General features: G+C 47.3%; 2 protein-coding genes across 6 annotated transcripts; one reads left to right on the top strand and one right to left on the bottom strand.

The window, feature by feature from the left end:
• Window positions 1–13,822: 13,822 nt before the first annotated feature.
• ECI2 (enoyl-CoA delta isomerase 2) lies at window positions 13,823–31,984 on the bottom strand. 5 transcript variants are annotated; one of them, XM_055570501.1, is made up of 11 exons: window positions 31,841–31,975; window positions 30,631–30,772; window positions 28,470–28,623; window positions 26,345–26,443; window positions 25,946–26,134; window positions 25,653–25,722; window positions 22,304–22,406; window positions 21,482–21,602; window positions 16,836–16,925; window positions 15,291–15,434; window positions 13,823–14,699 (listed from the first exon to the last, which is right to left on the bottom strand). In XM_055570501.1, the coding sequence occupies exons 3-11, from the start codon at window positions 28,590–28,592 to the stop codon at window positions 14,544–14,546; spliced, it is 1,095 nt and encodes a 364-aa protein (XP_055426476.1). In that variant the 5' UTR covers window positions 28,593–28,623; window positions 30,631–30,772; window positions 31,841–31,975; the 3' UTR covers window positions 13,823–14,543. The 5 variants fall into 5 exon arrangements, with proteins under 5 accessions (XP_055426476.1, XP_055426473.1, XP_055426472.1 ...); XM_055570498.1 differs by having other exon boundaries at window positions 28,470–28,746; XM_055570497.1 differs by lacking the exon at window positions 30,631–30,772 and having other exon boundaries at window positions 31,841–31,984.
• On the top strand, window positions 14,126–14,383 carry LOC129645388 (testis expressed protein 56-like). The gene has a single exon (XM_055570502.1). The coding sequence runs from the start codon at window positions 14,126–14,128 to the stop codon at window positions 14,381–14,383; it is 258 nt and encodes an 85-aa protein (XP_055426477.1).
• Window positions 31,985–70,903: the final 38,919 nt, after the last annotated feature.

The raw sequence follows: 70,903 nt of genomic DNA on the forward strand, positions 1-70,903 counted from the left end.
ATTCTTGTTTTATAAATGAGTAACCTGGCCTTAAATATTACATTTCCCAACTTACAATTTCTTGAAAAATAGTGACTTGGGTACATGTGGGCGTCCACATATTCCTAGCTAACACTGACCAATGTGTATAAGTGGGAAAGGGTTTTCTGTTCTCTGGCTGGAAGACAGAAATGATGTGTGTATGTGGACACGTGTGTGCGTTTCACATGCGTGCGCATGTCACGTGTGTAGCTTATGCAGCCCCCATTCTTGTTTTCTGTTTCTGCTTTTCCTTTAGCTTCAGAACTTGACCTGGTTCCTAATCCCCTCAGGTCCTTCTGGGCTGTGGCACCCAGGAATAAGCACATCCTCTAAGATCCTCTCTTTTTTTCCTTGATGGATCATATTCTTAAAAACTCTCCTATTCTCTCTGTTTGATGATTCTTCCTGTCTCTGGAGACTTTTTGAAGGCTTTGCATCAGCATCAAAACCTTCCTCCCTTCCTCCAAGTTGATAAGGTTTTTAGCATCACATGTTCAACACGGCAGTGACCACACAGCCCCCGCAGGGTGTTCTGGGAGAGCGAGGGGCGGAAGGGCCAAGCCGTGGATGTGGAGGATGTGGGGCAGCAGCCGGGGAGCCCGAGCAGAGCCTGGCTGCAGGCTGGTCTGCCCCCAGTCCAGCCCTGAGAGTCAAGGCGGGGGTTGGACGTGGCTGTTTTCCAGAGCAGTTCAGGTCCTGGGCCAGCCTTCTCGACCAGCCCCAGGCCTCTGCGGGATTCGGTTCTGCTGGTAGCCTTACTTCCAACCCGTTCCTCCCTATTAACCCGTGAAGCAGGGCCAGGTTGCCTCTGTCTCTGGGCACTGGACAAGCTCTTCCATCAGTCAGGACGGAGCTGGTCTGGGCGGGCAGAAGGGGAGCTCCTCAGGCCAGTAACCCTGTGGGCCAGGGGCCTTCTCCCCACCTTGGGTTCTCTTGTTGTGGGAATGTGACACGGACCCTTGACAACTATTTTGGACAGCGCTCTGACATACATTCCTTCTCATTGTCCAGGCTTATGGACAAGGTCAGGAACAACAGTGCTTAGCTTCTCGTTCTCCTGAAGGGAACAGTTCTCTGCATCCACCTCCCTCTGTTGACACCCTCCATGGCTCCCACACTCCCTTCCTGCTCCCTTGATTCTCCCAGGTATTGCCAAGCTTGGGGCGGGTCGTGTTCTGCTGAAGGATCTTGTGCAGTGTAACTATGGACTTGCTTTCAGAAAGTCAGGGCCATCTTTTCTAATTACTAATATGCATTTCTTTGGCCGCACTGCATGGCATGCGGGATTTTAGGTCCCTGACCAGGGACTGAACCCATACCCCTGGGAGCGGAAGCCTGGCGCCCTAACCACTGGACCACCAGAGAAGTCCCAATAACATGCATTTTTGCTCTCCAGTAAGACTCTATAACAGTGGGAAAGACTCCAATTCAATTATGGGCAGCTTGCCTTTAGTGTATCCAGGTAACTCGTTTTCCCCTACCCCACCCCCCGCCTACCTCCCCATTTTCCACCTTCTGCTTTGTCTTTCAGTCAGGGCCAATTATATTTATCTCCAATTTAGGACTCCATTTCTGTGAGATTTACCTTAAATAGCCTAACTTCCTTGTATTTGTATAATTCTGCTCTAAGAAATATTCATGGAGTTACTTTTAGTTAGAAGTTGTGTTTTTGTTTTAAAAATTAAGCTTTAACACTTTCCTTCCTTATTTGGGAGGCCCCAGTTTTGTTGTAAGAAATCTTGTTTAAATCTGTTCCTGGAAGGTGTGTGATAGACACATGCATGAATATCTTTCCAAATGTAAGATAAGCACAGACTTCAGTACATTCCACACCTGCCTCTGTTGCAGCTCACACTTTTGATCCAGTTCTCAATCATATTTCCACCTTGATTTCGATTTTTCTGCAAGATTTGATTTCTGCTGCTTGAGTTGCTTTATATGTCTCCCTATCCTCCAGATGCCTGTTCTCTGTAGCTGGGTTTTCTTAGCTTTATATCCCCCACTCACTTTGGATTTTGGTTTGGGGTTGGGGATCAGAACTTACTCTCTGGGTGGCACTGGCAGTGAAGAACCTGCCTGCCGGTGCAGGGGACCTAAGAGATACGGCTTCAATCTCTGGGTCGGGAAGATCCCCCGGAGGAGGAGATGGCAGCCCACTCCAGTATTCTTGCCTGGAGAAACCCATGGATGGAGGAGTCTGGCGGGCTACAGTCCATGGGGTCGCAAACAGTCAGACACACTCAGCGACTTAGCACAGCACTTACACTCTGCTGGCAGGAAAGCTGTGGCGTGGATCCTCCTTCTGGGAGCTGGGGCCTTCCCACCTCAGCTGCTTGGAGCGGAACACTCTCTTCAGCACGCTCTCCTTCAGGAACCTGGAGATGATCCTCTCTCTCTGGACGTTACTGAACACCTTGCCCTCGGGAAGCCAGCTGAGCTTGTCACACCCGCCGTGGAAGAGGGGGAGCGGGAGGAGCTCGGGAGACACGGCAGTCTTCTGTGGGAACAACGACAAAGAAAGGGATTGCCGGTTACCTGGAAGTCAAGAATGGGAGACCAGCCTACCCAAAAGACCAGCGCCCAGTCCTGCAGCAGCTCTGCTGTGGGAGCAATTGTGCTGATAACACGTGCCCCCTGCCGGGGGCTGCCAGCCCTTCAGGGCAACTCAGGGCATCACAGTGACTGGAGGAGCAAGGGCAGGCCGAGGGGAGGTCTTCCTGATCCTTTCTTGGGAGAAGATAATACTCGACCCCAGGTTCGGTTTTGAGAGGTAAATGTACCAGTCACTGAAGAGCAGAATTGTAAGTAAGAAGGGTTCAGAACAAGGCTCACAGGGGAGGGGTTTGTGTCCTCAACATCAGCACTGCAGGTTGAGAGCGGTTTGGCCACAGTGAAGGTCACACAGCTACTATACTGAAGGTCACAGCTGGGCTTGGCACCCCGCCTGCCCCGCGAAGACTGTTCACGCGCCCCTCAACAGCGTTCTTGCCACCGCACCATCATCAGAACAAAGGGACCGAATCTGGCTTCTTGAAGAAGACGTACCTGTGGCAGAAAACATTTATTCCTCCAAGAATTTATTTAAAAATAAAAGGTAATCATCGTGGCCTCCTGATTTCAGCCAAGGTCAGTAAATTTGCTGGAAAGATTCCAACAGTTGTTATTTAGAGCAAAGAGTAAGAATATATGGATCAACTCGCAGACTTCGAGAGCCAGCTAATGGTTGCGGGGTGGGGGGCGGTGTGGTGGGGGAATAGATGGGGGGAAGGGATAGTTAGGGAGTCTGAGATCGACATGCACACACCACTATATTTAAAATGGACGGACTTCCCTCAGGGTCTGCTGGGAGCCAGCACGGGAGGCCCCACCCATGACAAGGTCATGTGGGAGAGTTCTGGTGGGCAAGGCGAGCCAGAACTCTAGGGGTGCCCCTCTGGGCCTGGCTGAGCGTCTACCCCAAAACCAGAGTCTGTCTGTTTTACTGCTTCCTGACTTTCACCAACTCCTCTGACGGTCACGGGGGAGTTATCCCCGACACCTTTTCTCTGAAGGAAATCAACTTAGAGCTCTAGCTAATTAGCCTCCTGGGCATAATAGGAGTGTTTCAATCCAAACCCCTCGGATGGCTCTCTAACTTGCCTGACAGGTTTACCCGGACTCCTACAGCTACACATACGATTGTTTACAGCCTCCCAACCTCGAGAGGCACAGGAAGCTTAAGATATTCAAATAGTATAGAGCCTCTCCGGGAGTTAGAAATTGTCAGAATAGAACTAGTAGAGGATTTCATTGTTGAGCCAATGCTTGCTGCCAAGTTTCCACATCCCCTGTATGGTATCCTTGGAAGTGTATTAATTAATATAGTTGGTATGTAGAAAAAATAAGTAGTGGCCTTGGTGTTAACAACTTTAGACCCTTAAGGTAATAAATTCTTTACTTTGTTATAAACCACTGCACCTCTGCCCTATAGGAATGCAACTTTATCTAACACCTTCAGAGGATGGCGCCAAACTTTAAAATAATTACTCTTAGAGAAAATAAGTCTTATGGTTGACAAACCTTTATCAGAGTCCTAAAATGTTAACAGGCCTTCTGGCCAGAAGATGATGTAAATCACCTAAACCATTTGTATACGATAAGTTTGCAGAAAAGAAAGCCTGGTCTCAATAAGGATCAAAGACTGCTGACTTTGCATGATTTCGCACCCCCTATTATCCTCTATGTGCAACTTAGGGTATATAAGCTCCCTTTGAAAATAAAGCTACGGGCCTTGCTCAACAGGCTTGGTCTCCCCGTGTCGTTCTTTCTCGTCTCCTTTTCTTTCCTTTTGTCTCTACTCTTTCTTCAGGCCAAAGTAATTGGACGTGGGAGTACATTGATTTCCCACATAAACCTATTATAATTAGGCCTCTGATTCTCTCCACTGACGCTATCCCTTTAATCGCCGACGCGGTCCTCCTGAGGGAATCCCTGGATCCTACTGGGGCTGGACCCCGGGAGGGGTCCAGGGGTTAAGAATCTACCTTGCTGTGCAGGGGATGTGGGCTCAATCCCTGGTCGGGGAACTAAGATCCCACATGCCACAGGGCCACAAAGCCCACGTGCCAGCGCTACTGAGCCTGAGTGCCGCAACCAAACCCAACACAGCCAGAAATAGACACTGTCTTAAATAAAGTGGGTAACCAGCAAGGACCTACTGCACGGCCCGCGGAGCTCTGCTGCACGTGGTGCGGCAGGCTGGATGGGGGTGGGGTTTGGGGGAGAACAGATAACTGTGTGCAGGGCTGAGTCCCTTTGCTGTCCACCTGAAACTATCACAATATTATTTGTTAATCAGCTATACCCGAATACTAAATAAAACGTTAAAAAGAATATATGGGTCAAATAAAGAACAGGCTTGTGGTTGCCAAGGGAGAGGGGAGTAAGGGAGGAATGGACTGGAGCTCAGGGTTAGCAGATGTGAGCTGCCATATATAGACGGGGAACAAAGTCCTCCTGTAAAGCGGAGGGGGCTATATTCAACATCCCGTGAAAACCATAATGGAATGTAAAGCGGAGGGGACTATATTCAACATCCCGTGAAAAACCATAATGGAAAAGAACATGAAAAAGAATGTGTGTATATGTATAACTGAGTCACTGTACAGCAGAAATTAGCACATTATAAATCAACTATACTTCGATAAAAATATAAAAAGAACATATAGGTCAATTTATGTGAACTGGAAAAAAATCAAATTTTAATAGATCCCTTCCTTGGCCTTTGAATGGCTTAAAACACGGTTTGTTCTTCCCTATTTATGTGAAAGAGGATTTAGAGTAACCCAGTCACATCTGCTTGGAAGAGAGAAATTTCTGGCTTCCAGAATATTCTACCCTCCCCCTCCACCAACTCCTTTCTCTCTCCAAAAGCACCCATGAAATCCTGAGACTCACACCCAATTCCAGGGGTTCTGGTTAGTTCTATACCTATTCAAAGTGTATTTGTATTTAAAGTGCATCTTTCTGTTTACTTTTTAAAGTTGTATTTTTTAAATTTGCAAGTTGAAAATTCAGAAGTGGAATTTTGTGTCTCCTGTGCTGGGGACCATGATACCATTATGATTTTCTTATAGTCCTGGCCAAGGGTTTTGAAGTTTGATAAAAAGCTGGCACTCAGGGACTCCCCCTCGCAGTCCAGCGGTTAAAACGCTGCTTCAATGCAGGAGGCACGGTTCTATACCTGTTTGGGGAACAAAGATCCCCCATGCTGCGCAGCGCCACCAAAAAATGGGAAAAACAAACAAACAAACAAAAACTCACAAACATTCCTAGCTTTCACCACGTGAAGTTGAAGTGGAGTTGCTGAGTCGTGTCCAACTCTTTTCGATTCCATGGACTGTAACCTACCAGGCTCCTCCATCCATGGGATTTTCCAGGCAAGAGTACTGGAGTGGGCTGCCATTTCCTTCTCCAGGGGATCCTCCTGACCCGGGGATTGAATCCAGGTCTCCCGCGTTGTGGGCAGATGCTTTACCCTCCAAGCCACGTGGGAGCCCAGTTTCTCCATGGCTTTCCCTGTTTCTGACCATTTGGCAATGTCGTTGTCCAGCCAGTTCACGGAATAGACCAACTATGGCGAGCCTGGCTCAGCTGGAGCCTGGCCAGGACTACCTATAATAGATTTCATTATTTGCATTTATGCCCAATTTCTGGGAGTAGTTCTTGGCAACTTCTGTCTTTCTTGGGGGTTGTGCTGTCAGGTGTGGTGGTTTGAGATTATTTAGTATGTCTGCTTTTGTTATTTTATTTCTTTATTTATTTTTATTGAAGTGTAGGTAATTTGCAATGTTGTATTAGTTTTAAAGGGCTTCCCAGATGGCCCTGGTGGCAAAGAACCTGCAGAAGACGTAAGAGATGTGGGTTCCATCCCTGGGTTGGGAAGATCCCCTGGAAGAGGGCAAGGCCACCCACTCCAGTATTCTCGCCTGGAGGATCCCACGGGCAGAGCAGCATACGTGTACATCAAAGTGATTCGGTTATACACACGTCACACATACACACGCACACATATGCATTCTTTTCTGAGATTCTTTTCTGTCGAGAGGTCATTGCAAGCCACCGAGTGCGGTCCTCTGTGCTGCCCAGTAGGCTCTTGTTGTTTGCCTGATTGATCCTCCGTCTGCTTTTGGTCCACGATGGAGAATGGCTTCTCTAGTAAAGCTGGAGCTGAGCATCTTTTGTGTGCTTCCTTTTGTCTCCTCGTGTTAGTCTGAGTAAGAAAATAAGCAGCAGCTGAGCTTCTTACCTGGGTTAATCTGGACATGTCCTCAGCCGTGGACCACGACGCTCTTTCCCTGGTTCTGCTTGGAGACCTCGCTGCTGGAGCCACACTCCCCGGGGCCGGGTTGGTCTGCAGATCCTTAATTAGATTCACACAAGGTGCTCGCCTTCCACTGGGGGCCGGATGGGAACATACCACTGATGTGCTCACACCGGGTCCCCCTCCTGTAGGAAAGCACCTTGCCTTCCTTAGTTATCGTCCGTGTCTGGACAGGAAACGGGTTTCTGCCTAAAATCCCTGTCAGACTCAGGATATTTGTGAAAGGCGAACTTCCTCTGGGTGGGAGGTGCGAGGCGTGCGCTCAGGGTTCCAGGCTGAGCTCTGGGCCATTGTGACCCTCAGAACGCTCAGCAGCCAGAGGGCAGAAAAGAGGGCCCATGGTGCCTTCCTGGAGATGACGGAGAGCCTGGAGCGAGCCTCTCCAGGGCCTCCCCGCCTCCGCTCTCCTTCCACTCTTCTCCGTAACTCAGAGGGTCATCATGGGGACAGCTAGCAACAGCCAAGTGGAGCTGAAACTCCCACTCCTCGAGAAGCCTAAGACCCCGAAAAACTACAGCCACCCTGAGGTTCTCCGTCACACCTTTGAGACTCTGTCCAACCTTCACAAGCTGCTTCCCAATCATCTGATGGAGCTGCTCCACTCCTGCAAGAGTGAGGAGGACAAGAAAAAATGTATGTGGGCAGAGGGTGGGCGCCAGCTCTTTAGGAAGCCTGCCCTTTATCGTGGTACCCATGCCTCTTCTGCAGTCATGCGTGCATGTGTGCTAAGTCGCTTCAGTCGAGTCCGACTCTTTGCGACCCCATGGACCGTAGCCTGCCAGGCTGCCCTGTCCGTGGGATTCTCCAGCAAGAATGCTGGAGTGGGTTGCCGTGCCCTCCTGCAGGGGTCCTCCTGACCCAGGGATGGAACCATCTACTGCATTGCAGGCGGGTTCTCTACCACTAATGCCACCCGGGAAGCCCCTCTGCAGTCACGAGTGCTAAGCTAGTCCTGCAGAGCAGGTGTGGTTCACGCCTGAGGCCTCGACCACGTCCGTCCTTTGTGCTGTGGGGCCGCGTGCTCAGAGCTCACACGCGGTTCACCTACACACTGGCCTTCCCAGCGCCACCTCCTGCTCCTTTTGTTTAAGTTAGTCTTTTATGAATCCGTGGAAAGACGGGAAGGGGCCTAAGTGACAAATACCAGTGAATGTACAAGTTCAGTCCTAGATCTGGTTTTAAGCTTAGTGGGATAACTTCCCAGTTCAAGGCCGGGCTTTGAAGTTCATTCCTCGGCTCTGTTTCCTACCCCTCCTCCTTTCTTTTTCCAGGCTTGCACCACCCTGGAGGAACACTGTTTTCCCCCAGGCCTTACAGGCTTTGCAAGGTGGAGTGGCTGCCCCTCCTGGATCCGTCAGGGAGGGTGATAACTGGACTGATTTGCAGAGTTGGGTGGAGTCTGCCTCCCGTGCTGTTCGAGCTCAGGTGAAGGGCAGAGGTAGAGGGTAGCCACTGGCCCCCAGGGCTTAGAGGGTGAAGTGGCAGCTGCCCCACCGATGAGGGCACAAGTCCTGGGCAGCAAGGCGGGCACTGGCTGCTGACTTTAGAACACAGGTGGGCACTGGCTGCTGCTTTAGAGCACAGCGGCTGATGTGGCGATTTGTCTTCTGGTGGTGGGGCTTAGTTGCTAAGTCGTGTCTGACTCTTGCGACCCCATGGACAGAAGCCTGCCAGGCTCCTCTGTCCGTGGGATTTTCCAGGCAACAGTATTGGAGTGAGTTGCCATTTCCTTCTCCAGGGGATCTTCCCAACCCAGCAATTGAACCTGGGTCTCCTGCATTTTGTCTTCTGATTAATCCCTAATCCCTGAACCTACAGTATTGTGAATCAATCCCAAGATCCAGGTTATATTAAAGATTACATAATAATCAAGAAAAGTGTACGCGCCTCAGGATAGACAGTTTGCACTGGCAATTCACAAGATGAAATGCAAACCGCCAACAGGCATGAGAGGCGTTCACACACTCTGGTAATCAGGAAGTAACAGAAAACCATTGAGTGGCTAAGACTCCAAGCTCCCAGTGCGGGCGGCCTGGGTTCAGCCCTTGGTCGGGGAACTCGATCCCACATGCCACAGCTGAGAGTCTGCAGGCTGCAGTTAAAGATTCCGCTTCAGCGACAGAGATGCAAGCTCTTCCTTGCTGCAACTGAGACTCAGTGCAGCCAAAGAAAGAAAGAAATATATTTAAAAAGATAAATCGAGGAGATATTTTTAAGCCATCAGAGAGGTCAAATTTTGTAAGATCAATAATGATAAACACGTGGGGAAATTAATACCCTCACAACTAACTGATGGTATGTTCATTGCTTCAGGCTTTGATGGTATGTTCATTTGCTTCAGAAGGTAATCTGAAAGTCTTTGTCAAAGTTTAAAATGTATGTTGCTGGCTTACTGAATGAGTTGAACTCAGTAAAGAGTAAGCAGAGTGTCCCGGGACTGCCAGGATATAGACCCACAGACTGGGGGGTTAAAGCAACAAATGTATGGTCTCATGGCCTGGAGGCTAGAAGTCCAGAGCCCGAGCGTCAGCAGGCTCTGAAGCGGCCGGGAGAGGATTCTTTCTTGCCTCTTCCTGGTTTCTTGAGTTTGCTGGGAATCCTTGGTGTTCCTTGATTTACAGACACATCACTCGACTCGCTGCCTCCGTTGTCACAGGTGCGTCTGCCCATGTGATATCCATCTTCTCCGTGTGCGCGTCTGTCTTCCTACAAGGAGCACCATATTGGGTTAAGAATCTGCTCTGCTCCAGAACAGGGCTTCCCAGGTGGTGCTAGCAGTAAAGAACCTGCCTTCCAATGCAGGGGACGCAAGAGACTCGGGTTCAACCCCCAGGGTAGGAAATGGCAACCCACTCCAGGATTCTCGCCTGGAGAATCCCCATGGACAGAGGAGCCTAGTGGGCTACAGTCCATGGGGTCGAACAGAGCCGTACACGACTGAGTGACTTAGCGCACACACTGCCCCAGTATGACCTCATCTTAACTACATCTGCAGGGTATTTCCAAGTGAGGCCACATCCGGGGATACTGGGGCTTCGGAGACGCTACAGTCCCCAGCACCACAGCACCTCTGCCTAAAGAAATCCTCACGTGCCTAAAAGAATGCTTAGCTTTTTCTTATATAGATAAGTTTGTTGTTCATAGTTGGGTATCTGGCGCCACTGGATGCTTTTCAGACCGTGTGGGCTTATGACAAAACTGAGACAACAGAAAAATTCGCATGTTAAAATCCTGTTCGATATGCATGTCCTTCAACTTAGCGTCCTAGAGAAATACTGGCCCGCCCTGCACACAGATGCAGGAACAAAGGTGTGTGCTGAAACACTGTTTATAAAGGTGAAAAGTTCTAAAAAGCCTATTATCATTCAACCACAGAATGGTTAAACAGACACCTTCATACTGCGAAATACTGTTAAAAAAAAAGTCGATATTAAAACATCTACAAAACACACTGCAGAGTTTTAATAACAACGATTCCATTTTTGCCAAAAGAAGAGTGTAAATTCAGAGATGGGAATATGTACATGAATGTTTAGAAAAGGGTTCTAGATGGAGACACAGCAAATTCGGGACGGTGGCAGGATAGCGACGAGGGGAAGGAAGAGGTTCCTTTGACTGTTGTTGACTTTGAACTTCTCCAGCAAAGATGGGTTTATTCGGTATCCACGGAGAAGTGCAAATCAGCAAACCACAAGGAAGTCACCACAGGGCAAGGACAGGAGAACGCTTTCACGGAAGGTAAAGGAAGCTGGGAGGGCAACCAAAGGAGTAAACAAACCGGCTGAGCCCCGCGGGAGAGGAGGGAGGGGCGGGTCTTTCTTCTTCCGGTTTGGGCTCCGCTGTGGACCCCGGGCTGAGAGCGCCCCCTGCTGGTCTCCTGGCTCTGAGGTTTCTGTTCATTAATTTTCTGCGCTGTGTACACTGCTTCCCTGGAGAAGGCGATGCAGCCCACTCCAGCACTCTTGCCTGGAAACTCCCATGGACGGAGGAGCCCGGTAGGCTGCAGTCCATGGCGTCGCAGAGAGTCGGACACGACTGAAGTGACTTGGCAGCAGCAGCAGCAGCATACTGCTTCCCTGGTGGCTCAGACAGTGAAGAATCTGCCTGCGACTCGGAAGACCTGGGTTCCATCCCTGGGTTAGGAAGATCCCCTGGACAATGGAAAGGCTACCCACTCCAGTATTCTGGCCTGGAGAATCCCATGGATAGAGGAGCCTGCCGGGCTACAGTCCATGCGGTTGCAAAGAGTCGACACGACTGAGCAACTTTCACTCACTATACTTAAGTTGTTTAATTTTATTTTAATGGAAGTCTTTCCATGCGTCTTTAATTTTTGTAATTAAAATTCAGTTTTAAAATTGAAAATGCAGTGAGCGTTTATGTGAGGTTTAGGTTTTGATTTCTCAATGGTATTCCAGTTACATGTTGATTTATGGAGTTTAGGGATCCAGAGGAGTTTGTTCCTCTAGCCTTCCAGTGTAGACACAGATAGGTATGGACGCACCTTTAGCAGCTGGTAGCGTTCCTGCCATGAAGGCTGCGGTCCACTGAATTATCAATGTATTTGAAATCCTGACAACCAAGCAAACCCTGCACTCATGCTGTTGGGCGGGGGGGAGCCTGAGGGAGGCTGGGCGGCCCAGCTGCGTGGTCACGGGGCTAAGGACCCGCCGCAAGAACCCTGGCCTTCACCCGGGAGCCCCGTACTCAGGCCTGCTCTTGAGTCACTTGGTGTGATTTTCTGGCCTCTAAGGATGAAGCTGATCACTGTCATTATACCATTTAGTTCACTTAGTCTGCATGAGGCAATGTTCCTGGGGGTCTCTACCAATTACCCTGCCCGGGAAGGACCTTCAGGGATCTAGCCGGTGGAGTAACGGGGGCTGGATGAGCTCTGATCTAATTCCGAGTCCGATGCAGGGCCGCCCTGAATCTCCTGAGGCTCAGCGCCTCTTGCTGCAGCAGCTGCGTGACAGCTTCTTCTTGATGCACCTAAATGGGTTACAGAGATGCTCGGAGCACGGCCTGCAAACTGGCTTTTGCTTCTCAAAGTGTTACCAGTTGGCAAAGAGATAAAAAGCCTGCCCTACAAGATAACTCAGCTATGTCAGTAAATAACGTGCATTTTAACTGACTTCCCTTCTCCCTCCCTCTTTTTTTTGGTGGGGGGGTAGAGATGGTTTTGATGAAGGAAGGAAGTGGCGTCCTGGAACACGTTCTGACACAAGTTCTGTCTCACTGCCGACGGGTGATTTATGGGCCATCCGTGTGAAGCAGCACGTGTGATGTCAGGGCAGTGTGTGGTTACTATCACTGAAGCACTTGCCCTTTGAGAATCACAGACAGATCACACCAGCGACCCTCAGTGCCTGCCCTGTGCATTCCTTCATTCTCTGCTTGCTGGGCAGACGTCTCTCAGGCGTCCAGGACCAGGCTAAGGTCTAAATGCTGCTCACAGGTATTTTTGGAATGAAGAAATGGCAGAGCTAAAGAAAGAAAGAAAGAAAGTCACTCAGTCATGTCCGACTCTTTGCGACCCCATGGAGTGTAGCCTACCAGGCTCTTCCATCCATGGGATTTTCCAGGCAAGAATACTGGAGTGGGTTGCCATTTCCTTCTCCAGGGGATCTTCCCGACCCAGGGATTAATGGCACAAATAGCCATTCTCAAACCAATGCCATGTGACTCTTCCCAAGCAGAAATGGGAAGAAACACCAAGTTACTCTAATGCTCGCTGCACCAGGGCTTCCCTGGGGGCTCACATGGTGAAGAGTCTGCCGGTTGGAGAAGGAAATGGCAACCCACTCCAGTACTCTTGCCTGAAGAAGCCCTTGGACAGAGGAGCCTGGTGGGCTACAGTCCACTGGGTCGCAGAGTCGGACACGACTGAGCGACTGACACACAAAATGGAGGAGATACTTGCTGGCGCAAGGGTACACTTATCTGTTCTCCCATCTCCTGCAGGAAGCAGGATGGGGCAGACAGCACCTGGCAGGCAGGACGGGTCTCCACCCTGCCCCCCACCCCTTCTGGAAGTCTTAGGGCCTCAGTGCCTGCAACAGTCGGCCTCGGGCAAATAAAAGACAAAGTTGTTGCCTGTAGTGCAGGAAACCTGGGTTCAATCCCTGGACTGAGGAGATCCCCTGGAGAAGGGAATGGCAACCCACTCCAGTATTCCTGCCTGGAGAATTCCACGGATGGAGGAGCCTGGCGGGCTACAAGCCAGGGGGGTTGCAGAGTTGGAGACGACTGAGCGACTAACACTAATTTATTCTATTACTAGGTGAGAATTCTGAATTCTCTGGCTTAGAAAGGATCTTGGAAAGACATCAGTTTCCAAGAGAGATTAATCTGACCCCCAAACCAAGCAGTATGCCCCTGTGGAGAAGGAGGCAAAACAACAACGCCAACCAAGGATGGAAGAAATGCTGCTTGTGGAGTAAAAACACGAAGGACCCTCCGACGTCAACTATCGTTGTCAGGTAGGGGGCCAGCTTTGTCCCGGGCGGGCCTGTTTAGCGATGTTACAGGCGATGTTACCGCGAACCCGATGCCTTAGCGAAAAAATGACTTGAAGTTGTCTCTGGTGTATGTGGTTCAGTGTGAAAACAAGCTCTGCTCTGCATAAAACACACGAGCCGCCTTTTCACCCCCCTGCCGCACCCAGGGTCTGTAGGCATGCTCAGAGGCGGAGCAGGCGTGTGGGATCCCCGTGGGCCACTGCATTCCAGGTCAGGGAGTAGAGACCTAGCAGGGCTGGAGTGGGATCCTTGGGACCCAGCCACTGAGCTGCAGGGCTTTTATGCTGCGCAAGTCAGGAAGCACCAGCCCGCCCCAACACGGCCAGGGACCCAGGGTACAACCCGAGTGGCAGAGCCTTGCCTTTATTCCTAGTTCACCAGATTCCTTCTTTTTCACGTAAGCACATACAGCTATACATTTTTCCACTCAGCACCAATTTTACTATACCCCATAAGTTGTGTTTTTATTAGATTACAAGGACAGTGAAGGCAGCTTTCAGATGTGTTTTTTATAAGAGACCCTCTTAAATGAGAATGAAGACGAGACAATACATGAGGAAGTAACCACTGATTTGGAATATCATGTTCCTGGGAAACAGTCTAATTCTCCGTGTCTTTTCGGCAGATGATAGGGGTGGAATGAAGCTAAGATTCTAACTGACCCTCTGATAGTCCTGCTCCTCTGTGCTCACTCCCCGCTGCCAGGTGGCTGAAAAAGAACATGCGACCCACCGAAGACCTTGCCTCGGTCACGCAGAGGTTGGCGGTGTTCGGGCCGATTGAGTCGGTGACGCTGTGCGGACGGCAGAGCGCCGTGGTGGTTTTCAGACACATGGTCTCGGCCTGCAACGCGGTGAGCGCGTTCCAGAGCAGGGCGCCCGGCAGCATGTTCCAGTGTGCCTGGCAGCAGCAGTTCATGTCGCGAGAGCTGAGGCTGCCCCCAACCAGGAGCCCACACAAGTTCCCCAAGCGCGTTTGACATCATTTGTTTCCCATCAAGGCTCCAGCACAATACAATCACAGCAACTGGTATTTAAGCACTGAAAGAAGGCACGGCGAGCTTTATTCGGCTCGGGGACTGACATGCGGGAGCAGCGGTACAGCGCTTCCCTGGAGGCGCCCGGCTGCCGCGCAGGCCATCAGAGCTTCGCCTTTCTGGACAGGAAGCTTGCGATGGCATTCATGCATTCGTCTGACTGCCACCTCTCCCTCAGGACACTGCTTTCTTCCGCGTTGACCGCGTGCAACTTTTCTTTCTCCCTGTTTCTGATAATCTGCTTGGAAATTCTCATGGCCTGAAAAATCAAAAACCAACAGTTAGCTGAAGAGGTATTCTAAGAGGAGTTGGGATCATTCTAGAATTCTGATGATTGTGTGGCTCAGTTGTTCCTTTGATCCTGTGACACCTTGTAAGGAAGACAGGGCTTCTCGAACGTTCGTGTGTGCACACGTCACCTTGGCAGGGGTGGGGCGGGCCCTGTGACCGCACACTTCTGGCTCCAGGACTGCATTCTGAGCAGCGAGGACATGAGAGTCACTCAGCGGTGGGCACGTGTGGACGCACAAGCGTCCCTGGGAAGCTCACCAATCTGCCTGCTCACCTGGGCTCGAGGCCAGAAGTCCCAGCAGAGGCGGCCAAACAGCCTCGTCAAAGTCATGCCCAGGAAGAACTGCCCCTCTGTTGCCACAGCCCAGAAGTGGAACGGCCATTTGGTAAGTTTCATAAAAAGTCAGTATTTCTAACGTTATTATGGTTACTTTTAATATCAGATTTACATGTGCTCAGAGCAAGCAAAGGTGTCTTGTTTTTTTTTAATTGCCTATTTAAGGCAAATGGTTCTTGCAAGTAAAACAAACAAACAAACAAAAAGGTCCCGAATACTAACATTTGGGGGGAGCTTTGAATATGCTTTCAGCCTGGCCCACACTTCCTTCTGAAAAGTGCTGTCGGGAAAAACTTCAGTAACGAGTCCTTGGGCACATGCTTCCTGGGCTGTTAACTTCTTCCCAAAAAGGAGCATCTCTGCCGCCTGGAATGAAAAGCAAGGTTAGGACGTGACTTCAGTGAAGAAAGGCTCAGTAACTCAGAGTGAGCTGCTCCCAGCAGACACGCAGCCACTTCCTTCGGTCTTTGAGATCGACAGTATTTCTCATTAAGGGAGAAATTGATGGCCCCACAGCAATGCTGTGCAGGCTGTGTGCTGAGACCGCCAGGCTTTCGAGAAGGCTTGTGGAGTTTGTTGCTTCTCTTGTGTGTCTATGTTGGGGAGGTAAGAGCTGGGACCTAGAGCAGAAATGCCAGATATTGGGTCTATGACAAATGGCAGCTATGATTTCCTGTTTTGTACACAATACACAATTACAACAACAAAAAATGAAAACTCATGGTCATAGAGAATGACAACCAGCTTTTAGAAACAGCAACGGTCAAAATTCCCTTCCCTGGAAATTCACACAGTGGTCTGGCTCTGACAGTTTTCTTTACCTGCCCAGGGAGTCAGGTGAGCTCTGATTAACTGGAGGAAGGTGATGAAGACTAACGTTCAGGTTCTAACAGAACTGGGGTCACTGAGTGGGTATCTTTCTCTGTGTTTGCCATTTTTCTTCAAAGACTGTTCCACAGCCAAATGCTCTAAGCCTTCGAGTTGGGTCTGCCCGACTTTTCAAGTTCAAATCTGTGTAACACTTCAGGGAATGTGTCAAAAGAAAGAGATTTAAAAGGGGGCTTCCTCAGTGGCCTGGTGGTTAGGATTCTGGGTTTTCTCTGTTGTGGCCCAGGTTCAATCCCTGCTCGGGAAACTGAGATCCTGCAAGACATGCGGCATGGCCAAAAAAAAAAAACTTCAAAAAATCCACATTTTTTTCCCATGGACATCTGACAGCAACAGGAAGGCTTCATCCCCCTCCTCCCTCAGGTCTCGGAGGCCCACTCCTCCCCCGGGTCTCGGAGGCCCACTCCTCCCCCGGGTCTCAGAGGCCCACTCCTCCCCCAGATCTCGGAGGATGTCTGCCAAGCCTCTCCCATGCCCGGTGCCCCACCCCGTCACGCTCGCTTGGGGTCCTGCACACAGACGGCCGGGCACTGAGGCTTCCGTCGCCGCAGGGACAGGCTGGAGTGGCCACAGGCCCCTGGGTGCCCGCCCTGCCCTGAGCAGGCTGGAGAGAAGGCTGGAGAGGCCAGGGCGGCTCCGGGCGCAGGGGCACCCAGCTCAGCATGACCCGCAGTGTGCAGAGCGGCGAACTGAGTGCCAACCCCCTCCACGCAAGACCCTCCCCACGGCCCGGCTCCTCTCTTTAAAACTCTCGGATCTGTGGGGCAGATCATGTGCTTCTGTGTTGTCCCTATTATCGAGGGAAAGAACAGGGGGTACTGGACACTTGCGGAGTGGACAGACTTACTAACGTTTATTTTTAAGGCTTCCGAGACCTACCTTGCTTGAGCCCATTATCTTGGGGAAAGTGTAAGAGGAACAGCCTTCCGGACTCAGGCCCAGGTGACTGAACGGGGTGTGAAAGGTTGCCTTTTTGGAGAGAAAGAGAGAAAAGAAAGTCATCTTTTCACATGTGATTTCAAAAGCATCACCCTCTGTTTATGTCCTCCTTAGAGCACTGAACTGAAGCGCTTTATCGTATTACACAGGCAGACCTCACTCCACTAAGCTTTTGCTTTACTGTGCTTCACAGACACTGCTTTTTTCTTTTTTTAAAAAATAAATTGAAGGTTTGTGGCACCTCTGTATCAAGCAGGTCTGTCCGTGTCATTTTCCCAACAGTGCTATTTTTAAATTAAAATGTTTTTAAAACATTTAAAAATAGCTCATGGTTTTTTAGACACAATGCTATTTGCACACTCAAAAGACTACACTATAATGCAAATGTAACTTCTCAAAGCACCGGGAAATCAAAACATTCCTTTGACTCACTTTATTGTGATATTTGCTTTATCCCGGTGCTCTTGAAGTGGACCCACAATATCTTCAAAGTGTGCCCATACACACACAAATTGATTCTCTGAACATGCACAGTTGAATGAGTTTTAAACAAATATATACAGTTATGTAGCCACTACCATAGTCAAGATATAGAATATTTCTATTGCCCGTGGTGGTAACGAGCTTGCCTGCAGGAGACATAAGAGACAAAGGCTTGATCCCTGGGTTGGGAAGATCCCCTGGAGAAGAGAATGGCAACCCACTCCAGTGTTCTTGCCTGGAGAATCCTGTGGACAGCGGAGCCTGGCGGGCCACAGTCCACGAGGTCACGGAATCAGCCGCGACTGAGCGCACAGCCTGTTTCCTCGTGCCCTCCCTCAGGCAGCCTGTTCCTCTCATCCCTGAGCCACCACCGATCCGGGCTCTGTTCCTACAGTTTTGCCCTTTCTCACATGTGTATAAATGGAATCATACATCCTATACCCGCTTCTCCTTTTTCGGGCCTCTGTCCTTAGCAAAAGGCTCCTGAGTCTCCACGTTGCTGTCTCATGTACCAGGATTTTGTTCCTTATTTCTGAGCAGTATTCCATTGGATGGGTGTATCAGAATTCATTTTATCCATTCACCAGTTGAAACCACTGTGGCATTTCCAGTATTCTGGATACTGTAAGCTTATGATGAATGTCTGTTTTCAACTCTCCTGGGTAAATACCCAGGCTTGCAATTGCTGGGCTGTGTGGTAAATGTGTGGTTTAACTCTCTAAGAAGTTGCCAGACTATTTTCAGAGCGGCTGCACCATCTAACAATGCCACCAGCAGTATATGTCCCAAATGCTCCAAGTTCCCCCTAAACCTCGTCATCATCAGTCTTTTCAATTTTACCCGTTATCATAGGTGTATCGTGGTGTCTTGGTGTGGTTTTAATCCCTTGGTGGCTCAGCGGTAAAGAATCCACCTACAATGCAGAAGACCTGGGTTCGATCCCTGGGTCGGGAAGATCCCCTGGAGGTGGAGAGGGCAACCCACTCCAGTATCCTTGCCTGGGAAATCCCATGGACACAGGAGCCTGGTGGGCTACAGTCCACGGGGTCACAAAAGCGTCACCCATGACCGAGCAACTAAACAATGACGGCTAATGATGCTGAGCATCTTTTCATGTGTTTATCAGCTATTTAGTGCCTCCTTTGGTGAAGTAACTTGCAATTCTTTGTCCACTGTTTTTAAGTTGGCTTGGTTATCTTTTTATTATTGAGCTGTAAGAGTTTCTTACATGTTCCGTTTACAAATCCTTTTCTTAATGGTGTCTTTCTCATATTTTTAAGAGCCATTTACACTTTCTTTTCTGTGAGCCGTATTATTCCTCTCCAGCTTGCGTTTCTATCTTACGTTGTTGATCCATCACCTCACTGATTCATTTTTAAAACTATACTAGCAAGGTTAGCCTCTATTGTTTTCTCAATTGTCTTGATTTTGCCCCAGAGGTTTTTGATTGGCTTTAAATACCCAAAACTACTTTAACATTGGTTATTTAGGCTGCAGAGTCAGTCAGTTATTCAACTACAATAACTGTGTTTTCTGTGTTTTCCTAGATGTCAGAAATATTTTTGTGTTTCTTGATGAATGAAAAGTTCTTAGGAAATTAACTTATAATTGACAATTCTGTAAACAGCATATTTAGACTTCATTTTTCCATAATCAGACATGTTGAGTTTTTTTTCAATGAATACTGTTAGAAGATAAAAACATATGATGTGCGACACATACAAATCAAAATAATAAAAGTATACATAAAACAGTAATTAAAGTCACCTGCCTTCTCTTTTGCCCCCAAAAGAAAGCCTTTTGGAGAAAATGTGCTGAGAAGGAACATAATCAAAAAACAAAGGAGTCAACCCTGGAAAGCGCCACAAACAGGTCCATGGAAAGCTAAAGCTCTGCAGCATTTACTTACTTTCAAACATTATTATAAGCAACACTGAGCGAACTTCAGAAACAAGAGCAATAGAGGCAGAGACGGTCAGATACTGGCGTCAGGCTGCCTGGTGACCCTGGAGCTTCTTGACCTCTGTGCCATGGTTTTCTCATCTGTGAAATGGGGATGAGAGCCCCTGCCTCACGGGGCCGTTGCTGTGGGTGCTTCCTGAATACGTGTAATGGGCATCAGCAGAGTGTCTCCTGTGGACTGACCACTCAACTATCTACTATTGTTACGACTTCCACCTTTTCATGAGCTCAAAGGGGAAAGGTGCTGTTTGCTGACGGAGACACTAATAGGCAGGCATGACCTACTGCTCGTAATAAAGAATAACTGGTTGTATGGGTTAAATGTTAACCCACATTTAATATGGTATACATTCAAGAAGCCAGGCATGAACAGATCCTGTAAAGTCAATTCCTCTCCACAGCTTCTTTCTTCTGTGTCTTTCTCTGATTTGAAATTGAATCTTGATTTAATTCAGTTGAATGAAATCTTAGCGGTGGTCACTATTTGTCAAATATCTTACTGTGGGCCCAATCTGTCAGCATATATAATACACACACATTTCCCTCTGATTTCAATTTTAATTTAAGTTGTATCGTAAGACGGAGTCTTAGGAATCTTTATCAAGATGATGCTCATGACAATCATTTGGGATCTAGTGGGAGAGTAAGATGCAAATATGACACTATTTAGCTTTCAAGTCCTACAGAAAGAGACCACCAAGTTCAGGTCAGGAACTTCTGCTCTCACCCTGCTCAAAGCAGATCAACGGATGGGTCATTTCACACACAGAATGGGACTGAAGACTGTGAAGTTCTGCCTTTGGGCAGAAAGTTCTACCTACAAAGGTTAGGTGGCCAAGCGTCTAGAATTGCACTTGTTATTTTTATGGGGAAATTATTAATAACTATTAGATCTGACAATATGCCCAATCGGATTGAAAGGAATCCAGTCAACGATGGGAGTAAAGGACCCTTATAAATGGCCCTGTTACTGGAGAAGGTACCTCCAACAAAACCAGGCATCTCTTCAGCAGCAAAAACCAACTGTTCCCTGCAAGGATATGTGTACGTCAGCAAATTTCATTGCCACAAAAGCAAGAGTCACTCTAAGACTCTGATAACCCTAAGAGGTGGTTATTAGTTCTACAGGAGAAGTTCTAGGGTCAAGGTGCTAAGATAAATGTTTATCACATCATCTTTGTTTATAAGGAAAAGAACTAGGCATGCTAGGGTTCCAGTGTCGGGGACTCGTTAAATTAGGTAAGCTAAATAACCCAAGTGTTAGCGCTGCTTATCTCCAAGTGGGGAGAGGAGTGATTTTATTTTTTAAAAATATTTAGCATTTATCTACCTGGCCACAGTGGGTTTAGTGGTGGCACGCAGGCTCTGCACTGTGGCACGAGGGGTCTTTAGCTGTGGCATGCAAACTCTTGGTTGGCACGTGGGGTCCCTGACCAGGGGTGGACCTGGGCCCCCTGCATTGGGAGTGTGGAGTCTTAGCCACTGGACCACTAGGCAAGTCCCAAGGAGTGATTTTTAAATCAATTGTTTTCTTTGTACTTTTCCATATTTTTCAAATTTTTATTTTCTACTATGACATACATTACTACTATAGTAGGAACTGAAGTGAAAATCTATATAATTCAATGGTGAGCATGAGGCAGTAACTTCTCTGAGCTTCGGTTTTCTTATCTGCTAAGCGGAGGGGGAGGGGGGGAGTGAAAGTAGATACTGCCTGAAAGTCCTTTCTTAGTCTAGATTTCTAGATTCCAGGGTTCATTTACACTGAAAAAAAAATTATCAAATAACTCACTTGCATAACCTTCAAAGCTGCTTTTTTTTTTTTACCCATGCTTGCAAGTCTGAGGGTCTCCTGACTATTTTAGAGCAAAGTTGAATCACTCTTGTGTCATAGGATGAGAATAAACAGAACCAAAAGGGCTGGGACAATGTTCATGGCAACACTGGTGTGGAGGAAGATTCAGGTTAATGGTGAAGGAAGAACAAAGCATGTCAAGGCGGACTAAATCTTTGGGGAAAATGTAACTTTCATCCCTTCTAACCCCGACCGCATGCCGTTTACTACCGGCAACGCCAAAGCAGCGTTTGGAGGAGCGTGTCTTCCCCAGCCTGACACCACTCGCTTCTGCCCGCGGACTTACCCGGTCGGTCGCGTAAACGACGTCAAACAGCCCGAGGACGGTGACGGAGATCCCCACGGCCGGACCATTGACCACGGCCACCAGCGGCTTCGGGAAGTCTATGAAACAGTTGACGAAATCCCTGCAGACACGGAAATAGACAAGCGTGCTGAGCTGTTCCCAAGCAGCGTCACCGAGGTACAAGCAGGACCGGGGTCCGGAACGCGCTTCTCTGGGCGGGCTGGAGACGTTTCCACCTCCCGGCACCTCCGCGGCCTGCAGCCCGCGATTCACCCGGGCCCCGTCTGCGGGGCACTGGAGGGGTGCCTGCAGGGACCCCGGGGCCGGCCTCGGTCCACATCCTGCGTCCTGGGCCTTCAGTCAGGGCCGTGAGTCAGCGGCCGACTCGGAGTCAGCACGGGCCGCGGGGTCCCGGCGTGCTGGGCAGCAGAGCGCCGGGCATCAGAAGCGGCTGGGCAGCAGGGCCCGCCTCCAGCCCCCTGGGCGCAGCGGTGCCGGCAGCGAGGCCTCCCCCAGCCCGGGAGACGGCGCTCGGCTCCTCCGCCTCGGTGCGGCGGCGGCGGTGCTGTCGCTGAGTCGTGACCGCCGCTGCCTCGACGCGGAGAACTGAGAGCGCGCCGGGAGCTGGCTGCCGGGCCCTCCCGTGAGGAGCGCTCAGGGGAACGCGAGTCACCGCGAGGAACCAGACGCCCTTTCTGACGGCGGCCTGACGAGTACGCTTGTCGGAAGTCACCGCCGACCACAGGGAACCAGTGTTTCTCTTTTCTGCAAGCTCAGACCCCCGATGAACCGGGCGAGCCCCCGGGTCAGCCGGCCCCTCACCTCAGGAGGGCGGCCCCGCTCCTGGCCATCTCCTCCAGCCCGTCGGCGGGCAGATTCGTGAAGTTGGTCAGGTCGTTCCCGCTGCAGTAGTAGTCCCCGCTGCCTGCGAACACAAGCCATGGGCGCGCCACTCAGGCAGCCGCCGCTCCCGGGCACCTCCTGGGCGCCAGGCTCGGCGCCACGCTCTGCGAGAGCACCGTGCACCCGCGGGGGTGCCCGCCCTCGCTGACGGACCGGTCGGCCAGACGCTGCATTAAGGACACGCTGACAAACGCAGGCAACGCGGCTGGGCCACGAAGGGACGCGAGAGCAGGCGGGGGGGCTCTGATCTCATCCGGGGGCTCGGGGAGGCGGGGGCGGGTACGGGAACAGGGCGGGGGTGTTCTCCGGAGCTGACAGCCCGTGTGAGGCTCTGGGGCGGGTCACCCGGCGCTCGATGGGCCCAGAGAGGCACCATCACAAAGTAACAGATGCCTTCAGCTTGCTCTTCTCAGTCCAAGACAGATAAGTTAGAAGGGAAAGCAGAATTTAGGGAATCTATATGACATGAATTAGAAAGGCAAGTCTAATCGACATAATTATAACTCTACACCTTAATAATCAAGAGTGAATTTACTTTTAATTCTTAAAATTTTTTAAAAATTTAAATATTTATTGTTATTACTTGGCCAGGCTGTGTGGCATATGGGATCTTAGTTTCCCTGACCACGGATCAAATCTGTGTCCCTTGCATAGGGAGCAGGGAGTGACTGGACCACCAAGGATGTCCCTGAAGTTACTTTTTAAGTGTTTGTGGTTGATATAAAAAAATTGGCCATTTTTTTGCTTCTTAATCTTCAAGGTAGAGATTTCAATATATATCTAGTATACACGAAATTTTAACAGATTCTAAAAAAAAAATTAGAAAAACTGATCATCTCTGATTATAAGCCAGGAATTGATAACAGAAATGCAAAACAAACAAAATCCTTTCTGAAAACTGAAGGACCTATTATTACTACGCTTAGATAAAAAGAATAAGTAAGAAACCAAAAGTGAAGGGTATATAGAAAACAACTATAGAGCGAGCATGTGCGCTAAGGCACATCTGACTCTTTGTGACCCTTTGGACTGTATAGGCTCCTCTGTCTATGGAGAGTCTCCAGGCAGGAATACTGGAGTGGGTTGCCATGCCCTCCTCCAGGGGATCTTCCTAACCCAGGGGTCAAACCCACATCTCTTATGTCTCTTGCACTGGCAGGCAGGTTCTTCACCACTAGCGCCGCCTGGGAAGCCCAGAGAACAAGCACTATTTATCAGCACTTAATCTTTCAGTTTTCTTACTTGTAAAATACTAGTAATAATAGGGTCTAATATCATAGGGTTATTGCAAGAAAGCTTAGAAGAGTTAAGAATTAAGAAAGCTACCAAACAAATTAAAATGCTTAGCCCAATGCTCGGCAAACAGGAAGTATGATACAAACGTTAGCCGTTATGACCAGCTATTATGAAACTCAGCAGTTTCACTTTTACAACATGGATATCTTTGCACATTTACTGAAAGATGTATGTCTGAGGATATTCCTTGCAGCACGATTTTAATAGCAAAAGACTAAGTACAATCTGCCTGTTCACTGACAGAGGAATGATGAAATAAATTATGGAGTCCTGAAACTTTCATACTTTGCAGTCCTGCAGAGGAAAACTTAGATGTGCAGGTGCTGACTGAGAACAAATTTTCAGGACAGCAGTTAGGACAGAAAGGTAGGTATAGTGTGTGTGTATTATGTGCTTCCTCTTCTGTTTACAAAAGGAGGGGTAGGGAGAATCACACACACACACAGGCAGTTTCTAGAAGGCTCAAGAAAAGCTGAGGTGTTTTAGGATGCAGGCCTGGGGTTTTAGTTTAGTTATGCGCCGTTTCATAGTCTTCGGGTTTTTAAAAAATGATGCGCCTGCATTGTACATTCAGTTTAAAAAATGTTAACTAAAAAATCAGAAACTGTTCCTCTCCTATAACCAGCCAGTGCTGCCTCTGGACTGTTCCCGTTGCCTTCCTGCTCCTAGGCATACACGAGGGATGCCAGAGCATCTTTGCGTCTTCCCCACTTCACTCTTTCTCATTAGCTGTTAGGTATCTTTCTCCTCACCTCTCTCTCTCTCTTTTCTTTTATTTATTTATTTATTTTTTACTAAAAGTGCTCTGATATTATATATTTTACAAATTTCAATGAAAATTAAAACCACTCCTGGGGATTCCCTGGTGGTCCAGTGGTTAGGACTCTGTACTGACAAGGACAGGAGTTCAGCCCCTGATTGGGGAACTAAGATCCCACAAGCTGCGTGGTGCAGCCAAAACAGAAGAAAAATAAAATAAAATAAAATGACTCCTGCTTCTGCCACGCCAACACGCAGCAGTAGCTCCCGCCTCCCGAGTGCCGGTGTGAGCCCTGCCCTGCACTGCCTCATGTCACTATGACCACTCTGTGGGGTTAGGAAGACACTGTCTTCTCCATTTAGGAAGCAGAATTCACCCGCAAGCAGTAAGTGAAGCTGGGATTTAAACTCAAGTTGATCTGAGTCCAGAACCTTAGCCTTCACCACTACACACATGCAAAGCCCCTACCAAGTTCAATCATCAAGTTCTCATCAGCCCAGGCCCACCAGCATCCATATTTTCCAATAATTATCACAGTGCTGATATAATTGCTAATGTTTTATTTCATAAACATTTTCCTATACGGTGACTCTCTACAGTTACACTTTTTAATGCTTTTGCAATACAGAGTCTACAGGATGTTCTAGCATATGGTTTATTATGGTTATTTAGAGTATTTAGAATGTTTTGGGAGATTCCTGTGTCAAAGTATGTGAGCGTTTTACATATTGTCAAATGCTGTCTTTTTAAAAGGTACCTAACACTTTTTAAAGTCATTTCTGCTGCTGTCAGCAAGGGGCACTTATTCTACCATGACCTTCTCAAAATTCAGTATAGTATAAAAGTTTGCTAATTCAGATAAGCATTAATATAAACTGGTATCTCTCATTTTTATTTGTGTTCTTGCTTATTAATCTGGTTGCATTTTCCTTGTTTCTTTGATGCCAAGACTTTCTCATACAAACTGTCTATTCATTTTACTCACCAATTTATCTAACAGGTTTAGCGCTTTTCTTACCAAATTGTACCTGCTTTTTACATGATAAAGATATCAATCCTATGTCTTACCATATTGTTTATATATTTAAGAATTAGGGTATTTCAGCACTAGAAAAGATGATAGAGCTTATTTTCTCAATTTCTTTTCTAGGAGAACATCCTTCCCGGCCCCCAAACAGAAATCTAACTAAGAAATCCAAGGAAATGTCTTACCTGTTAAAACAGTTATGGCTGACTCATCCCTGCTTGCAGCCTGAAGTGCAGCTATGATGTCATGATACATCTGCGTGAAAGAGGGAAGACGAGGAAAGGAGAAAGCTGAAAATGATCATTCCCACCCAGTGGGTCCTCTCCACGTCGGTCTGCAAGCCCGCTCTTTGCAAAGTGCCAAACGCTTACCTCGGCTGTATTTACAGAACCAAAAAGGATGCTGATACACTAGGGTTTTTGAGTGAAACAGAGGAGACAAGACAAGCAGGACGGACTCCCGGGGCAGACGGTGTTACCTGAGTGGTGAGAGCATTTTTTTTGGCTGGACGGTTCAACCTGATGGTGGTGATGCCGTCTTCGGAGGTCACCACCAGGCTATCGCTTTCCAGTTGCTTCCTGTCTGCTGCAGGGGCCTCTGGGCTGGGGGACTCAGAGGAAGCACTCAGCCTGGACACCAAGTCCACGTAGTTCTGTCGGGCAGCTTCCTAAAGACAGATGATTTCAGCCCAGTTAATGAACAAGCATTTTGAGACACTTCCTGTCCTACTCAGTACACCTGATGGCAATGAAGGTCCTGGTTGGATATAGGGACCTCTATCCCCAGAAGGCTCATCTTTATGTCTTAATAGGGAGAAACACCCACCTCCCTTAGGAGCACAGTAAGTGAAATAAAAGCAGGATGGGAGTCCATGTACCTTGGACAGACTGCCAAGAGCATTCCACGCATCCCATTTGGTCTTATTGATAAAGTCCAGCATACCTGGTTTGGGCACGTTACAAGGTCCTTCAGTGGCCTATGAAAGGAGAGGGGCAATTACTTATCAAACGCACATGCAAACTGGGCCTTAAACAGCTGAGAGCCATACAACGCACACTGGCATGATAGTGCCTTCCCCTCCCAGGCAGCTTCACAAGGCAGAGACTGATCTGAACTCTCCTCTCCCTTGCCCTCTCAAACAGGAGGAAAAAGACTGGAGAGCCAAAATAGGCTATTATGGGTTATCGGTCCCTAAAGTTATAACTGCCTGCATATGAACATAACACAAGATCAGGGTTTGGGGAAATGCTTTCAAAAAACTAATCGTTCGTTAGGTTTGTATCGATGGTTCAAGCAAACAGTCTTTAAAGGAAACTAGCCAACAAACACTTAGAAAACACGGTATATCCTGAAAGCTCATTCAAAGGTACCACTCCCCACCAGTTCCTCCCCAATCTGTGGTGGTGGATGTCCGGTAAGTGAGCAACAGAGCTGCCCCAGAGGGGGGCAGGGGCAGGGGTGGGCACCAGAGCCACTGGCCCTTAGGACACTTAACTGAAGGACATGCAGCTGGGGAGGGGGAGGTGCAGTGAGTGTTTTGAGATTAAAATATATATATGCACTATTCTTTTCAGAAATGGCAACTTAAAACTCCATTTAATAACCATGCTTTTAATTGTCATGATATTTCTAGCTAAAAGAGAAAAGAAGAGAGAGGCTTTGAAAGACAAAGACAGTAAAGGAGGCTAAGATGGTCCAAAGAAAAAGACTTATTTCTCAAGAGTTAGCCATCGGGGATGCTAGAGGCAACACGGGCCGTAAGACTGCCCCCACTTGTGACACATGGGTGTGAGACCAGGGGCTCCTGGAAGTGCTGACTCTGGGCAATGACCCGGAGGATGGCTCACAGGACACACTCTCGTCCTCTCAGTTACCAGTCATTGCAGTGGGGGGGCGGGGGTGGGGGGTGGCAGGGAAAAGACGGGACTCAGATCAGCAAGGGAGGAGCACAGCGGTGGAGTCAGGGAGAGGTGAGTGTGCCCGCCCCCAGCGGCCACTGCGGAGTCAGGACTGTGTACTCTCCCAGTCCCCCAGCTGCCGTGTGACACACACAGCGTCCCGCCACCAGGGAAGCTCATCCAAGCCTCCCTGGTGTTCAGAGTTTTTCCTGGGGCTCCGCCACTTCTGAGTGACTCTCTGTAACTGCAGCCTCCGCTCCAACACTAGCTGGGGGGCCAGTCCCTTCTAAATCCCATCCTTAGACTCTCCAGGCAAAGACTCGGTCTATCCTGCTTGGCATTTCAAGGGCTTAGAAATTACCTCCCAGAAGCCAGGGGCAAGGGTCAGAACCTTGTGGGGCAAGGTTAAATTCTTTAATATACACACTAGTATCAAAGTAAGAGGGGCTCACAGGGATCACAGAGAAAAAGAGGACACAGGAGCCCAGAGGGTCTGACTTTCTGGATAGTTTTCAGACACTGTAACTGAAAACTCAAGTTTTGAAATGTTTTTATAAAGATTTTCAAATATATGTAAGAGTAGAATATTATAATGAACTCCCAATACTCAGCCCACAAATTCAATTAACTCTCATTTTTGCTATATTTGCTTCAACCATCCTTTTCCGTTTATGCTTAATTTTTTTAGAGAATGGCAAACACCACACCATTTTTGCACTCCATGTACTTAGTATGCACTCCTAAAAAAAAAAAAAAATCAATTTTTCTTATATAACCATGATGCTATTAAGAATAGTTCCTAGGTGTCATCTCATACTCAATCCCTATTCAAATCCCAACTGTCTCAAGGCCACTCTGACGGCTGGCTGTGCCTTGTTGTTTTGGTGGTTGTATCTTTGAGCCTCTTTTACTCCACAGTGAGCCTAAGGAGTGACTATTTGCCTTAACAGTGCTCTGAAATCTTATCCAATAAACTCTCACACACACACTCTTTAGAGGAAAGGCAGCAATGCACTCAGGCTGTCTTCTCAGAGCAACAGACAGCGTGTCTATCTGAGGACCCCTGTGCTCAAGATGCTTCTCTCTCACACCTGCGGCGCTCACCTGCTTGTAGAGCGCGTAGAGTTTCAGCTTCACTTCATTGCCCGGATCCTCCTTCAGGAACTTCACCTGGCTCACCGCGTTATTAAAGTCCTTCTGGCTGGCTTGCATGGCGGGGCTGCCCATGTGTAACCCAAGGGCTGGGACCTGCAGGGGGCTGCAAACCGGCAGGCGGGTTCCTAACTGTTTCCAACTCCTCCACGCCGAAATGCTACGTTTCTCCAGCAATATTTGCCTTGCACTTGCCTCAGCCAGTGATTAGTGGTTTCCAAACTGGTCCCTGGATAAGAAATCCAGACAGAAGCTAACTTCGGTAACGAAGGCCCTCAGAGATAAAAGCAGCCAGAAGCCAGGGAGCCCAGTAACATTGTCAGAGGCAGGAAGTAAATAAGAGGCCTGGGAGGAGGCGGGGGGCAGGAGCGCCAGGCAGGGTCTGAGAGCTGCCAAGCCTCTTGTGCAACTGAAGTTGTTTTAACCCACTTGATGATGGCAAAGAGCAAAAAAATGTTCTTTTTAGAAGCACAGTTGTTTTATGAGGGACCTCCCTGGTGGTCCCATGGCTAAGATGCTGTGCTCCCAGTGGAGGGAGCCTGGGTCTGATCCCTAGTCAGGGAACTAGATCCCACCGGCTGCAAGAGCCGGTACAGCTAAAAACAAACAGACAAAACCGCTGAAGCAACTGCGGGGAAGGGACATTCAGACTGTAAATGCCGAGTGCGTGGGGATGATCTGAGAGTTTCAGCCTGGGTAAAGCTCCCCTCTGCTGATCTAAATAACTCTCCAAGACCTTGGGGCACTCGTTCCTGCCATGGTGAAGGGGACTCTTATCAGCAGTGGCAAAAGCTAAACGTGGAATCCGCCTGTCTGGCCACCCAGGCAAACTCCTCCAGCATCGAGACTTTTATTTTGAGACTGGCAGCTGGCCATTATCTCTTGGAAAAGTGAAAGTTGCTCAGTCATGTTTGACTCTGCGACCCCATGGACTATACAGTCCATGGAATTCTTCAGGCCACAATACTGAAGTGGGTAGCCTTTCCCTTCTCCAGGGGGTCTTCCCAACCCACGGATTGAACCCAGGTCTTCTGCATTGTAGGTGGATTATTTTACCAGCTGAGCCAGCCACAAGGGAAGCCCAGCTCTTGGATGGCAAAGTCAAAACTCTTTCCTGGCTTATTAAGAGACACTATCCTGTATACTTCTGGCTTGTGAAATGATTATAATTCCCGCCACGAACCCATGTCAAATAAAACACTTGACAAGACAATCTCAACCTCTGAGCATAACGGCAACCCACTCCAGTATTATTGCCCAGAGAACCCCATGGACAGAGGAGCCTAGAGGGCCACAACCGATGGGGTCGCAAAGAGTCGGACACGACTGAGTGCACATGCATCCCACAGACAAAATAAGGACACCGAGACCACGGGGGTGAAGTATACAGGAAGAACTCAGCGTCCCAAGATCCAGAAACAGCCTCTGCAGCTGACCCTGCGTCCCTCTAGAACCAAGTTTCCTTACCGACTTCCTGAGTCGTCCTTATGCCCCAAATTCCGTCCCCTTTCTCGTCCCCTCTGACCTCAATGCTGGGCAAACTGAGCACTATGAAACCAGTCAGACGACTATAACTGCTGCTGCCGATACTATCGTTCTTGCACTAAAACTGCCGTTCTAAACAGCCCTTGAAACATGCAAACTCAGGCTATTTCTCCAGAGCAGCATAAGCCCACAGACCTCCAAGCCATGGACCACCTGGCCACAGAGTCATAAACCAGAGACATCCAATGATTACTGTCAACAGAGGATAATTAACTTCAGCTTCTCTGCTCTCCTCCCTTCCCCCCAAAAAACCCCTGAGGGGGTTTCTGCGGCTCCTTCTCCCACCCCCTTGGAGTCCTGCAATAAATCCCTACTTTGCTGCCAGCTCCTGCTGCTGGAACTTGATCTTCTGCTCCAAGGGCACAAGAGCCTTTTGCTCAATGATGTAGTCACTGATTAACAAAGTATAAACTTTTATCAGGTCAATGCCTAACTCTGCTCAGCAAACACCTGAGTTAGGGTTAGGGTTAGGGTATAACAGGAGGGGAGAAGGAAGGTAGGTTTTCAGAAGGAAAACTGGTTGGTGTTGCAGATAGCGCTTCTTTCTTAAGAGAGGTGGAGGACCTACCTGGGGGAATCTACTTGGCCTGGATGCTAGGCTGTGACGCTCACTGAGCAGACACGCTCAGTCCTCACCTCCAGCAGTCTAAAGAGCCAGCAGCAGAGTGGGGACAGCAAGCGTGGCTAGCTAAGTCCTTTTTAAGCACACACTGTAAGCAGAGGGAAGGGAAAAGCATCACAGCACAGCAGTGAGGTCACAAACAAACAATGGATGTTTACAGCGATGACTCGCATCCAAGATGATTAAAGTAAGTTATGAAAAAAATCCCAAACATAACAAATGTATCACCTCCTCTGCAATAATGTAATTTTCAAAGACTGAGACCAAACTTTGAATTAATGCCATTCAGTAAAATTAGCCTTCTGGTTTTACATTAGGTTTCCCTGGTGCCTCAGTGGTAAAGAATCTGCCTGCAATGCGGGAGACCCAGGTTTGATCCCTGGGTGGGGAGGATCCCCTGGAGGAGGAAATGGCAAACCACTCCAGTATTCTTGCCTGGAGAATCCAAGGACAGAGAGCCTGGAGGGCTATAATCCACTGGGTCACAAAAGACTTAGCGACTAAAGGACACATTTTATATTAAATAACTGAATCATTTTTTTCCCCCTAAAAAGGAAAAACTCTGAATCCTACACGAATCTGGCAGCTGGCAAGTTTCAAGTAGAAAACGAACGGAAAATTTTAAATGTCCATAAAGGCCGAAATGTGCATTTTTTCCCCACAAAATACGATACAAACGTATTTATTTTAAAATCGAGTTTTAAAAACAATTAAAAGCACGACCGTTTAATACATAAACCGGGAACGTGCCTCTCCACGTAGGCGGATAGCGCGTCCCGCGGTCTCCCCGTCGCCTGTGCGCCCCAGGTCCGGCCTCACGTGGGCCGCCGGGCGCCCCACCAGGAGTCACCCGGAGGACGTCCTCCGCAAAGCACCCAGGTCAGCGGGGCGCTCCTCTGGAAGGCCCGACCCGGCAGGCCGCGCACACGGCGCCCCACCCGCCCGGCGCGGCGCCTCCGAGCCCGGCACCGGCCGGCGGGGCGGGACCGGGCTTGGCGGGCCAGACCTCCTTCGGGCCCCGAGGACAGCGAGCTCTAGGCGGCCGCCTGACGTCACGCTCCCCGGCCAGCCCGCGCGGCCCGCTGCGGCAGGAGGCGGAGACAGGCAGCGAGCTCCCGCAAGGACGCGGCGTCCCAGGGCCCGGCTCAGCACGTACCTGCGGAGAAGCCCGGAGCACCAGCGCCTGGCAAACCTGCCTGCCAACCCCGCCATGGCCCCCCGAGTATAAGAGCGGGACTGCCTGGCAGGGCGCCGGGCGTGACACCATAGGTACAAGCGAGGGCCGGGGGCGGGCCGGGGCTCGGGGGCGGGGCAGGGGCGGGGCCTCAAGCCATAGGTAGAAATGGGGCCGGGGGCGGGGCCGGGGCCGGGGACGGAGCCTGACGCCATAGGTAGAAGTGGAGGCTGGGGGCGGGGCCGTAGAGGAGCGGGGCCGGGGTATCTGACACCATAGGTAGAAGTCGAGGCCGGGGGCGGGGTCGGGGTCAGGGCGAGGAAGGGGGCGGGGCCTTAAGCCATAGGTAGAAGTAGAGGCAGGGGGCGGGGACGGGGCGGAGACGGGGGACGGGGCGGGGCTTGACGCGAAGTCGTTCAGTCAAGTCGGACTCTCTGCGACCTCGTGAACCGCACCACGCCAGGCCTCTCTGTCCATCACCAACTCCCGGACTTTGCTCAAACTCATGTCCATTGAGTCAATGATGCCATCCAACCATCTCATCCTCTGTCGTCCCCTTCTCCTCCTGCCCTCAATCTTTCCCAGCATCAGGGTCTTTTCAAATGAGTCAGCTCTTTGCATCAGGTGGCCAAAGTATTGGAGTTTCAGCTTCAACATCAGTCCTACCAATAAACATTCAGGACTGATGTCCTTTAGGATGGACTGGTTGGATCTCCTTGCAGTCCAAGGGACTCTCAAGAGTCTTCTCCAACACCACAGTTCAAAAGCATCAATTCTTCAGCACTCAGCTTTCTTTATAGTCCAACTCTCACATCCATACATGCCCACTGGAAAAAACAGCCTTGATTAGACGGACCTTTGTTGGCAAAGTAATGTCTGCTTTTTAATATGCTAAGTTGGTCATAACTTTTCTTCCAAGGTGTAAGCGTCTTTTTATTTCATGGCTTCAGTCACCATCTGCAGTGATTTTGGAGCCCCCCAAAATAAACTCTGACACTGTTTCCACTGTTTATCCAGCTATTTGCCATGAAGTGATGGGACCAGATGCCATGATCTTAGTTTTCTGAATGTTGAGTTTTAAACCAACTGTTTTAGTCTCCTCTTTCACTTTGATCAAGAGGCTCTTTAGTTCTTCTTCACTTTCTACCATAAGGATCATGTCATCTGCATATCTGAAGTTATTGATATTTCTCCCAGCAATCTTGATTCCAGCTTCTGCTTCCTCCAGCCCAGCGTTTCTTATGATGTACTCTGCATAGAAGTTAAATAAGCAAGGTGACAATATACAGCCTTGACATACTCCTTTTCCTATTTGGAACCAGCCTGTCGTTCCATGTCCAGTTCTATCTGTTGCTTCCTGACCTGCATATAGGTTTCTCAAGAGGCAGGTCAGGTGGTCTGATATCCCCATCTCTTTCAGAATTTTCCACAGTTTATTGTGATCCACACAGTCAAAGGCTTTGGCATAGTCAATAAAGCAAAAAACAGATGTTTTTCTGGAACTCTCTTGTATTTTCGATGATCCAGCGGATGTTGACAATTTGATCTCTGGTTTGTCTGCCTTTTCTGAAACCAGCTTGAACATCTGGGAGTTCACAGTTCATGTATTGCTGAAGCCTGGCTTGGAGAATTTTGAGCATTACTTTGCTAGCATGTGGGATGAGTGCAATTGTGCGGTAGTTTGAGCATTCTTTGGCATTGCCTTTCTTTGGGATTGAAATGAAAACTGACCTTTTCCAGTCCTGTGGCCACTGCTGAGTTTTCCAAATTTGCTGGCATATTGAGTGCAGCACTTTCACAGCATCATCTTTTAGGATTTGAAAGAGCTCCACTGGAATTCCATCACTTCCACTAGCTTTGTTCGTGGTGATGCTTCCTAAGGCCCACTTGACTTCACATTCCAGGATGTCTGGCCCTAGGTGAGTGATCACACCATCATGATTATCTGGGTCATGAAGATCTTTTTTGTACAGTTCTGTGTATTCTTGCCACCTCTTCTTAATATCTGCTTCTGTTAGGTCCCTACCATTTCTGTCCTTTATTGAGCCCATCTTTGCATGAAATGTTCCCTTGGTATCTCTAATTTTCTTGAAGAGATCTCTAGTCTTTCCCATTCTGTTGTTTTCCTCTATTTCTTTGCATTGATCGCTGGGGAAGGCTTTCTTATCCCTTCTTGCTATTCTTTGGAACTCTGCATTCAGATGCTTATATCTTTCCTTTTCTCCTTTGCTTTTCACTTCTTTTCTTTTCACAGCTATTTGTAAGGCCTCCCCAGACAGCCATTTTGCTTTTTTGCATTTCTTTTCTATGGGGATGGTCTTGATCCCTGTCTCCTGTACAATGTCACGAACCTCATTCCATAGTTCATCAGGCACTCTATCTATCAGATCTAGGCCCTTAAATCTATTTCTCACTTCCACTGTATAATCATAAGGGATTTGATTTAGGTCATACCTGAATGGTCTAGTGGTTTTCCCTACTTTCTTCCATTTCAGTCTGAATTTGGCAATAAGGAGTTCATGGTCTGAGCCACAGTCAGCTCCTGGTCTTGTTTTTGCTGACTGTATAGAGCTTCTCCATCTTTGGCTGCAAAGAACATAATCAATCTGATTTCGGTGTTGACCATCTGGTGATGTCCATGTGTAGAGTCTTCTCTTGTGTTGTTGGAAGAGGGTGTTTGCTATGACCAGTGTATTCTCTTGGCAAAACTCTATCAGTCTTTGCCCTGCTTCATTCCGTATTCCAAGGCCACATTTGCCTGTTACTCCGGGTGTTTCTTGACTTCTTACTTTTGCATTCCAGTCTTTTCCAACTTTGTGGTATCATAGAGGGTGATGGAATGCCTGGTTGTAAAGCACCCATAGGTTCAATTATAGCATTAATTTTTCTTAAATCAGTTAAAATTCTCCATTTTCCTGATTTATTCTTAATAAGAAAGACAGGAGAATTCCAAGGACTAGTAGTTGAGGCAATAGGATTAAGAGATAATTGTTCCTCTACTAGCTGTTCAAGAGCCTGTAACTTTTCATGTGATAGGGGCCACTACTCTGAGGTTCATCAGATTTCCATGTCAATTTAAGTGCTGTCTTTTGTTGCTCAGTAGTGGCCCCCACTAAAAAGCCTGTGTATTTCAACAGCATTATATCCCATGTTTGCCATAGTTTGTTTAGCTTGAGAAGATCTGGTAGGACTTGTTACAGAAGCTCCCCATTGCATCAATAGATCTCATCCCCGTAAATTAATAGGGATATCTGCAACTAAAGGTTGTAAAGTTACAGGTTGTTGTTCAGGACCTGAACAGTTCAAAATATTAGTACTTTTTTGAATATTTTGCATAGTTCCAATTCCAGTTAACATAATAAGAACATCTGTTAAAGGCCAAGAAATTGGCCAATGCTTTTTAGATATTATAGAAACATCAGCTCCAGTATCTACAAATCCTGAAAATTGCTTATTAATAATATATACAGATAATGTGGGTCTAGAATTGATAGAGTCATTTCCTAGGCAGGTTGATAAGAAGTCTAGGGGTCCCCAAGGAGAGAGGGGTCTGGAATTCTCAAGGAGGAAGAAAGGCCAACCTTTTTTCTCATTCCTTAGGATTATATAACAATAATGTATCCTGCCTGAGGACAGTCTCTGGATTAAACCTTCTGGCTAATCCTGCTATCTTAAAATGTAAATTATGGAAGTTGGTCTAGTGAGGTCTTTACAGCCTCCAGACAATCTTTTGATTCACTGTAATAACTAATTGGAGAGTATATAACTCCATTGCTAACACTAGCAAGGGGGTACTCTTTCTGCCCCTTCTGATGCCTATGTCAGAAGCTTTCTCTATCTCCTTTATACTTTAATAAAACATTATTACACAAAAGCTCTGAGTGATCAAGCCTTGTCTCTGGCCCCGGATTGAATTCTTCTCCTCCGGAGGCCAAGAATCCCAGTGTCTTTTCGTGGTTCAGCAACAACCTTTCAGAATCAGGTACAAAAGTTTGCCAATATACTTGTTTTCCTGTACTTCCAAATCCTCCAGTTCTTTTCATATGAGATTTACTAGTAGTGATATAAGGTAATAATAACAACAATTGAGCTATACAATCTCCTTTTATTATTTGATAAGGATACTCTGTTTTCATCATAATAGAAATTTCGCCCTCATAATCTTCACCTATAATCCCCATTAGGTCTTGAACTCCCTTACTTGTTAAACTACTGCATCCTAATAATAATCCCACACTTCCTTTAGGTATTGGACCTTTAATTCCAGTAGGGATTTTATAAATTCCCATAGCTGGCATAAGAAGTAAATTATCAGTGGTGGGGATATCTAGTGCTGAGCTCCTGGATGTTGCAGGAAGGAAGCTGGCAACGCAGGTGTGTGGTTTGGATGAGGTTGCTGTTCGCCACTGGGTACACAAAAGGAACAGCGTTCCATGTTTGTTGAGAGCCTGTATTGTTTGACGGGCCCTGAATGGGGCCCTTCTTCCAGTTTCCCGACAAAGGGGATCCATTTTTATGAAATATAGATCTGCACTGATTAGCCCAGTGATGGCCTTTATTACAGCGAGGGCATAATCTGGTTGTCTTTTCATTTGTGGGAGTAGGCTTATTAGGTGTATTTTTATTAGTCTTGCAACTTTTCTGCACATGTCCTTTCTTATCACAACTAAAACATTTAACCTGCTGATTCGCTTGTTGTTTCAAGCCTGTAATGGGTTGAGCCAACATTTGCATCTTATAGGGTTCTCATCCAATATCGTGACAAGCCTTAATATAATCCTCTGGAGACTTTCCTTGTGCTTTGAGAGGCTGTAAAACCTTTTGACATTCTGAATTTGCATTATCATAGGCAAGCATCGGTAATAACATATCCCTTAATTCAGTTTGAGCAACAGTTCTCACCAGATTTTGTTTTAATTGGGCAATAAAATCAGTATAAGTTTCTCCATTAGATTGTTTTACATTAACAGAAGAAGGATGAGACTGTCCCAGGGGGCTAACCTTTTCCCATGCTCTAAGACAAATAAATCTAATTTGACTTATAAGTTGATCATCGAATTATAGTTGTCTCTGAACCCTTTGATATGCCCCTGACCCCATTAATTGCTCCACAGTAATATTAAGAAGAGGATTAGTTGCTGTATTTCTTTGAGGCTGTTGAGATGCTTCATCTTGCCACCATGTTCAGGACTGTAAACATTCTGAAGTGGATAAGCACGTTCTAGTGATCATTTCCCAATCATATGGAATGAGTCGTTCAGACTGAGCCAAGCCCTGAATAAGACCCGAGGTGTAAGGGGATGTAGCTCCCTATTGTATGCATACCTGTTTAATCTCCTTATTAGTTTTAAAAGAGAGAGGCGTATGCTCAAATTGTACCCTGGCTTGTGGAAGCTGAGCATCAGGGGGCACCTCGGTCATGATAACAGGCAAAACCAAAGCATCAAGGTCACCTTCTCGCCTCACTGCTCCTACAGCTTGTTGAAAAGATGAGAGAGCAGGTGTAGACATCTTTGGAATTGTGACCGCGGCTCTAAATACCCCATCATCCCGTGGTGTATCAGGATCTACTGCAGGGGGTTCCTGAACTATAGGGGGCTCCGGCAAAGGAGCCGAAGGCTGTGAGACTGGCGATAAAGGGAAAGCTTCAGGATGTTGCTCAGTACCACAGTTAACAAGGGATTTAGAACTCAAAAATTGAGCCTCTCTCTCCCCTTCCAAAGGATTATATTTCCCTTTATCCAGATTTTCATAAATATGAGGCTGCTGGACAGGCAATTCCTGAGATGCAGAAAGAGCAGGAGTATCAGATTCTGAATCAGAACAGTCAGACCATTCAGATTGTGAAGGAGCCAAAGTGGTATAAATAAGGTTACACAGAGAGCACACACTTAATAGGAATGAGGTCCCCAGACTGATAGGCTTGACGCAAGCCATGCATCACTTCTTTCCACTCATTAAGACACAAAGTCCCTTTTTCTGGGTCCAAACAGTGACAGCCCTTATGAATTGCCTGAAATAATTCCTGAAAATTCTGTTCTTTCACTTTCACTCCAGAGCTACGTAGTAAGGTTTTTAGAAGCACAGTATAGTCAGCATGCTGAGAAGCTTGCCCCGTTGTGTCCCTGACAAATCCAGGGGGGTGTACTCACCAAGTACTTTCACTGTCCTCCCATCTCTTGGCTGGAATTCCCTGCATCTTCTGGAGCTGTCGAAAAAGAGCCTTGAGTGCTACTTGCACCCTCAGGTCCCTGTTCGGGCATCATATGTCAGGACCAGCCCAACAACGAACCGACCCGAGGGAGCAGTGCCGCAGAAGAGTAAAGAGAAAGAAGACTCAGAAATAAAGTGGAGATCAGAGGGCTGATGCCATCCACAGGCAAAGGCCCAGATCCTCTTCCTTGCGTGGCTTTTATTGTGAACATCTACGTCCTTGTTCATGCTCTAGAGATATCTGTTCTTTACAATCTCAGATCACAGACAAACATATGCAGTGCACAGTCCTCAATGTCAAACCTTCAGGCCGTTCATGACTTTGTTTAGTCATGTCCGGCTCTTTGCGACCCCGTGGACTGTAGCCTACCAGGCTCCTCCGTCCGTGGGATTTTCCAGGCAAGAATCTGGAGTGGGTTGCCATTTCCTTCTCCAGGGGATCTTCCTGATCCAGGGATCGAACCCAGGTCTCCCGCATTGCAAGCAGACGCTTTAACCTCTCAGCCACCAGGAAAGCCCTTTTGGCTAGTGACACCCTTTCTCAGCAACTCCCTCAAGGCTCTGGTTAGGGGAACAGTCACTAATGGCTTTCCATCAGTCACCCAGCCCTTCGCCCAGGGGTGATGAGAAAGTCATGCTTATTTTTCAAAGAAACCCCATTAATTATAGTACTGGCCTGTGCATAGCACATTCCCTTCATTTACCCTGCCGTGTTCTCGAGTAACATGCAGCCTGGTTGGAAGTACTCGCCTCTCAGAGCAGGTCTGAGCTGGGCACTGGGGGCAGAGGAAGGGCAGACAGCCTGCAGGCGGGTTGCCATGGCTGCCTGGCTCCCTCCTCCTCACTTTCTGCTCCAGAAAGTGGCAGGTTCCAGAAACCATGCAGATCTGGGGCAAGGAGGCACTGACTGCAGGTCCTGGGGGTGGAAAATTTGGACCACAAGGGGCTTCTCAGGTGGTGCTCATGGTAAAGAACCCACCTTCCATTGCAGGAGATGTTAGAGACCTGGGTTCCATCCCTGGGTCAGGAAGATCCCTTGGAGAAGGAAATGGCAACCCATTCCAGGATTCTTGCCTGGAGAATCCCATGGACAGATGAGCCTGGTGGACTACAGTCCATGGGGTTGCAAAGAGTTGGACACGACTGAAGCGACTTAGCATGCACACACACACTGAAGAGTGTTTGGGTTCGCTAGAAAGGCAGAACCAGCAGGACACATGTATGCACAGAGAGCAGGTTTAAGGAAGAGGCTTCTGTGACTGTGAAGCTTCCTAAGCCCGATATTCGCAAGGTGGGCTGGAAGCTGGAGGCCTTGGAAAGTGTGTCAGGGGCGGTCACGGGCAGGATTCCTTCTTGTTCTGGGGATGTATTCAGGCCTTCACCTGATCTGATGAGGCCCACCCACATTATGGAGGGCAATCTGCTTTACTCAAGGTCTACTGATTTCAATGCTAATCTTATCCAAAAGACTTCTACACAGAAACATCCAGAATAACATTTGACCACACATCTGGACGCCGCGGCCCAGCCATGCTGACAGATAAAGTTAACTGTTGCAGCCGGCACCAGGAAGCAGTCAGAACCTGCGTTCAGCGGTCACTGGTTGGACAGTTGTGGGCCTTCAGCTCAAGAGTCACTGGCCATCATGAGGAGTAGGCCGCCGTCTGAGGCGAGGGTGCGGGAAGACTGCCTTCCCCTGCGCCTGTGCTCTTCACGGCAGCCATGGCACCGGTGATACCGCCACAGCACATCTCCCAGGATAGGCTCCACCGTGGCTTCCTGGAGGTGGCCCGCAGGAACGCGTGTGTCCATGAACATGAAGACATGGGGAATGGCCTCTGGGTCCAGGGCCGGAGAACAGCAGGGCCGGAGGCAGGACCTGAGCTAGTGCGCCGCTTCCTGCCCGCTGTGTGCTCCCGGCTGCCCTGGGTCCAGGCCTACGGTGGTCATGAGATGATCCGGGTTCGTTGAGCAACCTGGCTCTGTATCAGGTCATGTTTGCAGCAACTTGCTCTTTGTGCAGCTATTTTGTCAACTCTCTTCAGTGTGCGTAGCAACGTGATGTATATACGCATATGAACATAGATACACTGATTGAATGGAAACTAAAATAAATTATGCTGAAGGAATTTCTGTGGCTAATCTCATGTCTGAAATAACTCACTGCCCTCATTTCCACATTCAGCCAGCCAAGCCCTGGAGCTCTGCCCCTTCACCTCCCAGGCCCTCCCAACTCTCCCTCCCACCTTGCCCCTTATTGCTCTACCTGGATCCCATAGCAGTTTCCTACCAGGTCCGCCTCCACCAGCAGCCGCCTCCCAGCCAGCTCCAGCTCTGGCAGGGAGCTTTTTATTTTTTTTTAATCAGAAAATAATTTAATGCTTTTTCTTTCAATAACTAAACCTGAATAAATTTCAATTTAATTTAATCTCTTAAAATATTATGAGTAACTAATCTTTACACTGTTTCAGTTCCATTAGTTTATAAAGTTTCACACCTCACTGGTAAATACATTTTTATTTTATTTTATTTATTTATTTTTTGTTTCCAGGAGGCTCCATCCCCATCAGCCATGAGGCTCTGGGACAGTCCTTCTGGGTCCTCTGAATGTGGCTTCTGGTGGCCTTGGCTCTCTCTGCCATTGCTGACTTGGCAAAGCCCACCCCTCTGGGTAGGGGTCCCTTATGGGCTTCCCTGATGGCTCAGCAGGCAAAGATTCCACCTGCAATGCAGGAAACATGGGTTCAATGCCTGAGTCAGGAAGATCCCCTGGAGGAGGAAACGACAACCCACCCCAGTATTCTTGCCTGGAGAATCCCATGGACAGAGGAGGCTGGTAGGCTACAGTCCAGGGGATCGCAAAGAGTCAGACAAGACTGAGCAGGAGCATGGACGGACCCCTCTGGGTGAAGCCTGCTCAGCCCCCTCTCCCCCCTGCAGGAAGGTGGAGGACCTGCAGTTCCGAGTGGAAGAGGAGTCCATCACCAAGGGAGACCTGGAGGTAATGGTCAAAGGCCCCCAAATTTCCCCCTAGGCTTGCACCCCAGGCTTAGCCCTCAAAGGGAAAATCATAATGAGGTCCAGGCAGCAACTCTGAGCCATGTGGGAGGGGGCCGTGGGGACCGTGAGGTAGACAAACTGCGGAAGAGTCACAGGTCATACCCTGGGAGTGTGGGGAGGGGCCCATCACGAGTCACAGGTCATACCCTGGGAGCGTGGGGAGGGGCCCATCACGAGAGACTCGGGCATCAGAAGTCGAATGGCTCAGCTCCAGGAGCCCCAGAGGGGCCACGCTTCCTGGTCAGCAGCTGGGTGGGATGCACCCGGGAATCCACAGAGCTGGGCCTGAGGGCATGGTGGCTGGGCTCCCTGTCCCTTCTTACTTGGGCAGTATCTCTAAAGATGTTCCCTGGGCCCTCCATTCATCTTGAATTCCAGCTAAAACTTTGGCTGGGAATAGTCTGTGTTTGAGTCACAGAATTTATAGATCGGAAAACAGGCTCAGAAAGGCAGAAGGGACTCACCCAGTCATGGCGCACCTCAGCAGCCACTGGGACCAGGACCCAGGACTCCTGACTCCCGAGTGTAGCCCATAAGGATGCCAGTGATAGCACCTCTTCAAGTCACACCACCTGGCCAAGGGGTCTGGGCACCAGTGGAATTTTACTCTCCCTCTTCAATCCCACCCACCCTTTCTGAGCTGAGGGATGGAGGACACTAAGATCAATTAATAAGGCACCTAAGGACCCCTGCCACCCAAGACAGACACCAGCCCTCCTCACCAAACCGTCTGGAGTCTGCAGGGCTCACTAGGCCTGCTCACAGTTGGGTGGGTAGGAATGCCTTTCTGCCATGACCCTCCCTGCTCCCTGGGAGGTGACAGAAAATGTGGACTCCCAGAGCCATCAGATGAGGCAGAGGGCAGTCAGCTCAGTCCCTCTCCACATTCCAGTCCTGACCCTAACTGGTCTTGGGCAGCCATTTCCTCTCCCTGGACCTCCGTCTGCTCCTCTGTTAAATTGAGGAGGTTGAACCAGATCAGTGATCTCCCAGCTTAAGAATTCGTCACCTGGTAGGTGTGTTCAGACCCAGAACTCTGGACCCAAGTGGCCATACAGCAGGTCTGGGTGGGATCCAAGGGTTTGCATTTCTTTTTTTTTGGTAACCTTTATTTATTTATTTTTACTTAAAGGAAATACTTTATTTTATTTTTTAACTTTATAATATTGTATTGGTTTTGCCATATATCATAATAAATCTGCCACAGGTATACACGTGTTCCCCATCCTGAACCCTCCTCCCTCCTCCCTCCCCATACCATCCCTCTGGGTTGTCCCAGTGCACCAGCCCCAAGCTTCCAGTATCGTGCATCGAACCTGGACTGGCGACTCGTTTCATATATGATATTATACATGTTTCAATGCCATTCTCCCAAATCATCCCACCCTCTCCCTCTCCCACAGAGTCCAAAAGACTGTTCTATATATCAGTGTCTCTTTTGCTGTCTCGTATACAGGGTTATTGTTACCATCTTTCCAAATGCCATATATATGTGTTAGTATACTGTATTGGTGTTTTTCTTTCTGGCTTACTTCACTCTGTACAATAGGCTCCAGTTTCATCCACCTCATTAGAACTGATTCAAATATATTCTTTTTAATGGCTGAGTAATACTCCATTGTGTATATGTACCACCGCTTTCTTATCCATTCATCTGCTGATGGACATCTAGGTTGCTTCCATGTCCTGGCTATTATAAACAGTGCTGCGATGAACATTGGGGTACACGTGTCTCTTTCCCTTCTGGTTTCCTCAGTGTGTATGCCCAGCAGTGGGATTGCTGGATCATAAGGCAGGTCTATTTCCAGTTTTTTAAGGAATCTCCACACAGTTCTCCATAGTGGCTGTACTAGTTTGCATTCCCACCAACAGTGTAAGAGGGTTCCCTTTTCTCCACACCCTCTCCAGCATTTATTGCTTGTAGACTTTTGGATCGCAGCCATTCTGACTGGTGTGAAATGGTACCTCATAGTGGTTTTGATTTGCATTTCTCTGATAATGAGTGATGTGGAGCATCTTTTCATGTGTTTGTTAGCCATCTGTATGTCTTCTTTGGAGAAATGTCTATTTAGTTCTTTGGCCCATTTTTTGATTGGGTCATTTATTTTTCTGGAATTGAGCTGTAGGAGTTGCTTGTATATTTTTGAGATTAGTTGTTTATCAGTTGCTTCATTTGCTATTATTTTCTCCCATTCTGAAGGCTGTCTTTTCACCTTGCTTATAGTTTCCTTTGTTGTGCAGAAGCTTTTAAGTTTAATCAGGTCCCATTTGTTTATTTTTGCTTTTATTTCCAGTATTCTGGGAGGTGGGTCATAGAGGATCCTGCTGTGATGTATGTCGTAGAGTGTTTTGCCTATGTTCTCCTGTAGGAGTTTTATAGTTTCTGGTCTTACGTTTAGATCTTTAATCCATTTTGAGTTTATTTTTGTGTATGGTGTTAGAAAGTGTTCTAGTTTCATTCTTTTACAAGTGGTTGACCAGTTTTCCCAGCACCACTTGTTAAAGAGATTGTCTTTAATCCATTGTATATTCTTGCCTCCTTTGTCAAAGATAAGGTGTCCATATGTGCATGGATTTATCTCTGGGCTTTCTATTTTGTTCCATTGATCTATATTTCTGTCTTTGTGCCAGTACCATGCTGTCTTGATGACTGCGGCTTTGTAGTAGAGCCTGAAGTCAGGCAGGCTGATTCCTCCAGTTCCATTCTTCTTTCTCAAGATTGCTTTGGCTATTCGAGGTTTTTTGTATTTCCATACAAATTGTGAAATTATTTGTTCTAGCTCTGTGAAGAATACCGTTGGTAGCTTGATAGGGATTGTATTGAATCTATAAATTGCTTTGAGTAGTATACTCATTTTCACTATATTGATTCTTCCAATCCATGAACATGGTATATTTCTCCATCTATTAATGTCCTCTTTGATTTCTTTCACCGGTGTTTTATAGTTTTCTATATATAGGTCTTTAGTTTCTTTAGGTAGATATATTCCTAAGTATTTTATTCTTTCCGTTGCAATGGTGAATGGAATTGTTTCCTTAATTTCTCTATTTTCTCATTATTAGTGTATAGGAATGCAAGGGATTTCTGTGTGTTGATTTTATATCCTGCAACTTTACTATATTCATTGATTAGTTCTAGTAATTTTCTGGTGGAGTCTTTAGGGTTTTCTATGTAGAGGATCATGTCATCTGCAAACAGTGAGAGTTTTACTTCTTCTTTTCCAGTTTGGATTCCTTTTATTTCTTTTTCTGCTCTGATTGCTGTGGCCCAAACTTCCAAAACTATGTTGAATAGTAATGGTGAAAGTGGGCACCCTTGTCTTGTTCCTGACTTTAGAGGAAATGCTTTCAATTTTTCACCATTGAGGATAATGTTTGCTGTGGGTTTGTCATATATAGCTTTTATTATGTTGAGGTATGTTCCTTCTATTCCTGCTTTCTGGAGAGTTTTTATCATAAATGGATGTTGAATTTTGTCAAAGGCTTTCTCTGCATCTATTGAGATAATCATATGGTTTTTATTTTTCAATTTGTTGATGTGGTGTATTACATAGATTGATTTGTGGATATTGAAGAATCCTTGTATCCCTGGGATAAAGCCCACTTGGTCATGGTGTATGATCTTTTTAATGTGTTGTTGGATTCTGATTGCTAGAATTTTGTTAAGGATTTTTGCATCTATGTTCATCAGTGATATTGGCCTGTAGTTTTCTTTTTTTGTGCCATCTTTGTCAGGTTTTCATATTAGGGTGATGGTGGCTTCATAGAATGAGTTTGGAAGTTTACCTTCCTCTGCAATTTTCTGGAAGAGTTTGAGTAGGATAGGTGTTAGCTCTTCTCTAAATTTTTGGTAGAATTCAGCTGTGAAGCCGTCTGGACCTGGGCTTTTGTTTGCTGGAAGATTTCTGATTACAGTTTCAATTTCCGTGCTTGTGATGGGTCTGTTAAGATTTCCTATTTCTTCCTGGTCCAGTTTTGGAAAGTTGTACTTTTCTAAGAACTTGTCCATTTCTTCCACATTGTCCATTTTATTGGCATATAATTGTTGATAGTAGTCTCTTATGATCCTTTGTATTTCTGTGTTGTCTGTTGTGATCTCTCCATTTTCATTTCTAATTTTATTGATTTGATTTTTCTCCCTTTGTTTCTTGATGAGTCTGGCTAATGGTTTGTCAATTTTATTTATCCTTTCAAAGAACCAGCTTTTGGCTTTGTTGATTTTTGCTATGGTCTCTTTTGTTTCTTTTGCATTTATTTCTGCCCTAATTTTTAGATTTCTTTCCTTCTACTAACCCTGGGGTTCTTCATTTCTTCATTTTCTAGTTGCTTTAGGTGTAGAGTTAGGTTATTTATTTGACTTTTTTCTTGTTTCTTGAGGTATGCCTGTATTGCTATGAACTTTCCCCTTAGGACTGCTTTTACAGTGTCCCACGGGTTTTGGGTTGTTGTGTTTTCATTTTCATTCATTTCTATGCAAATTTTTATTTCTTTTTTGATTTCTTCTGTAATTTGTTGGTTATTCAGCAGCGTGTTGTTCAGCCTCCATATGTTGGAATTTTTAATAGTTTTTCTCCTGTAATTGAGATCTAATCTTACTGCATTATGGTCAGAAAAGATGCTTGGAATGATTTCTATTTTTTTGAATTTACCAAGGCTAGATTTATGGCCCAGGATGTGATCTATCTTGGAGAAGATTCCATGCGTGCTTGAGAAAAAGGTGAAATTCATTGTTTTGGGATGAAATATCCTATAGATATCAATTAGGTCTAACTGGTCTATTGTATCATTTAAAGTTTGTGTTTCCTTGTTAATTTTCTGTTTAGTTGATCTATCCATAGGTGTGAGTGGGGTATTAAAGTCTCCCACTATTGTGTTATTGTTAATTTCTCCTTTCATACTTGTTAGCATTTGTCTTACATATTGCGGTGCTCCTATGTTGGGTGCATATATATTTATAATTGCTATATCTTCTTCTTGGATTGATCCTTTGATCATTATGTAGTGACCTTCTTTGTCTCTTTTCACAGCCTTTGTTTTAAAGTCTATTTTATCTGATATGAGTATTGCTACTCCTGCTTTCTTTTGGTCTCTATTTGCATGGAAAATCTTTTTCCAGCCCTTCACTTTCAGCCTGTATATGTCCCCCATTTTGAGGTGGATCTCTTGTAGACAACATATGTAGGGGTCTTATTTTTGTATCCATTCAGCCAGTCTTTGTCTTTTGGTTGGGGCATTCAACCCATTTACGTTTGAGGTAATTATTGATAAGTATGATCCCATTGCCATTTACTTTATTGTTTTGGGTTCGAATTTATACACCCTTTTTGTGTTTCCTGTCTAGAGAATATCCTTTATTACTTGTTGGACAGCTGGTTTGGTGGTGCTGAATTCTCTCAGCTTTTGCTTGTCTGTAAAGCTTTTGATTTCTCCTTCATATTTGAATGAGATCCTTGCTGGGTACAATAATCTGGGCTGTAGGTTATTTTCTTTCATCACTTTAAGTATGTCTTGCCATTCCCTCCTGGCTTGAAGAGTTTCTATTGAAAGATCAGGTGTTATCCTTATGGGAATTCCCTTGTGTGTTATTTGTTGTTTTTCCCTTGCTGCTTTTAATATTTGTTCTTTGTGTTTGATCTTTGTTAATTTGATTAATATGTGTCTTGGGGTGTTTCGCCTTGGGTTTATCCTGTTTGGGACTCTCTGGGTTTCTTGGACTTGGGTAATTATTTCCTTCCCCATTTTAGGGAAGTTTTCAACTATTATCTCCTTAAGTATTTTCTCTTGGTCTTTCTTTTTGTCTTCTTCTTCTGGGACTCCTATGATTCGAATGTTGTAGCGTTTAATATTGTCCTGGAGGTCTCTGAGATTGTCCTCACTTCTTTTAATTCGTTTTTCTTTTTTCCTCTCTGATTCATTTATTTCTACCAATCTATCTTCTAATTCACTAATCCTATCTTCTGCCTCTGTTATTCTACTATTTGTTGCCTCCAGAGTGTTTTTGATCTCATTTATTGCATTATTAATTATATATTGACTCTTTTTTATTTCTTCTAGGTCCTTGTTAAACCTTTCTTGCATCTTCTCAATCCTTGTCTCCAGGCTATTTATCTGTGATTCCATTTTGATTTCAAGATTTTGGATCATTTTCACTATCATTATTCGGAATTCTTTATCAGGTAGATTCCCTATCTCTTCCTCTTTTGTTTGGTTTGGTGGGCATTTATCCTGTTCCTTTACCTGCTGGGTATTCCTCTGTCTCTTCATCTTGTTTAAATTGCTGAGTTTGGGGTGTCCTTTATGTATTCTGGCAGTTTGCAGTGTTCTCTTTATTGTGGAGTTTCCTCACTGTGGGTGGGTTTGTACAGGTGGCTTGTCAAGGTTTCTTGGTTAAGGAAGCTTGTGTCGGTGTTCTGGTGGGTGGAGCTGGATTTCTTCTCTTTGGAGTGTAATGAAGTGTCCAGTAATGAGTTATGAGATGTCTATGGTTTTGGGGTGACTTTGGGCAGCCTGTATCTTGGAGCTCAGGGCTGTGTTCCTGTGTTGCTGGAGAATTTGCTTGGTATGTCTTGCCCTGGAACTTGTTGGCCCTTGTGTGGTGCTTGGTTTCAGTGTAGGTATGGAGGTGTTTGATGAACTCCTGTCAATTAATGTTCCCTGGAGTCAGGAGTTCCCTGGAGTCAGGGTTTGGACTTAAGCCTCCTGCTTTCAGTTATCGGTCTTATTTTTACAGTAGTCTCAAAACTTCTCCTTCTATACAGCACCATTGATAAGACATCTAGATTAAAGATGAAAAGTTTCTCCACCATGAGGGCCACCCCGAGAGGTTCACAGTGTTACATGGAGAAGAGAAGAGGGAGGAGGGAGTTAGAAGTGACCCGAATGAGATGAGATGGAATCAATAGAGGAGAGAGCGGGCTAGCCAGTAATCACTTCCTTATGTGCACTCCACAACTGGACCACTCAGAGATGTTCACGGAGTTATACAGAGAAGAGAAGAGGGAGGAAGGAGACAGAGGTGGCCAGGAGGATAAAAGGGGGGAATGAAAAGGAGAGAGACAGATCCAGCCAGTAATCAGTTCCCTAAGTGTTCTCCACCGTCTGGAACACACAGAAATTCACAGAGTTGGGTAGAGAGGGGTTAGGGAGGAGACACAGGTGACCTGGTGGAGAAAAAGGGGAGTCCAAAGCGGGAGAGAGCAGTCAAGCTAGTAATCTTGCTCCCGAGTAAAAAACGGATACTGAAGATTGGTTTCTTAAAGGTACAAAATTGGTAAAAAAATACCTAAAAGCAAAAATTCAAAATCTAGAGTAGAGTTTGGAATTTCAAAAATACAATGTTAAAGAAAAGAAGAAGGAAAAGAAAGAGAGAAAAAGAAAAAAAAAAAGTCAGAAAAATTATAAAGAAAATATAGGTACAAAATTGATAACAAGTATCAAAAAGCATAATTGGAGAAGGAAATGGCAACCCACTCCAGTGTTCTTGCCTGGAGAATCCCAGGGATGGAGGAGCCTGTCGGGCTGCCGTCTATGGGGTTGCAACAGAGTTGGACACGACTGAAGTGACTTAGCAGCAGCAGCAGCAGCAGAGTAGAGTTTGGAATTTCAGAAATACAATGTTAAAGAAAAGAAGAAGAGAAAGAAAGAGAGAAAAAAAAGTCACAAAAATTATTTAAAAAATATAGGTACAAAATTGATAACAAATACCAAAAAGCTAAAATTAAAAATCTAGAGTTTGGAATTTCAAAAATACAATGTTAAAGAAAAGAAGAAAATAAAAGAAAGAAAGAGAAAAAGAAAAAAAAAACATTGTCACAAAAATTATAAAAAATATATATACGAAGTTTGCCTTTAAAAAAAATAGGGTCTTTTTTTTTTTTTTTTTTTGCAAAAGTAATAGTAGGTTATAAAAGTGAAAATTAAAGGAGAAATAGAGGACTTAAAATTTTTAAAAAGAAAGAAAGAATGATCGTAAAAATAGTCAAAATGTATCTTGGACTTTCTCTGGTGTTGTTGTGGGTATTGTGGGGTCAGTTCATTTTCGGCTAGTTCCTTGGTCTGGCTTATATTTCTCAAGATCTATAGGCCCCTTCCTATGTAGTCGGTACTAACAACAGGGTTTTAATCTATGGCCTGTAGCTTCCAAGGCGGTTCCCTCTGTTATAGCTTCTTCTGTTTGCTGGTCTCTTCAGTGTCTGGTTTCCACCCTGACACAGAGGGGACGGTGGACGACACTTTTTTTTTTTTTAGGCTCACTTGTTCAGTCGCGCTGTGGGGAGGGAGGGAGGGATGCTGCAAACAAATAACAGTGGCGTGTGCTCGAAGTGCCTCAGCCACACTGGGTCTGCCCCCCGCTCACGGCGCATGTAGCCTCCCTGCCCACACTGCTCAGGCTCTAGGTTGCCCCGCCTGGAACCATCCGAGGCCGGCCCTGGGCTGCCTGCACCTCCCAGGTCTAAGTCGCTCAGGTTCAGGCACCCGGGTAGTCCTCAGAGGTGCAGACTCAGTTGGGCCTGCGTTTTGTGCCCTTCCCAGGTCCGAGCAGCTCAGGTGATGAGGTGTTTGGCGAGCGCAGTTGCTGCGACTTATCGCCTCCCCGCAGCTTGTTTATCTGGGTGTACAACCGGCGCACCTTCTCAGGCAGATGTTGACCATCCAGAACCCCAAGAAGTCTTAGTTAGCGGAGAAGCCTGCTTACAGTTTTGTAGATAATGTCTCTCTGGGGCTGCGATTGCCCCCTCCTGGCTCTGGCTGCCTGTCACCGGAGGGGGATGGTCTGCCGCCGGCTATCTCTGTTCAGTCCTTTGTTCTGTGCCCGGGCCTGGCGGTGTCTTAGGTTAGGGCTGGCTTTTCACGTGGTAGTTATCCCACAGTCTGGTTTGCTAGCCCAAGTTAGTTCGCTCAGGTAGCACTCGGGGCATCCAGGCCAGTTCCTTACTCTAAGCGTTGCAGCCCACGCCTCCCTGCCCAGCCCCCGTTTGCTAGTGGCAGGTGCAGGCGTCTGCGCTGCTTCTCTGCTGGGGGAGTTACCGTTGGGCTCGTAATCTGTGGGTTTTAATTGTTTTTTTATTTTTCCTCGCTGTTATGTTGCCCTCTGTGCTTCCAAGGCTCGGCACAGACTCGGCAGTGAGAGTGTTTCCTGGTGTTTGGAAACTTCTCTCTTTTTAAGATTCCCTTCCCGGGCCGGAGCTCCGTCTCTCCCTCTTTTGTCTCTTTTTTTGTCTTTTATATTTTTCCCTACCTCCTTTTTAAAATTTAATTAATTACTTTATTTCAATTGGAGGCTAATTACTTTATAATATTGTGGTGATTTTTGCCATCGACATGAATCAACCACAGGTGTACATGTGTCTCCCCCCCATCCTGAGCCCCCCTCCCACCTCCCTCCCTGTCCCATCCCTCTGGGTTGTCCCAGGCAGGGAGTTTTTAAAAACGCAAATCCCATCAAGTCTAAAACCTTAGACCTTCCAGGGGTTCTCAAACTTTCAAGCTAAAGCTCAGATTGGGAGATTTTTTGTGGTATCACCTACTTCTGACCTTTGGCTCCAATAAACACGCAACCATGTCTTTGTAAAAATGCCGAGCTCTCCCCTTCCTCCCCATAGCTAATTTCCGCCCCGTGTACTGGTCTCCACTTGTTTAATGATTGGCACCTTTTCCTGCTTATTCTGCAGGGGATGTTTCCTCTCCACACTTATGTCCAGCAGTGTCCATCTGCCTGTTAAGGGCTCTGCCCACTCCTGACCCAGGGGAGCACGTGGAACTCAGGCTGGGCCCCTGGACACTCATCTCAGGACCTGGAACCTGGCATGCCTCAAGGAGGGGCAGGAAATGCTAGGAGCTCTTCCCCAGCTCTGAAGCGCTGACTGATGCTCAGTAAGTCCTGGCTGGACCCCTGGGCCCTGCGTCTGCTCTGCCCTCGTCTTTCCCAATCTGTCTTCAGATTGTCCCTAATGTGGCCTACTTTTGCTGGCATTGGCCAGAGTCAGATTCTGGGCTTGCAACTGTCAACTACAAACCGGCATGTACCAAGAGCATTGCCAACGACTGAACCAGATTATACAGTGGAAGTAAGAAATAGATTTAAGGGCCTAGATCTGATAGATAGAGTGCCTGATGAACTATGGAATGAGGTTTGTGACATTGTACAGGAGACAGGGATCAAGACCATTCCCATAGAAAAGAAATGCAAAAAAGCAAAACGGCTGTCTGGGGAGGCCTTACAAATAGCTGTGAAAAGAAAAGAAGTGAAAAGCAAAGGAGAAAAGGAAAGATATAAACATCTGAATGCAGAGTTCCAAAGAATAGCAAGGAGAGATAAGAAAGCCTTCTTCAGCGATCAATGCAAAGAAATAGAGGAAAACAACAGAATGGGAAAGACTAGGGATCTCTTAAAGAAAATCAGAGATACCAAGGGAACATTTCATGCAAAGATGGGCTCAATAAAGGACAGAAATGGTAGGGACCTAACAGAAGCAGATATTAAGAAGAGATGGCAAGAATACACAGAAGAACTGTACAAAAAAGATCTTCATGACCCAGATAATCATGATGGTGTGATCACTGACCTAGAGCCAGACATCCTGGCATGTGAAGTCAAGTGGGCCTTAGAAAGCATCACTACGAACAAAGCTAGTGGAGGTGATGGAATTCCAGTGGAGCTCTTTCAAATCCTGAAAGATGATGCTGTGAAAGTGCTGCACTCAATTTGCCAGCAAATTTGGAAAACTCAGCAGTGGCCACAGAACTGGAAAAGGTCAGTTTTCATTCCAGTCCCAAAGAAAGGCAATGCCAAAGAATGCTCAAACTACCGCACAATTGCACTCATCTCACACGCTAGTAAAGTAATGCTCAAAATTCTCCAAGCCAGGCTTCAGCAATATGTGAACCGTGAACTTCCTGATGTTCAAGCTGGTTTTAGAAAAGGCAGAGGAACCAGAGATCAAATTGCCAACATCCGCTGGATCATAGAAAAAGCAAGAGAGTTCCAAAAAAACATCTATTTCTGCTTTATTGACTATGCCAAAGCCTTTGACTGTGTGGATCACAATAAACTGTGGACAATTCTGAAAGAGATGGGAATACCAGACCACCTGATCTGCCTCTTGAGAAATTTGTACGCAGGTCAGGAAGCAACAGTTAGAACTGGACATGGAACAACAGACTGGTTCTAAATAGGAAAAGGAGTTCGTCAAGGCTGTATATTGTCACCCTGTTTATTTAACTTCTATGCAGAGTACATCATGAGAAACGCTGGGCTGGAAGAAACGCAAGCTGGAATCAAGATTGCTGGGAGAAATACCAATAACCTCAGATATGCAGATGACACCACCCTTATGGCAGAAAGTGAAGAGGAACTCAAAAGCCTCTTGATGAAAGTGAAAGTGAAGAATGAAAAAGTTGGCTTAAAGCTCAACATTCAAAAAACAAAGATCATGGCATCCGGTCCCATCACTTCATGGGAAATAGATGGGGAAACAGTGGAAACAGTGTCAGACTTTATTTTTCTGGGCTCCAAAATCACTCCAGATGGTGACTGCAGCCATGAAATTAAAAGACGCTTACTCCTTGGAAGGAGAGTTATGACCAACCTAGATAGCATATTCAAAAGCAGAGACATTACTTTGCCAACAAAGGTCCAGCTAGTCAAGGCTATGGTTTTCCCTGTGGTCATGTATGGATGTGAGAGTTGGACTGTGAAAAAGGCTGAGCGCCGAAGAATTGATGCTTTTGAACTGTGGTGTTGGAGAAGACTCTTGAGAGTCCCTTGGACTGCAAGGAGATCCAACCAGTCCATTCTGAAGGAGATCAGCCCTGGGTGTTCTTTGGAAGGAATGATGCTAAAGCTGAAACTCCAGTACTTTGGCCACCTCATGCAAAGAGCTGACTCATTGGAAAAGAGTCTGATGCTGGGAGGGATTGGGGGCAGGAGGAGAAGGGGACGACAGAGGATGAGATGGCTGGATGGCATCACTGACTCAATGGACGTGAGTCTGAGTGAACTCCGGGAGTTGGTGATGGACAGGGAGGCCTGGCGTGCTGCGATTCATGGGGTCGCAGAGTCGACATGACTGAGCGACTGATCTGATCTGATCTGAACCAGAAAGGCACTTGCCATCTGCCTCGAGGGAGATTGAACCCTGTGCTGACGTAGCTGTTTGCCTTCCATAAACCCTTGAGGGAGTTCAGGGTAGAGTGACGCACTCTGCTCCAGGGAGTCTGGTGGGACAGGTCTTTAGATCATTGGATGTTTCTGGGAACAGATTTTATGATCTCAGTCCTTGCATTTCCGCATATCTAAGTGAAGTGAAGTGAAGTGAAAGTTGCTCCGTCGTGTCCGACTCTTTGTGACCCTGTGGACTATACAGTCCATGGCATTCTCCAGGCCAGAATACTGGAGTGGGTGCTCTTGCCCTTCTCCAGGGGATCTTCCCTGACCCAGGGATCAAACCCAGGTCTCCCGCATTGCAGGTGGATTCTTTACCAGCTGAGCCACCAGGGAAGCCTCCTCATCTCTAAAGAAGCACTAACTCCCTTCATAGTGACATCAGAGCCTCATGACTAACAAAAAACCTTTTGTAAAATGAGTAATTAATGGTATTCAACTCTCTCTTCATCAGAACCTCCCACTGACCTTCCCCACTGCCTCTTTGGAGCCGTCTCTCGGAGCTCTGAGATGCTGCCTCCTGGCTGCAGTCCTCATTCTGCTGCAAATGAAACTGAACTTGCAGCTCTCAAGTTGTGCCTCTTTTTTAGTCGACACTGGGGGGAAGCAAAAACCCCCCAGTCAGCCCCCTCTCACCCTGTACAGTGGCATCCTGGGAGCTTCCAGACCCCCTGGCCTGAGCGACAGCCTCTGTCCTCAGCTCCCACGGGCCTCGCTCACCGCAGCAGGACCTGCGTGTCTTTATAGCCCCGACCCCAGCGCCGTCTCTGCCTTGTCAATGACGTGATGAGTGCTGGTCGCGCTCCTTCATTAGATACATAGAGAAAGGAATCAGGAAAGCACCGTTTCACAGAAACGAAGGAAACAGATACTGACTTTTCACCATTTTTAATGAAAATCTTAAATATTGTATAAATCCTCTGCTTGAAACAGGATATTCCTTGGAAGGACTGAGGCTGAAGCTGAAACTCCATACTTTAGCCACCTGATGCGAAGAACTAACTCATTAGAAAAGACTCTGATGTTGGGCAAGATTGAAGGCAGGAGGAGAAGGGGACGACAGAGGATGAGATGGTTGGAAGGCATCGCTGACTCGATGGACATGAGTTTGAGCAAGCTCCAGGAGATGGTGATGGACAGGGAAGCCTGGCGTGCTGCAGTCCATGGGATTGCAAAGAGTGGGACACGACTGAGGGACTGAACTGCCGAACTGAACTGAACTGCTTGAAACAACATAAACTGAACGTGGTCCAGGCCCTCCCTGGCGGTGTGGCGCCTCCCTGGCGGCTCTGAGCTGGCGTGTGATGCCCCCGCAGCCCCTCCTGAAGTGTCTGTGGCCTCCCTTCTGCCGCCACTGTACAGTGCCCCTTGCTGGTCCTTTTTCTTGTGATGCATTCGTTATTCACATTTTTAAAAGATTTATTGATGTAATTGATTTATATTTGTCTGCGCAGGGGCTTTGTTGTGGCACGTGGGCTCCTCACTGCGGCAGCTTCTCCCGTTGCAGAGCACGGGCTTCGTGGCTCTGGGGCACGTGGGATCCTCCCAGAGCAGGGAGCAAACCTGTGTCCCCTTCATTGGCAGGCAGATTCTTAACCCCTGGACCACCAGGGAAGTCCCCAATAAATTCTTAATTATTTAAAAAATAATTTAAAATGAACTAAATTCCAAAGAAATAGCCTAAGCTGTTCTCCGTCAGGTCTCTGTCACCCACAGTGAGAAGAGCAGTGACAAATGACTTTCCTCGGCGCTGGGACCCTGGCTTGCCCTGAGTCGGGGGGGTTTGAATCACTTCTCCGAGGCATTTCCTCTGGGTTCCTCTGGCCAGTGTCCACCTTGCTTTGCCCGGCTCTGAGTCCATATTTGCTCCTCTCTGGGTCCTCCCCTATGGGTATGCCCATCTCTTAGCCAAGATGGGCTCTAGCATAGAGGCCTCTGGGTGGGTTTGCATCACCCAGGATGGGGTGGCACCCCTCCATTTCTGAGCCCCGAGGAGCCTTTCTGTGCATGGGTGGTCAGGACGGTCTCCTTGACCTGGAGAACAAGGACTCTGTAACCTGTTTCTCTCTTACCCATGCAGGACTCAGCTCTCCTCACTCCTGCTGTGGTCTTCACCTTGCAGAGTCTGTCCACAGGAGACAGACTCCAGTGCTCAGCCTGGGGCCCATCTGTCTCCTGCCTCGGGCCAGGGGTAATAGCCTCCAGGGTGCTGAGTGGGGACGTGGCTGGGAGACAGCAGCTGCAGAGATCAGGAGGGAAGTGAAACAGTCCAGGAAATTCTCACATGGAATCCACCCTTGAATTAACAAAATGTGGTTCTGGGCTAAGCTGGAAAAAGTTGGGAAAAATGCTGAATGACGAACGACCCACCTTGAAAGTTGGTAAGTCAGGTCTGAAGGGCTTCTCCGGTGCCTCAGCAGTAAAGAATCCCCTTGCAATGCAGGAGCAGAAGGAAATGCAGGTTCCACCCCTGGATCAGGAAGATCCCCTGGAGCAGGAAATGGCAACCCACTTCCAGTATTCTTGCCTGGAGAATCCCAAGGACAGAGGAGCCTGGGGGACTACAGTCCATGGGGTCACAAAGAATCAGACACGACTGGAGCAACTTGGTACATACACACAAGGCAGGTCTGAAGTCTGGGCAGAAGCCTGGGGGGCCCGGGCAGGAGGGCACAAATGGTGGGAGCTGAGCCTCACGGGACTGACACCTGGATCTGAGTCAGGTGACCTGGCCTTGGTGCAGCTGATGGCAGGAGGCCCCAGCTCCATCCCAGTCAAGCCTGGAGGGGGTGAGCCCAGGGACAAGTTCCTCCTAGTTTCCAAGGGCAATGGGCTGGGTTCCAAGATCTATGGAACGTATTCCAGTGCTGGTAAAGGCACTGTTCAGTCTTATTATTTAAATTATATTCAAGCTTAAATTGTATGTTATAAACATGGACCACAGCCTTCTCTAACTCAATGAAACTATGAGCCATGCCGTGTAGGGCCACCTAAGATAGACGGATCATGGTGGAGAGTTCTGACAAAATGTGGTCCACTGGAGAAGGGAATGGCAAACCACTTCGATATTCTTGCCTTGAGAACCCCATGAACAGTATGAAAAGGCAAAAAGATAGGATACTGAAAGATGAACTCCCCAGGTTAGTAGGTGCTCAATATGCTACTGGAAATCAGTGGAGAAATAACTCCAGAAAGAATGAAGAGATGGAGCCAAGGCAAAAACAACACCCAGATGTGGATGTGACTGGGGATGGAAGTGAGAGAGTCATTTCCTAGGCAGGTTGATAGGAAATCTAGGGGTCCCCAAGGAGAAAGGGGTCTCCAAATGGAGGAAATAGCCTGCAAGTGTCAGACATTTTTCTCTCTCTTAAGCGGCAGGAGGAAACAAACTAGCAATATTTTTTTCCTTCTCTATACAAATTTAAAGGGAGGTTTCTCTTAAAATACTGTGTTGCCATAATGACACCTGGTTTCGCCTGAAGTTAGCTATTCTTGAGCCTAGAGATAACCAATGAGTTTTTCTTATGGAAATGTTTGTCTTAAGCTATGCTAATGTACTATGCCTTTACCCCAAACTCTGTCTCCAAGTTGGTTCTGCCTCTTAGCCCAGAACCTACTTGACAAACCAGTATGTTATACTCAGATATTGTTCCCCTAATCTATGTAAATGAAACTATTTGTATGGTGGTCTGCCCTTCTTCAAGATTCAAGTTAATCATTTTATGGCCCAGGATAAACCATTTGGTGCCAAGATTATCCCAAAATGCATCTTATGGGCGAGGGGCCTGGTGCCATTCTGAATTTTAAGACATTCCTTTCTTTCATTAACAGACTGCTAGTGACTATATAACATCCAGCTAAAGACTAGCAGGGGGCTACTCTTTCTGCCCCCTTCTGATGCCTATGTCAGAAGCTTTCTCTATCTCCTTTACACTTTAATAAAACTTTATTACACAAAAGCTCTGAGCAATCAAGCCTCGTCTCTGGCCCCGGATTGAATTCTTCTCCTCCGGGGGCCAAGAATCCCGGTGTATTCGCATGATTCAACAACAACCTTTCAGAAGCAAAGTCTGATGCTGTAAAGAGCAATATTGCATAGGAACCTGGAATGTTTGGTCCATGAATCAAGGCAAATTGGAAGTGGTCAAACAGGAGATGGCAAGTGTAAATGTCGACATTCTAGGAATCAGCGAACTAAAATGGACTGGGATGGGTGGATTTAACTCAGATGACCATTATATCTACTACTGTGGGCAGGAATCCCTTAGAAGAAATGGAGTAGCCATCATAGTCAACAAAAGAGCCCAAAATGCAGTACTTGGATGCAATCTCAAAAACGACAGAATGATCTCTGTTCATTTCCAAGGCAAACCATTCAATATCACAGTAATTCAAGTCTGTGCCCTGACCAGGAATGCTAAAGAAGCTGAAGTTGAGTGGTTCTATGAAAACCTACAAGACTTTTTAGAACTAACACCCAAAAAAAGATGTCCTTTTCATTATAGGGGACTGAAATGCAAAAGTGGGAAGTCAAGAAATACCTGGAGTAACTGGCAAATTTGGTCTTGGAGTACAGAATGAAGCAGGGCAAAGGCTAATAGAGTTCTGCCAAGAGAACGCACTGGTCAGAGCAAATACCCTCTTCTAACAACACAAGATACGAGTCTACACATGGACATCACCAGATGGTCAACACATAAATCTGATTATATTCTTTGCAGCCAATGATGGAGAAGCTCAATATAGTCAGCAAAAATAATACCGGGAGCTGACTGGCTCAGATTATGAACTCCTTATTGCCAAATTCAGACTGAAATTGAAAGTAGGGAAAACCACTAGACCATTCAGGTATGACCCAAGTCGAATCCCTTACAATTACACAGTGGAAGTGAGAAATAGATTCAAGGGATTAGATCTGATAGACAGAGTGCCTGATGAACTATGGACATAGGTTCGTGACATTGTACAGGAGGCAGGGATCAAGACCGTCCCCAAGAAAAAGAAATGCAAAAAGCCAAAATGATTGTCTGAGGAGGCCTAACAAATAGCTGAGAAACAAAGAGAAGCTAAAAACAAAGGATAAAAGGAAAGATATACCCATTTGAATGCAGAGTCCCAAAGAATAGCAAGGAGAGATAAGAAAGACTTCCTCAGTGATTAATGCAAAGAAATAGAGGAAAACAACAGAATGGGAAAGACTAGAGATCTCTTCAAGAAAATTAGAGATACCAAGGGAACATTTCAAGCAAATATGGGCTCAATAAAGGACAGAAACTGTATGGACCTAACAGAAGCAGAAGATATTAAGAATAGGAGGCAAGAATACATAGAAGAACTGTACAAAAAAGATCTTCACGATCCATATAACTATGATGCTGTGATCACTCACCTAGAGCCAGACATCCTGGAATGTGAAGTCAAGAAGGCCTTAGGAAGCATCACTACAAACAAAGCTAGTGAGGTGATGGAATTCCAGTTGAGCTATTTCAAATCCTTGAAGATGATGCTGTGAAAGTGTTGCACTCAATATGGCAACAAATTTGGAGAACTCAGCAGTGGCCACAGGGCTGGAAAAGGTCAGTTTTCATTCCAGTCCCAAAGAAAGGCAATGCCAAAGAATGTTCAAACTACCACACAATTGTACTCATCTCACACACTAGCAAAATAATGCTCAAAATTGTCCAAGCCAGGCTTCAGCAATATGTGAACCGTGAACTTCCAGATGTTCAAGCTGGTTTTAGAAAAGGCAGAAGAACCAGAGACCAAATTGCCAACATCTGCTGGATCATGGAAAAAGCAAGAGAGTTCCAGAAAAACATCTATTTCTGCTTTATTGACTATGCCAAGCCTTTAACTGTGTGAATCACAATAAACTGTGGAAAATTCTGAAAGAGATGGGATTACCAGACCACCTGATCTGCCTCTTGAGAAATCTGTATGCAGGTCAGAAAGCAACAGTTAGAACTGGACATGGAACAACAGACTGGTTCTAAATAGGAAAAAGAGTACGTCGGGGCTGTATATTGTCACCCTGCTTATTTAACTTCTATGCAGAGTACATCATGAGAAACGCTGGGCTGGAAGAAACACAAGCTGGAATCAAGATTGCCGGGAGAAATTTCAATAACCTCAGATACATAGATAACACCACTCTTATGGCAGAAACCAAGACCTAAAGAAACTCCTGATGAAAGTGAAAGAGGAGAGTGAAAAAGTTGGTTTAAAACTCAACATTCACAGAACTAAGATCATGGCATCCATTCTTTTCACTTCATGGCAAATAGATAGGGAAACAATGGAAACAGTGACAGACTTTATTTTTGGGTGGCTCCAAAATCAGTGCAGTTGGCGACTGCAACCATGAAATTAAAAGACACTTGCTCCTTGAAGAACCAGCTATGAGTAACCTAGACAGCATATTAAAAAGCAGAGACATTACTTTGCCAACAAAGGTTCATCTAGTCAAAGCTGTGGTTTTTCCAGTAGTCATGTATGGATGTGAGAGTTGGACTGTAAAGAAAGCTGAGCACTGAAGAATCTGTGGTTTTGAACTGTGGTGTTGGAGAAGACTCTTGAGAGCCGCTTGGACTGCAAGGAGATCAAACCAGTCCATCCTAAAGGAAATCAGTCCTGAATATTTACTGGAAGGGCTGATGCTGAAGCTGAAGCTCCAATACTTTGGCCACCTGATGTGAAGAACTGACTCATTGGAAAAGACCCTGATCCTGGGAAAGATCGAAGGTAGGAGGAGAAGGGGATGACAGAGGATGAGATGGTTGGATGGCATCACTGACTCCAAGGACATGAGTTTGAGTAAACTCTGGGAGTTGGTGATAGACAGGGAGGCCTGGCGTACTGCAGTCCATGGGGCCGCAAAGAGTCAGACACGACTGAGTGACTGAAGTGAATAAGCTTGTCTCCTACATGTGTATTTATTATTTATTTTTAATTGTATTTATTTTTTTGTTATTATTTTAGAAAGATTTATTTTCGCCTGTGCTGGGTCTTTGATGCTGCACTGGGACTTTCTCCAGTTACAGCAAGCAGGGGCTGCGCCCCTTGCGGTGGCTTCTCTTGCTGCGGAGCCCAGGCCTAGGCACGCGGCTTCCGTCGCCATGGCTCCCGGGCTCCAGAGCACAGGCGCAGTACTTCTGTCACTCGGGCTTAGTTTCTCTGTGGAATGTGGGGTCTTCCTGGCTCCCCTGTATCGGCAGGCAGCTTCTTAACCAGCGGATCACCAGGGGAGCCCTACGATGCATTCTGACATCAGGCAGAGTTGGCGCTTCCCTTGCGGCATTGTTTCGGCTGTTTCTACCCACTATTCCTTCGGCCCATTCCACCCTGTCGTAGCTCCCGGGGGCTGTCCTAGTTCTGGGCGAGTGCCAGGCCTGGTTCCGTCCCCATGTGCTCCTAACCACTCAGAAGCAGAGGCGCAGCCTCCCCCCTGCCGCTAGCTCCCTGCTCACGGAGTGCCTGGGTCCCGCTGTCTCCAGGAGGAGACAGGAGGCAGCAGGGAGCTGCCCTTCCCACAGTCTGGCCTAAGGCGCTGCAGGGTGGTGGAGGAGCCGGCATCCAGATGGAAAGATATGGACAGAATGTGCTCCGAGTTTGCAAGATCTGAACACTCGAGGCATAAAGACATGTTTGTTTGGGAACCGGTGGTGAATTGCAGGGGCAAAGAGTGGGAGAAGTTCCCATGGCTTTTCTTTGCAGTTCTTTCATAGTTCTAGGATTTGCTTGAAGTGGGAGTTTATTGGCAGGTTCAGAAGGAGAGAGAGAGACAAGGTTGTTATTTCAGGCGGCCAGGAATCTTCTGGGTATATGGTGTTTTTTTTCTTTAGGGATTACAAAATACTTCACAAATACTAGGTTCCCAGATAGTCACAAATCTTTGTGTAAATTTGGAGATAAATTTACAAATAAACAAAATAAATTAAAAAAAAAAAACAAATAAAAAAAACAGCGTAATGGTTTGAGAGGAATGTACGGGGCCCTCTACCCACGCCCACCCGCCCCCAAGAGAAACAGCGAGACTTCCTTGGGCCTGGGGGTACTGATGGGGGCCCCAGAGCTCCCACCCAAGGAACACCACCATTCACGTTCTTCCAGATGCTGAAGTCCAGGAGGGTCTTACTAACAGCTAGATTAATGCTCCTTTTGGGAAAGAAATCCTTCAACCTCTCTAGGTAATCCTGTTTGGATAGAAATATGTGCTCTTTTTTTCTAGAAAAATCTTTTATTTTATGTACAAATACACACTTTGATGTAAATTTACACATTTACAAATTGTTTTTCAGGAGACAGAAGAGAGAATCATTGACCACAGGGCTGGAGAAGCCCTGAGCCGCTAGGAGAACAAAAACGGGGTCACAGTGGGCAAGGAAGGGCAGTGAGGCAGGAGCTGATGGTCTGAATGCTCCTGGTTGTCAGGGGGCCTGGGTTCCGGATTTGACTCCAGCTCGAGGCCCAGACAGAACGGGCAGGAGCAGCACGGCTCAGGTTAGAAACGATGCCACCTGCTGACGAAGACACCAATCGACGCTGCTCTCAGCAGAAACTGAGGCACACCCCGGGGACCTCTTCATCTCTTTTTTTTAGAATTCTTTTACTCTTCTGCAGTACAAACCCTCAGAAGCAAAAACACAGAGGTGAAAACTTGAGGTCTGCTGGTGGAACCATGAGCTCCGCAAATGCTCTTTCCCTACAAAGAAGAGGGTTCAGAGAAAGAGGGGTCTAAACCCAGCTCTGCTCCCTGGTCCTCGTGAGACCCCGGTCAAGCTCTGTAACCCCAGCATCGGTTCATTTATCTGTAAAACAGGGACAAGAGTAATTACTATAGTTATATATAATGTACAGTTCTATACATGAAATTATCAAGCATAAATGTTAAGTGCGATTATATCAATTTATAGATGCAATTAGAAAACAAAATGTTATTTAAAATAATTATATATACATGCCCAATCATTAGGTCATATCTGACTCTTTGTGACCCCATGGGCTGTAGCCCTCTTCTGTCCATGGGATTTCCCAGGCAAGACTACTGGAGTGGGTTGTCATTTCTTCCTCCAGGATATCTTCCCAACTCAGGGATTGAACCCACATCTCCTGCATCTCCTGTATTGGCAAATGGGGTTCTTTACCACTGTGCCACCTGGGAAGCCCATAAGCGTGAAGACACTTATGCTATTTTAATTGTATATGTAAATAAAATAATTGCCCACAAGAGTTAACATTAGCAATGATCATTTGGTTATTTGTTAATGAAATAATATCACACATCACAAGGTTGGCTTATCCCAAGCTTAACAAGTCAACCTGATAGAAACTGATCACTTTTGGGGAAGAAGAATGATGTGTGCTCATGTTTGGGACATGTGCATCAGGGGTCATCTCAGTGACAGAGATGCTCTGGAGAGCAAGGACTACCTAGGCATGGGAAACCTCTCCCCCTCCCCAGTGGCTCAGATGGTAAAGAATCTGCCTGAAATGCAGGAGATGCCGGTTTGATCCCTGGGTCGGGAAGATCCCTTGGAGAAGGAAACAGCAACCCGCTCCAATATTGTTGCCTGGAGACGTCCGTGGACAAAGGAGCCTGGTGGGCTGCAGTCTATCAGGGGGTTAGGTGGGGGGCAATTTTCCTTTGGACAGGACCACCCCCTCAGTTGCTGGCATCTGAAATAGAGTAAGATTTCCTTTTCACCAGCCTGGTCCTTTTATTAGCTCTTGAGCAGCAAGCCGCTGGACCCCACTTTGGGTAACACAGTGACTTCAGATAATTTGGATTTTCGTTCAAGCTGTGGCTTGGGTAGGTAGCACACAGTCTATCATTGGAAAAAAAAAAAAGAATTGGAGAAGAGTGCAAATAATTGGTTATTATCAACATGGTGCCTCCTGGGGTCCTTCCTGGGTCTTGACTGTGTATCTCAAAGAGGAAGCTGCAGTCTCACCAGAGAACAAACAGAAGCTGGTGTGACTTCACCTTGCACCCCTGTACCTCACCAGGGGCACCCAGGGGAAGGCACAGGAATGATCTCTAGTTTCTTTGGAGGAATTAGAAGTGACCTCAGGACTCACTCTACCCTCTTTATGACTGTATGTCATGCTGCTGCTGCTAAGTCGCTTCAGTCGTGTCCGACTCTGTGCAACCCCATAGACAGCAGCCCACCAGGCTCCCTCGTCCCTGGGATTCTCCAGGCAAGAACACTGGAGTGGGTTGCCATGTCCTTCTCCAACCGTGTGTCATGACTGGAACATAATTCCTATTATGTAGTGTCTGTCCAGCTCTGCGACCCCGTGGACTGCCGCACACCAGGCTTTCCTGTCCTCTGTCTCTGTGAGTTTGCTAAACTCATGTCCATCATGTCGGTGATGCCATCCAACCATCTCATCCTCTGTCGTCCACTTCTCCTGCCCTCAATCTTTCCCAGCATCAGGGGCTTTTCAAATGAGTCAGCTCTTCGCATCAAAGTATTGGAGATTCAGCTTCAGCATCAGTCCTTCCAATGAATATTCAGGTTGATTTCCTTTAGGATGGACTGGTTGGATCTCCTTGCAGTCCAGGGGACTCTCAAGAGTCTTCTCCAGCACCACAGTTCAAAAGCATCAATTCTTCGGTGCTCAGCCTTCTTTGTGGTCCAACTCCCACATCTGTACTTGACTATTGGAAACACCAGAGTGTAGGTGTAGGTATAGTCATTCTCAACTCATGCTTGTGTGGTCTTAAAGTCTTGTGTGTTTTTAAACAATACTGCTACATGTAAATATCCGGACCCTTCCCCAACCATCGTGGTTGAGAATCTAAAGTCCAGAGCCAGCAAAATCAGGAAGAGAGCCCCCACTGAGAATCCTTAACACTTCCTACTCTTACTGAGGAGAATCTCACGTTTCTACAATGCAGGTGACAAGTCTGAGACAAAGATGTGACCACACAATGGTAGGGAGTGGCACCAATGTCAGGGAAAGGGTTGGGACATCAAGGGTCAAAGAATGAAAGGTCAAGAAGAGCCACCTCACCCACCTCTGGGTCAGGTTTTCAGAGCCCTGGGATGCGTTATTCTTTCTGAGCTCCAACTTGACCTGGTTCCCGTTTTCTGGGCTCTGGCCCCCAAAACCTCTCATCCCAGAGCAGAGATTAGTTAAATGACACAGAAGCAAAAGCACCAATTATGATTCCAAAGAGTGCAATAAATCCCACAGGACTGTTCAGGAGCTTTTCTGATAGCTTTTTTGTCTCTGTCTATATTGTTGTATGGATGTGAGAGTTGGACTGTGAAGAAGGCTGAGCGCCGAAGAATTGATGCTTTTGAACTGTGGTGTTGGAGAAGACTCTTGAGAGTCCCTTGGACTGCAAGAAGATCCAACCAGTCCATTCTAAAGGTGATCAGCCCTGGGTGTTCTTCGGAAGAAATGATGCTAAAGCTGAAACTCCAGTACTTTGGCCACCTCATGTGAAGAGTTGACTCATTGGAAAAGACTCTGATGCTGGGAGGGATTGGGGGCAGGAGGAAAAGGGGACGACAGAGGATGAGATGGCTGGATGGCATCACTGACTTGACGGACGTGAGTCTGAGTGAACTCCGGGAGTTGGTGATGGACAGGGAGGCCTGGCGTGCTGCGATTCATGGGGTCGCAAAGAGTTGGACACGACTGAGTGACTGAACTGAACTGAACTGAACTGATGTTGTTGTTTGTCTGTAATAAACATTATTCTTGTGACAAAGACATGGGAGTTTTACTTATTTTACTTATATCCTTCCAAAGCTAGCTTCAAACACTCTTTTCTTTCCCTTTTTTTTTTTTTTTTTGGTGCAAATTTTGGTGAAGTTATTAATCCATTTAGTGTCTTCCTGGAGTGGTTTTCAGATTTTCAGATAAAGCACTTTCATTGACTTCTGCTTTGAGGCTGTTAGTGCTCATGAGCTTGCGTGCTCAGTCATGGCCGACTCTTTGCAGCCCCATGGACTGTAGCCCACTAGACTCCTCTGTCCACGGGATTTCCCAAGTGAGAATACTGGAGAGGGTTGCCATGTCCTCCTCCAGGGCATCTTCCCAACCCAGGGATCCAACCCCAGTCTGTTGCATTGGCAGGTGGATTCTTTATCCCTAGAACCACCCCGGAAGCCCGAGGCTCTCAGTACAGTATTTTAAGTGTTATTTACATCAAAATCACAAACTGATTGGCCCTTCCTTCTTGGGCTGGTTCGCCCCTGGCCTCCTCCATGGGGAGCTGGTGGTTTCCCGACTGGAATTCTCTGGGTGCAGCACAGCAGTGCTGGGGGACGGGGAGTGGGGTTGGGGGAGAGGGGTGCAGGGGCGCAGCCACAGGCCAGCCAGGACGGGACGCGGTTGTCTGAGCTCCTTCCCCTATTCCTGGTGCTTTAAATTCCACTTTTACCCCGAGGCAGGACCCCTGCTTCCCAGCACACGATATGATTATTTTGCAAAGCCCCCTGGACTCCAGAGAGCTGCAATTCAGGAGCAGGAGATTCCTGTTGAGATAATTGGAAGGGGTGGCGGAGACCTGGGAGCTCAATGCTTTGTAGACCGTTCATCCGCACAGTTTCCTTTTCAAACGTCTGTCCCCTGCTGAGAGCGCTTCATTTCTGGAGGACAACGAGCAGTTTCGGGGGTGGAAGCAGGACTTGGATCCGCCTGAGATTTCCATACACTGTTGTGGGTCAGCCCTGCGGCCCAGCGTCACCCGCTCAGGGCCTGACTCCGTGAGTCCTACCCACCCGGGGCTGCACTGGGCCACGGGGAGCAGTCCCCGTGGAACCCAAAGCCCCTTCCTTTTCTGCTCTCTGCTGGGAGGGCACGGAGGAGACTTCTGGGCTCCGCTGCGTCTCTGCCTCTGCTAACCGCACGCGCCGCCCGGCGCTGACACTGCCTTGGTTTCTCCTGCCTCCCAGGGCCACATGGGCACACTCTCAGCCCTTCCGCGGCCTTCCTCGAGCCCTGGTTCTGAGGATGCCCGGCCCTGCGGTCTTTGGGTGTTTCACTGTGTGGCCACTGCCTTTCTGCTGTCCCCTCTCACCGGCTGAAGGTGACAGGTCTGCCACGCTATCCAGGGCCTGGCATTTCATAGAGTCTCTCAGGCGTGTCCAACTCTTTGTGACCCCATGGCCTGTGGCCCACCAGGCTCCTCTGTCCCCGGGGTTTTCCCAAGCGAGACTACTGGAATGGGGTGCCAGTCCCTTCTCCAGGGGATCTTCCCGACCCAGGGATCAACCCTGGTCTCCCGTATTGCAGGGAGATTCTTTACCTTCTGAGTCACCAGGGCATTTCATAGGCCTCAGTAAATATAATTGGCATTTAGAGAGCAGTCTGATATTCTCTTTCTTTCTCTCTCTTTTGCTCCAGTTATCACGACTGGGGTAATGGGGTGAAGAGCAGATTGTAGTAAGTCTGGTTCTCCCAGGTGGTCAGAGCTTTTAGCAAGAGCAGGTCTCACAGAATGTTCTTTCATTTATGCAGCTGCTCTCTACGGTGAATTCCCACAGGAGGTGTTTTTCTCAAGGATCGGAGGACATTTGAGTAGCACCACCCAAGGTCACTCCCAGGACCATCCCTTCACACCAAGCCCAAGTTTCTAGACTCAGAAGCCTCATGAATGTGCTATGTGGGCAGGGAGCACCCCCCGCTTGGGGCTCAATGCTTATCTCGAGCCAGTTCCCTTCATCCAGTGAACACACAGATGCAGGAGGCAAAAGAGAGATACCCAAGCGCTCTTAGGACTTGCTGGATCCTAGAGTTGGATGAATCAGACTTAGTTGGTGTGCTGAGAACCTCGACATTTACTGCAGCCAAATCTCTATGCAGATGTGTCCTAGCATCACCATGGAAACATCCCTTCAACAGCAAATAATGAGATGGTAATGAAGGAGATGGGATACAAGAACTGAAGCAGAAGGGCAGTGCCGGCAGTGGAAGGAGGAAGCAAGGGGAGGGCTCAAAGAGCAGCAGTCGGCTATGTTAGAACCAAGTGTGAGGACTGGGAACTTGAGTACTATCGTTTTAAAGCGTATTGGAGGCCTATCCCAGTTGACTGCTGTGAACATCAGTAAGGGGAAAAAGAAAGAAAATGAAGTCGCTCAGTTGTGTCCGACTCTTTGCGACCCCACGGACTGTAGCCCACCACGCTCCTCCGTCCATGGGATTCTCCAGGCAAGAATACTGGAGTGGGTGGCCATTTCCTTCTCCAGGGGATCTTCCTGACCCAGGGATCAAACCCAGGTCTCCTGCATTGCAGGCAGATGCTTTACCGTCTGAGACACCAGGCGTCTAATAAGGGGAAAGTTCATGAAAGTGGGGTCTGGAGGCCAGAGGGGGAGCTGTCAACCACCTAACCCTCCTTGTCAATACAGATCCCACCGGGAAGGAGAGGTACCTTAAAGCACAAGCAGAGAGGGGCACTGCTTTACTACCCAGCAGGAAGGAAGATTTTCTCCTCGCCTGGCAACAGCTCAGCCAATGCACACTGTCAGAACGCAGCAAGTGAAAAGCCACCACACTTAAAACTCTCGGCTTCCTCCAATGGACTCTTCATTAACAACAGCCCCTCCTAACTACTCTTCTCTTTTATAAACAAGTCTTCCTCTGGATTTTCCTGGTGGTTAAAACTCTGTGCTTCCAATGCCAGGGGCCTGGGTTCCATTCCTGGATAGGGAACTAAGATCCCACATATTGAACTGCATGACCAAAAAAGTAAGTGAAATATAAAAAACATTTAAAAGTTTCCTCTCTTTTTGCTTTATCAGACTTGCAGGTGGCTTGCCCCAGTTGCATACCCCAAATTGCAATTCTTCCCCGCGCCTGTATCAAGTTGTTTTGCTGGTAAAAATAACTGACTTTTATTGTTATAGGTTAACACTGATGTGATGCCTAACAGAGGTATGATTTCCAAACTTTACGCTCTTGACTTGCTGCAATGCTCAGGCCTCAAATGGTCCGTGGTGGCTGGACAATGAGAGCCAGCTGATCCGGGCCCTGCTGGTCCTACTTCTCGGCTTGCTTGGGGCACAGTAACAGCTTTAGGAGAGCAGCACAAGCCCTCTTGTCAGACTGAAACCTATGGATCTTGGCATCACTTACAAAGTGTTTTTCCCTCCTAGGATATTTCCCCAAATTAGGGGCATCTCTTGTAGTTTCTTGCTTGGGAGGAGCTCCTACTCATAACTAGCACTCAAGGTACCCGTCACGTTTCCCACTCTGGGGGAGGGGTAGATACCTCACTCCAGTAGCTGAGGGTCCCACCACTACCAGCATCTTTGGTTATAAAACTGTCTCAACGCCTAGATTTTGAGTTCCTGGAAAGGAGGTCCCCAATATTCTTTATCTTCGATTCCCCAGTGTCTTGCACGTGGCGTGTGTATAGTTAGGTAGAAGCTCATATGTGTTTATTAAGTGGTTTCAGAGACTATCTCTGTGTAATCAGAGCGGTTTATCGAAACGTTTGCCGCTGTGGTCAAAGCAACTAGAATTGCTCAGAGATGGACGTTTCTACTGCGGTCTGGGATGATCTCTGAGAATCCTGAAATACAGCTGGGCATGTGCTCTTGTCCCTGCCTCCTCCGACAGTTTATTTCCAAATGTTCTTGATTGTTTGCGTGAAAAAGAATTAGTTATTAGGTTGGGGAGTTAGTTTTAAGAATGCATGCGTATTTAAAACCACAGATGAAAGCATCTAAACGTTAAGACAGCTGTTATGATATCCCTACCAGGCACCATTCCTGTTAGCAGTGGATCCAGGTGCATCTTTGGCGCTGCATCTTAAACCTGGGTCCTTCTGAACCGTAGGTGTGTTCTAGGGGGACCGGGGGCTCCGTCTGCACGGCCTCTGTCCGTGCCGTCGCAGCTTCCTTCTCCACACCAACATCCCTGGGTTTTCTGAGTCTCCTTGCGTCTTGGAAGACTGTGCACTAGAGCGGTTTTTTCTCATGAAGATGATGAGGAATAACCTTCTATAGCAACGGTCCCCAACACTTTTGGCACCAGGGACCAGTTTCGTGGAAGACAATTTTCCCATGGACCAGGGTGGGGGATGGTTTCCAGATGGTTCAAGAAGATTCCAGGTGTTGTGCTTGTCACTTCTACTATTATTATTACTACATCAGCGTCACCTCAGATCGTCAGGCGTTAGATCCTAGAGGCTGGGGACCCCTGTTCTGTAGAATGACTGTGACACCTGGTGGACATGGCTAGGACTGCACCCCGCCTCTGCTCTGAATAACAGCCCCGCCTGTCTCGCCTTGGGGTGGGCCAGGCCTGTCTTCTCCAGCGTCCCCTTCCCATCTTCCCTCCCGGAAAAGCAAGTGTTCTGGACCAGGAGCGTGCGAAGTTGGCACGCTTGATTCCAGGTGACAAGGTGACCCTGTTAGCTTGCTTCTGTTTGGGTTGAGTGTGCGGGGTTGTACGGGCATGGAGGGTGTCCGCTTCCCCGGGGGCTGGGGCCACTCCCGCCCAACTCCAAGTCCTTCAGTGACTTGTTCACACAGAGGCAACAAGCCCTGATGGTTCACCTTTGGCAAAAACACTTGTCTCCCCCAGAGACAGATTTCCACGGAAACCAAACCCAGAGGGAGCATTCTTGAAAGGCAGTGTGTCAAGCAGAATGTGGTAAAAACCACACGAGGTGAAGGAGATGTTTGTCTCAGAATTGCTCTAGAAATGTGAACAAAATACAGAGGCAGCGGAAAAGCATATTAACATTTAAAATGTTTCTATTTAGTGGAAGTCAAAGACCCGAGAAATATTGGAGGGCCATACGTAGAGTGTGTGCCAAGGCAGGATGCAAAGTCCTGGGAGGGGCCAGGTGTCAAATGTGAGCCCACCCTCGGGGGCTTGCACTCTGAAGCACACAGATGATCGCCCCAAAGAAGAGCACAGTGAGGCACACAAGAGCTGGAGCACATCACTCTCACTTCAGGGCCAATCGAATGACTATAGGAGGCCAATCTGTTCTCACCCGGCTGCTCTATGATGTATTAAAATAAGCAGCGAGAAGAACAAAGCCACTCCAGGGTGAATGAAAGGAACTCAGTCTATCACCCTGGTTCTCAACTCTGTCCCAAGAGAAGTTCTAAAGCAGGTATGGGAGGTGGTAAGGCATGGTTTTATAGTGTTGGCGACAACCCAAGAGAAAGTTGGATGACTTGGGAGAGACGACTGTGTTTACATGGGCTGCATGTGTGGGTCACTTGGGGAGTTTGAAAAGGCGCTGCTGCCCGCCCCGCCCCAGAGACTCTGATTCACTTGGTTTAGGGAGGGGGAGGAGCTTGTACACTGGGATTTATGGATTTCCCCCAAATGATCGTGAGGTGCAGCCCAGTTACAGAACCACTGGGAGATCCTATTCCCAGCACCTTCCCGCTCCAGGTTCTGCGACACACACACACACATACACACACACTCTCGCCTCTGCTCTTGTAATTCTCAGCTTTGCATAAGACGGATTAAATATTAAATCGAGGGGGTGAGAGATTACAGAATATGCTAATGAAGACAGTGATGTCAGTTTATTTTAGAAAATTCGGAAAAATGCAGAAGCCTCTCAATCCCACCACCCAAAGATAATCATGATTAACATTTTGGATTTTTACCCTATATTT

This window comes from Bubalus kerabau, chromosome 3 (assembly GCF_029407905.1).
Source record: "Bubalus kerabau isolate K-KA32 ecotype Philippines breed swamp buffalo chromosome 3, PCC_UOA_SB_1v2, whole genome shotgun sequence".
Lineage (NCBI taxonomy): Eukaryota > Metazoa > Chordata > Mammalia > Artiodactyla > Bovidae > Bubalus > Bubalus kerabau.

Coding starts and splice junctions, on each gene's coding strand:
- LOC129645388 (XM_055570502.1), top strand. CDS start 14,126: ATGCGACCCACCGAAGACCTTGCCTCGGTCACGCAGAGGTTGGCGGTG.
- ECI2 (XM_055570497.1), bottom strand. CDS start 31,896: ATGGCGGGGTTGGCAGGCAGGTTTGCCAGGCGCTGGTGCTCCGGGCTT. Junction 26,444..28,469: donor TCTACGCGCTCTACAAGCAG/GTGAGCGCCGCA, acceptor CTCCTTTCATAG/GCCACTGAAGGACCTTGTAA. Junction 25,723..25,945: donor AAAATGCTCTCACCACTCAG/GTAACACCGTCT, acceptor TCTTTCACGCAG/ATGTATCATGACATCATAGC.